This window comes from Anabas testudineus, chromosome 9, assembly GCF_900324465.2.
Source record: "Anabas testudineus chromosome 9, fAnaTes1.2, whole genome shotgun sequence".
NCBI classification, from domain to species: domain Eukaryota; kingdom Metazoa; phylum Chordata; class Actinopteri; order Anabantiformes; family Anabantidae; genus Anabas; species Anabas testudineus.
The window spans coordinates 20715441-20787529 of NC_046618.1; the positions used below are offsets into that span (position 1 = coordinate 20715441).

Here is a 72089-nt window from a genome sequence, read left to right on the forward strand (position 1 = left end):
CATGTCAGGGTTTATATGTCCTCAATTTTGGACTTAGAAATAAGGTAACATCTGAGCCTTCAGAGGGATTGTCAGCAGGATTAAAGAAAAAGGTTTATTGCTCTGATCTTAGCACTTCACAAGGCGGAAAACAAACGTGTTTCCTCTGAAAAATGAAACAACGAGTTCAGCCCGACAGCGAGCAAACTGCCTGTCAGCTCAAATGTCAAATTAATTTATCCTCTGATCAAGTGAAAAACAATTGAAATGTCAGTCCATGTAATACAACAGAGAGGGATCGAAACATTGCACAGGGACATGGAGGGAGATTTCTTTGGACTAAATCTTCACCGTGTCACAGGAAATATTTCTTTGACAACTAATGGCAAATAAAATTTGATGAGGTAAAGGGAGGTAAAGGATACTTTAAAGATATGAGGCATTTTATCTTTTTCAAAGCTCACAGCTTGAGCTGTCTATAGTTCTTATTCTGTATGTATCAGTCTGATTTGGTTGTTCAATAATTTATGAGTGTTGGAATTAAAACCTGTACCTCATCTGGTTGCAGCATGTTGAAAATAAGTCTTACTTTAAACAGCATTCGTTCTCAGTTTACTTGAAAAATGTGTTCTTGCTTAATTTCCTGAACCAAACACATACATCAGCTGTGTTTTTGTGCAGCATCATCCATATTTATTACTTATTTAATATTTATTGGTTTGTTGTCCCTCTCAGTAGTGGTCAATATTTCTATGCAACACTGTCAATTTATAGTTATTATGACTCTGCTGTAATTTATTTGTGGACTGTTGTAAATTGTTTGTTTGGCTTTGCCACCATACACACACTTACACCGCACAGAAGAGGGTGTTCTGTGATATTTCCTGTGCTTTTTAAAAAGCAAAACTATTGCTTTCTTGCTGAGAGTTAATGAGAAGCTCAACCCCACCGAATATATATATATATACTCTCAAACTTTACACGAGAGGTGGCAGCACGTTAAAGGATGTTGTAGTTCTGGAAAACTGCAACTGTGAATGTTTGTATCCTGGTTTCAGCCTTTACTACACCACCAGTAGCTTTGTCAAAATCAGACATGTGAGGAGAAGAAGTTGGGGCTATGTGCCACAGTTTTTCCACTGGTTCCCTTGCACCATGACACAATAACCTGTGAAATCACAACTTCTTCTGACAGTTTGGTTTTCACATGCTGATAGACGGGTCTAGTTTCCTTTCTGCAGGGCCAGGTTAACGTTTTCCTTCAGTTTGTGTAAGGCCACTGGCTCTAGCTCTGTATTTATCCTACAGGCATGAGAGTGGCACTGCTAACTTTCTGCAAGAAAGCAAGTAAGCCTATTTTTCAAAATGTCAAACCTTTAATGTTCATTTTGAGGCTATTTTGACTCCAGAGTTTGTATCTGCAAAAAGTTCGAAACTGCCTTTCTGTTATAATTAAGAGAGTTATCTTTCGCAATCATTTCTAATCCATCATCCTGTCTGTATAACTGTTCCGGGCCTGACAGACTGCTCTCTATGCACTCAATACTCAACTTATTCCCCTGAATGTCAACCAAATTGGACAAATGAGGGAAATATGACACTGGAAGAGGGAAAAACTTGGCACAAAACTCATGCATAAACTATAAACTGATGATGAATTGTGTCAGCTGCTGTTGACTACGTGCCAGCGAATGATTCGTGCTGTCATGTTGATAAACTTTCTAGATAGGCACCCAGACCCGTGGCCCTCACCCCATCTCACAATGTAAAGTTTACACTGGTTGTTGTGCAAAATAATTTTGTATATGTAATTACTGTGGTGTAAATTTGCATCTGCATTGTATAAATTATACAAAATGTCATTATTTAAAGTTACAGAATGTGATTTGGGCTTTGATGTTAAAACGTTGGTTTGGATTTCACTGACCATTGAACATTGAAAGAGGAAAAGAGGACAATAGGCCTGTTAGACATCAATCAGTGGACTCTAGATGTCTTTGTGCTTAACATCCCTCCGATCATTTCATTTGTTATTTTAAAAATGCCAATAACAAGATCATATAGCAATAGTGATGCAGTGTTTCGGTGTTCAATTATGCATACTCTCCCCATTCTCCATATGAATGAGCATATTGCAGGAGCCTATGTTTTTCATACTGTCACATGTTATCTTGTGTCAGTGTGAGCTCCACACTGTAATAATGTGTCACTTGGAAATTGAATTGTCCCTGCCATAACCCCATGAAATCAACTTTCCCTTCCACTGCGTGTTCAGAATAAGCTATATAAAATCAAGTTCTGAATAAAACGCCAGTGCAGTCGTGTTTTATGTCCTGAAAACATTTTTTTTAAATATATTTTACAAGGTAAATCGAAGCCACCTTCTCAAATTTGACTTCTAAGCTGTTTTGTTTTATCTGTCCTGTGACATCAGCGTGTTTGACCTGAAGCTCGGCGTTATTTTCTATTAAAAAGTCAATGAGTCACCCGCAAGAGGAGGGAGCTCTGTATGTATGAGTGACATGTGGACAGTAACTTGATTTGGTAAATGGGGGGCTGGTCTCTGGTAAGCTGTTGCGCCAGCGCTGCAAAAAGTAGCGACAGTAGCAAGACGCGTCCTCTTAATTCAAATCTTTTCGGTGTTTTGATCCGAATAAACAGCTGAGCAGGTTAATTTAGAGTGGACAAATCATACTTTTATCCCATTTTTAGGTGTAACGATGTGAGGGGGGTTTTGGATGATGGTGTTGCTGCTTCTGGAGTTGCTATTTTTTTGCAGTGTTCTTCGGAACCTCCCAGCACTTTCCGGATACTTGCTCTGTGCACTCCCGTCGTCTGGGAAGTCGTCATCCAGTATAAAATCTGCAGCCTGAAAGTCTTAGATCAGTTCACTTGAAGCTTGGAAGAACAGGGTGTCCACTTTTGGTTTTGTTGTTGGATCAAACAGGTGACTCATTGCGTAACGGTGATGCGCGTAATCCAAAAGAGATAAAGTTTTTTTTTCTACATATAGACACATAGAAAGAAATTTTTGTTTTGTTTTTAAAAACAAGATTTAGTTGCAGGTTGTTTTTGCACAAATAGCTAAACTTTACGTGGTTTTGAAGTCAGCTGGACATGGCAGAGGGAGATTTCTACACTATGGGAAACCGGCAGAGGTTTCCCAGGGATCCATTTGGAGAGTCGCCGTTCAGGGATCAGTCTCCGTTCAGTGAGCAGATGGCCTCTCGGTTTATAGATGATGACTTTGGGATGCCACCTTTCCCCGATGATCTGTCGATGGACTGGCCGGGCTGGGCTCGGCCGGGCCGGCTAAGCACACGCCTCGGTTCCTCGCCCTTCAGCAGCAGTTTACGCACAGGTTTCCCCCCGCGTCAGTCCACAGGAGGCCCCTCGCTGTACACCAGCAGATACGCGGAGCCTTCCTCTCGGAGCTCCCCCATTACCACCGGGGGGGAGCCCTGGAAAGTTTGCGTGAACGTCCACAGCTTCAAAGCAGAGGAATTACACGTGAAAACGAGAGACGGATTTGTAGAAGTGTCAGGTGAGTTGGAGGCTGCTGCAGAGCTCTTCAATAAAAAAGAAGCTTATTATGGAGCTTACATGACTCTATAATCAAGTTCATTTGGGAGAAGGGTCTCTGAGGGACATAAACTGCTTTTGACATTAGTGACTGGAGGTCAAAGTGAGCCCACATGGGAATTTCTCTCCGTGACACCATCAATTCACATTGATGTGAGAAATAGTCGAGTCAGTTTTATTTATAGAGCACATTTACGTCTAAAGTGCCTTGAAAAGGGGGAAGATAACAGGTGAAATAAGCAGTTTGAAGGAAGATAATAGTAAAGTACATCAACAGAAACAAACAAATATATATATATATATACAAGCAAAATAAAAAGCACAAAACAGCATCAACTGCTTCTGTAAAAATGCGTTTTGGGGTCGTAGCTGCCATTAAGGAGAGTGAGGTCATGTCTTAGGTATTACTGAGAATCCCAGAGTTCACTTTGTGTAATTTATGTATAAGTTGCACTTTCTGCTTTTATTCTCAGCACATTTTAACATGTTTTTTTAGGCAGCAATAGTAAGTTTGTTGTTTTGAATTCTGGCTATGTGTAAACTGTGTTTAAAAAAAAATAATAACTTAACGGAAAAACTAACAGGTAAAAACAACACATTTTCAAAAGCACTGACAAAGCAGCATTGCGACACCAGTTAACCCAAACCTAACTAACGCTATCTCAATGAAACAAAACTGAAGTAAGTCTAAGGATGCTCATTAGAAGTGGTGTAATGTGCTCTCAGCATTCCTGAGTCTTGATATGGAAGCGCTGGACAGATTTTGGGGACTGGGACTTGGATGTTGGCAGAGAGATCCTGAAGCTTAGACACCTGTTTCAGATTCCTGGAGAATCATTCCCTTAGTCACCCACGAGCTCGATTTAGATTTAAGGGAAGGCCCGTGACAACAATAAGACACGCTGCTCACTGCTCTTAAATGCCACAGAGAATGTTCTGGAAATAGGACTTCACTTTTACCCACCTACTTTCTCCGCCTGTGTCACGGCTAACCCGTAGAAACTGTTTCTTTAAATCGTCCCTTTAACAGACAGATGAATTCCAGGGATTCCCAGAGCTGAAGAGGGCACAGAGGACAGCAGGCCCCCCAACTCAGAGTTTTTTATAAACACATTGTTGGTATGCCAGTTGGGTCATTCAATCAGCGCCATGTTGGGCTTGCCTGCCACTTTGACTCGCCCTTTATTCTAAAAGTGTGACTGGGAGTGTGATACGAGCATGTGGGAAGTGTTCAGCACAGAAACAAATCTTTAACACAGACGCAGCTGCACTCAACAGCCAGTTTCTTCCTGGTTAAATGTTCACTGAAGCACGGCAAAATCCACAGAGACGGTTGTGATGTGACACTGACAGATAGACGTGACCGAATAACTTTAAGACCCCAACCGTTAAACAAAATTATAGTAAATTTAGGAATAAGGCTGTAAAATTATATGATTAACACAAACTAGCTCAGAACCTAAGGCGACGTTCACATTACATGATGAAGTGACCTAAATCTGATCTTTCTCTTCCCCAAGAGACTGATACATTTTCAGATCTGGGCCACCTTCTCACGTGGTCATCCCCGAGTCATGTCCAATCTCTGGCCTTGCGTCCGATGTCAGAACAGACGGATCAGAACTCGAACTTCATCTCCGTGCCCTGTGTACGTTGTCTGTTGTGATCATTCTGTGTTGGCTCCTCACAGTCTGGTAAAAATAAACATGGAGGACAACAACAAAATAGAATGGGGTCAGTGGAGAGATGAAGAGGTTGAAAAGATGTCGTACATTTGGAAAAGTTCTGTTCAAAGCAAACTGGAAAGAACATCTTGTAACGAAGAGTACAAGTACTAAACGACCACTTTAAATTCTTTACTCAAGTACTAAATACTCACTCTAAAACGGACGTTCAAAAGTGAGTTAGTAGTTATAAGTCAAATATATTTTTATAACATTTTCCGCCTGCAAAAAGTAACTAGTAACTCAATCTGAATTGTGAATAGTAGTGGACTAAAAGTAAATGCAATATAAAATGGAAATACTCCTTTACACACTACCTGAAATTTATACTGAAGTACAGCTCTTGAGTAAATGTTTAGTTTTACTTAATACTTATTTTGATGAACACCAAAGTGACTTGTTGTTCTTACTCTAGCCAGTGAATATAAGGCTTTCAGTGTCTCTAAGGCAGATGACAGTGGTGGTCATTTGTTCAAATGCCTAAAATATGTGCCTGTGTTTATATTTTCCTGATGAGGTTTGTTATCGGCAGCACAAACATGACTGTTGCCTGTCACACGGAAAGGCAGAAGTGTGAGACACAGTTTATGATGCCTCAGGCTTCTTAGGAAGCAGGTTGTCATCGAATCATCCTGTCTTGCAACATCTCAGTTTAATTTTCCTTCAGCAAGATCAAAATCTTTCTCTAACCATTAAACACCAGTTTCACCAAACTGTTGCCTTCAGAATACAACTAGAAGGCAAGTTATGGTTTTTAGGGTGACTCCAGTTAAAAGTTTTATTTTGCACTTAACTGTACAAAACATTTCAAACTATAGAAACAGACTAAACCTATGATCAGTCAGAGGTGGTAAATAACTAGGTTAATCTACTATAGTATTGTACTTAAATACAAATTTGAGGTACTTGTGTTATACTTTTCATTTCATGCTAATTTTACTTTTACCTCTTTACAAATCAAATACATTCATTTTACCATCGTTAGTCACTAGTTACTTTTTACAGAATTACGTTCTTATAAAAATCATCATGCATTAATAAATTGCTGATGTGTCATTTATGGATTATTGCCTTGTTGCTATACAGGGTGGTTAAAATCTGCCCCACCTTCACAGACGGCTGTTTTCCTTCCACAATCTGTTGGCAACAACACATTTTATTCATACTTTTCACCTTTGAGAATATTTCAAACCAGTCTGGACTAAACTTCTATATTTATGTTTTCACCAGCATCATATTTCACATTGTTTAATATAATGTTTTCTTAGTGGAATACTTCTACTTTTGTGCTTTAAGGAACATTTAGATGTTGTACTTAAGTATTTAGTGTTTATTACTTGGGTATTTCTACTTGAAGTGGAGTATTTTACTTGCACTTTTATTTATTACTGTCTGTGACCACAGACCTTTGAACCTAATAGAATATGACTCATTATTTTGACTGCTGTGCGAAGCTCACTGCACAGGAGGAAGGAAACGTTCCTTCACTGGAATCACAGCAACAAAAGGATCAAAAAGCTGCAGCCTCCTTCTGTAAAATATGCAAACTACAGCTCTGTCCTTGATACTTGTACCGACAGAAAACCTTGACCATAACGATACTGCAGCGTCTGTCATCTCTCCTCCCAGAACACAGTATTACTCAGAGCATCTGGAATTTGGCATCTCTGTCGTAAGGGACTTAAAAACGGAGGCGACGCCTTGTTGGACTGCTCTCTGAACAAACCTCACTCCTCAGTTATTCATGAAATGTCTCAGCGAGATAATCAGGGGACCAATTTTACATCTTAATCATGATGACGTTGTCGTAATCATCTCTTCTTCATGGGCTCAGTTCTCGCTGGAGTTTTATTCCAACTTCACTCTTTGGTGGAGTCGATCACTTTCAGCAGGCACTGTGACGTCACTGTGGGGGTATAGGGTAACGCCTGTTGTGCAGACGGGGGTTGAGGGGTGGAGCAGGCCATGCTGCTGGCAGCACCGCTGACATTTAGCAGCCCCAGAGCAGCTGCCAGCAAACCCGAGAGATAGAACGGCCATAAACAGAGCATGGAAGAAAAGGTTGGAGGGGGGGGCATCAGACTAACATATGTGAGTGTCTTTCTACGGGAGGATCATTCCTGGAAGAAGCTAAAGGGAATTTCAACGCACCCTAGAGGCCCTAAAAGCAAAAGCACTGCTGGGTTGAGCAACGGAGAATTGTGTGTTGTGTCAAATGAAATGTGTTTTGATCCCAGTTACGTCAACAAGTTTTTTTCATTTACATCACTGCTAAAGCTGTTGAATAGATTCATGTTGGTCACGATGAGTGTCCTGTTCGATTTGTGATAAGGAATCCATTTATGAGCTATGATCTCCATTAACTATTGCAGGGTTGAAGCTAATGCTCCTGACTCACTTTATTTATTATTACTGATGTTTTTTTATTTATTTATTTTTCCAAACAGGGACACATGAAGAAAAGCAGGAAACAGGAGGGATAGTGACAAAAAATTTCACAAAGAAGATACAGTGAGTATAATTTTGTGTGAAACAGTGAATGTGAGCTTTTTGTTTTCTTGTTTTCTCTGATGGTTTTCTGCACTGGAGACAGAAATTCCACAGGATTGTTTGTTAATAATGACCTCTGTACATATGTAGATATGTGGATATCCAATCACAGGGAGTGATTTTATGAAATAAAATTAAAAGATCACATAATCACATACTAGATTAAGATATATTAGATTACAATAGGAACAGTTAATCCAAGAAACATTGGGCTATATTGTTAAATATGATATATACTTAATAAGCATGTGTTTGTCTCATATTCAAAACTCAGTACTGACGCCGTTGTACTGACAACTCTCCAATCAGCTACAAACAGTGGTCAGTGACAAAACAGTTCTTACTACAGTAGTTTACTGAACAGTGCTGGAGGTTTTAGTGTGTAGACCAGGAGTCCTTTGTAGACAGAATTCATTCTGTAAGCCATACAAGCCAAACAGGCCACAGACGTTTACACAACCTGCCCGCGTCTCTGCTTCTGTCCATTTAATTGGGCAGTGGGAAGACTTCAAACAGCAGCGCTAATCGCTGGTGCGAATCGCTGTCACTCCAGTTCTGCTCATTTCCTGTTGGATAATTAGTAGGCAGTCGTGCCAGCCCCACACTGTTCATATCACATTGCTTTTAATTGGAAAGGCCTCAAATCTGGACTGTACTCCACAGCAAAATGTTAAACCACTGACAGACTGAATATACTGTGGAGAGACAGAGGGCGGGGGGGTCACGCAGTGTATAAATAACTGCCCTTGGTACACAAATCCACCAGACATATGAGAGAGAGAAGGAGAAAGAGATAGCAGGAAGTAGAAACATTATTCATCTGCATGGTTACTGGGTCTGAAATAAGCTTTTAATTCAAATCAATTTAATTTAGATTATTTATATAGTGACAATTCGTAACCAAATCAGCTAAAGGCACTTTACTTTAAGTATGAAAACCTCCAGCAGAATCAGGGTCAGTGTGGGCAGCTGCTCTGACCAGTTGGGGTCAGTGCAAAGTGGAGAGGGAAAAGCAGAGCAACAACAGGCGGCAGACAAACCGGGCAGGTTGTTAGAGCCGGTACCTGCACACTGGAAACAACCAGCTCAGAGGCCGGGGATACCTGCAGAAAGGTGAAGAGGAAGAAACTCAACTTGGTCAAACTTATCGTCACCTGCAACACAAACAGTTGAGGCAAGGACAGAAAAAGTAGAACTGTCAATAGAGCCAGACAGCGTTAATCGGTGCAGCTGAGGCCAAAGGGGGATTTTTCTGTTAAATACTAAGAAACAAGTGACAAATATGTCACTTATTAACCAAATGTGTTGTTGTTAAATCGGTTCTGAGGACAAAGGTGGACGTTCTGACCTCAGCTCCTGTAGCTTAGCTGCAACGCTTCTGTTTGTGTGTCAGCGTGTGAGTTATTAATTTAGTCATTCTACTCATGAGACACATCATATCACTGTGAGTGACTCAGTCCACATGTGAACTGCATCTGTGTCGTATGTTTTACCCACTACGCACATCCCACAAACACACAAACACAAACACACGTACATACATCTGGCTGCACTGTCTTGTTTCCCTCTGCCTCTGCTTCCCTGTGGGGTGGGGGGTGAAAGCATATTGGACAGTTTTTTGGCAGCTGTACAAAATCAATGGCTGAGATAAAATGTGCACTTGCCAGAGGTAAATAAACTCCCCGAGCAGGGCCGATAAGGTTTCTGCTGGAGTCCCACGTAACGGGCCAAGTGATTTGACTTTGTCAGAAGGAGCAACTATGCTTTGCGGCAGTTGGGTCCGTGAAGGGACAGAGATATTGAAACCTGTGCTGGCATTTATGTGTGGCTAGAGCTGGGAATTAATAAACATATTCAAGATTAAATTTACAAGCTTCTAGCAGCTTCTCCCTCAGTATATAGACTAATAGAAAATCCACTCAGTTGTCGGTTTATAAGGTGAACGCAGCTAAAACTAATGGAGTCTAATACAACAATGATGCAATAAATCCTCCTTTCATGAGGGTGATAATGTTCAAGTTTGGTTACAGCTGCTTTAAAGAGTTGTTGTTTAACTGATGATTTGTGGTTCTGTTGAATTGTATTACATCATACTAACAGCGCGTCCTCTCTTTTTATATCTGTGAGTGTAGGTAATGTTCTGCTTTTTTTCCACTCAGTGTTTCCTGGTGTTAGAAGTTTCCTAATTTTCTTTGTAATCGTGGACTGAGCCTGGTCATTGTTACTGAAGTGGACTCAGTATTTGGCTCGACCTCCTTGCCTGTCTGCTTCTGTGAAGTGAAGTCTTCACTCTTTTCTGACTTGTATTCCCCGGTGAAGCGGGAAGTCAGCGAAGGGCCATTACTAATTAAATGAAGGGTAGACCCGCAGCATTCTTCCCTGAACGCAGCAGCCTGATGTTTATATTAACTCCCAAAGACACTTGGCTGCTCACACAGAAAACCCACAATACCCATATTTGGCCACGCTGTCTGACAAAGAACAGAGTTTGCCTTGAAGTGTGTGCGTGCGTGTACCTCTACAGCAGGATTTGGACTTTAATTCCAACAGTTCATGTGTATATGTTTTAAAAAAACGAGCTTGTAACGAACATGATAATGTCATATCAATCCATCTATAACATAGGATCATAAATTACTATTGTTCCTGAAGTGTGTGTGTGTGTGTGTAGCTGCAGTTTAATGAAATGAAAACCTCACATTCTGCAGGTTTGGCTCATTTTCCTTCAACACTTTGTGTCTCGCTGTAAGTTTTGGGGAGCCAATTATCCCACTGTGCTCTGAAAAATATAACATTTTCAGCATGAGAAGTGTCAAAAAATGAAGCAAACAGAGCAACAACCACAAAAAAACAAAAAAAAAACCTGCCTGACACAAAATTAGCTGCTGCGTATGTGACAGATGAAAACAGTAGAGGGGGAAAGTATACATACACACATGGAAATTTACAGATGTTCCACTACTGCTGATAGACATGCTCATTAATTTGAATTTAAAGTTTTATTTTTGCTAACCTCACAACTGGATCAACTTGTTTGCTTTCTGTTCCTCCTCATCGTTGCAGAGCTGGAGGATTTTTAATGAAAACTCCAGATTGCTTTCCGTTCATCTGCTGGGTGTGAGTCTGCAGTATAATGTTACTCAGGGAGGACAGGGCGAATGTTTTTAATAGCCGTCAAAAACCTGAGAAAGTATTTCTTTTTCTCCCCTTGCACTGAAATCGTCTAACTAGAGGCTGTTTATGGGTATTGACAAAGTGTCAATAAAAAATCTCAGCATTTTATAATGTTAACGCAGCAGTTTCTTTGGAGGAAAATGTCAGTTTTACATGATCTCCAGGCAGGAATCAAACTGTTTTCTTTAGGCACTTTCTCCTCACTGCACTCCTTTTTTTGTTCCTCCCACTCTGTATTCTGTACTTTTAAAAATGTTGAACAGATTGTACGTGAAGTAAATCTCTGCCACTTGCACAAAAAACGAACCATACCACATATTCTTTCTCATCTTGTGTCCTCTGTGTTTCACTAGGATCCCAGTAGATGTGGACCCTCTGACAGTCTTTGCGTCTCTGTCCCCCGAGGGTGTCCTTATCATCGAAGCCCGGCAGACGCCTCCTTATTACCTCTTCAGCAGCGAGGGCTCCCAGGGTGGTGAAATGCAGGAGGTGGAGGCTCCTAAACCACAAGAAGTGCCCATGGTCTAAACCTCAACCCTCTGTCTAACATGACAGATCATCCTTCAAAAGCAATTACAAATTTCATATAAAGTGTGTGGCCTTCAGCTTCATGTTGTCACAAACCTGGAAATCAAATGTGTAGCGTATACTAGGAGATAGGTGAATATAATTTCCATATTAAAGCTGCACTGGGCAAGATGTTTATGTTGACAATATGCATTTGTACAAGCTGTTTGAAGAGAACAGCTTCCAACTGAATTCATTTATTGTATCAGCAACCAATGTTACATTTCACTTGCCCTGAGCAGCTTTAATATTGTATGCAGGCATATACTGAGGTTATGTAAGTGTTAAAAGGTCACTGATGCATCACAAGTCATGAATAAACACTAAGTTAAATAATATAAATATGTGAACTATAAAGAATCTAATTCATATTTGTATTTATATTAATGTGAAGTTAATTTAGTTGAACAATCTTTGCATCAAACATATTTTATGTGATTTATTTGGTTTAAAAAACTTTTATGTGCCTTTATTTACTTGAGTGCCTTTGTTTTGGTCAGCTCTTCCGCTGTTTATCCTATAAATGTCACTTAACCTGACAAGAAACAAACTGACGTCGCTTTTTGAGGCTTCAACAGTGGATTGTGTGCATTAATACTGTATTCTGTCGAAGTGTATTGTAAATATACTTTAATACTGATTCTTTATAATGAATTGATCTGAAGTGTTCCAGGTTTTGCAACACGGTTTGCATTTCTCTTTGAGCATTTAGGACGATGACTGCATGATTGTTGGAATGGACCGACTGACTTCGTTGCCAAAGACGTTTGTTTCCTTCCTTCTTTTTTCTTGATGTCTTTGTATTGGCTGATGCAATAAAAAATGTCCAGCCAATCTCTCAGTGTGTTTTAACATCTGTGTCTTTTTTTTTTTTTTTGAGAATCGTGCCACTTTATGGGCCTGGTTCCAGGGATCCAGGGAGCCTGTGGTGTTATTGTTGGGTAACAGAAGGAATTGGGCAGCAGATTAGCGGAGGGCTTAGTGCCGGTTGAGATTGGCACCAATGTGTGCTGCAGAATGGGCCCAACGCACGGAGGCAGCCCTGCCGGAGCTTTTGAATGCAAGTGCAAAAATTGTGGCAGCTCCACCATGTTGTGTGATGCAAAATAATGTAATCTTCTCTGTGTATTGGAATCAAGAGGGATGATCAGCTTGAATTTAAAAGTTTCCAAACTAGAGCTGCAGTGTGAAAACAACAAAAGGCATCCTTTCGGCTATGGGGCTGCTGTATGACACGCCAGCTCACATAAACTACTGTATTTATCGGTATTAGACGATATGTGTGGACTCATGCTACCATGGCAACAGTATAATTGGAGTCATGCCAGTTTCTCCTTAGGCAGGTTACCCATGTTGAAGTGACTAATGCACAGTTGTTCTAACATATAGTATTTGATTAATGTCAAAACCTCTAAGCTGAAACTACATGAGAATTGTGAATTGTGCACAAATATTTTCAGAGGTGAATGAGAACATGATGCTCGTAAATGTGAGCACTGATACATTGATCAAGCATGTAGACATAAAGAGAAATCCCAACACACAATTACATTTTCTCATGCTATTGCTTTATTGGAGCTCCAAGGCAGCATAGTTATACTGTAAGGATGTTGGATCTATTGACTAAAATTATCTGTAGAAACTGTGCAAAGCAAGCTGTGCAGGCTGTTCCAGTATGTTGTTAATGGGTGCTGTGTCCAGCATTTGGTCATATCGTGTTTCTACTCTGTGTGCTCTTGTTTTATGTCAGGAACCTCCAGCTCCTGACTCTGGACCTCACTTTGTTGACTTTTACCCAGCTCAGGCTCCTCAGACTGGGTGATCTCCTCAGCAGCCTCCCCTGGTTCTGCCATTACCTGAATATCTCCATCCAGGGCTGTTTCTTTGTTTTCTGGCTCTTGGAACGTGTCTGGGGATTCTTGGCTTTCCAGGACTTCATGGTGCTCAGACGAATCTTGACAGCCCTCTGTAGACACTGAATGGTGGGACTCTCCAGCTGGCTTTTCATGGCTCTCCTCCTCCTGTTCCTGCCTTTCTTCATGCTGCTGAGGCCCAGCTGTGCTGCTGCCAGGATGGGCTTGATCACCATGGACCTCTAGTGGAGAATCTTCCCCACGATCCTCTATGGATGAAAACTCTGGGGCCTCTGGTGCTCTGATGTTGTGTGGCTCTGTTTCAGGGGTTTCCTCTCTCTCATGTTTTTCTTCCTGTTCTTCAGTAGCCTCTACCTCCACCTGGATATGTGTATAAATATGTAAGCAATATGTCAGCAGTAAAATGAAATGAAATGATTGGTTATGATTAAAAGTGAGCAAGATCAGCTTGTATCCTGACCTCAATACTGATCTCAATGGCAGGCCCTGCCATGCTTGGAAACTCGAGATGAATACTGATTTGGATGCAATCAGGGCATATTGTTCAGAGCTTGTCATGAACAGGCTGAACAGTTTAAAGGTATAGTCTGACATTCAAGGATGAGAGCTGCATTAGGAGATTGATGCCATTCTTGGGCATGTTTTACATTTTGGTCTTTGATCAGACGAAACAAAGCACTCTGACTGGTCTGTGGCTACGCAGCAAGCGGCGATGCACTGTGTATTGTGACACTTGTTCTTGAGCCGAGCTGTGACAAATCTGGGGATCACCTGGGATTTAGTTTACCAGTTTGTTTTATCTAGTATGTTGGCATTTGTTACTCGGATATGCCACATGTTTAAATGTAAATTTGACGAGAATCAAACATAAATTTTGTGTTTTTCTTTGGGGGAAAAGCATTAAACTAATTATTTTGTAGTAGTCTATAGAGTTTTGGCAGATTGGCACTAAGTCACAAGCTGCTACCTGTATGTTACATTTTCAAGTGGTATCGATTTTCTCATCAAACTGGCAGCTAGAAAGCAAATCTACCTAAATGTCAAACTATTTATTTAAATATAAATAAACAGTTGTGACCACCTTTATGGGAATGATGACAGCAGTAGGAACCGAGGTTTCAGGAACTGAAGCTTCCACTGTCAGGATACCATCAACAGAAAGTGTGGATGTGATTTTGGTAACATCAGTCTCCACTGGAAGCCTGAAAATGACGCAATCATTTCTTTCAGTGTCTCCACATACAATTTGCCAGTGTTGCAAATGCTGAAATGAATATATAGTATGCAATATGTAATTTTATTTCAGCTCAGTAAGCATTATGGAGATGATGTCCTATGACATTAGTGATATATCCTTGGCTACTGGTGTTAGCTCAGACTGCGCAGACTCCATCATCTGCAGGTTAATATCAGTGTTTACTTTACATACCTGTATTTTCTTGTAAAACATCTGGCAATAAATCCATGCTCATCTGGCCTCTCCTCGTGTTTCCCTGGGGATGGATTAACGTTTATGGGGAAGAATGTGAGGACACACAAAGGAATCAAGCCACTCAGAGAAAACCACTCAACACAGAAATTAATTTCTGCCACAGAGCTGTGATTTTAATTTCCCCAAGCACATTATTTAAGCTTTCTAATTTTGTTGCGTTCAGCTTCTTTTCCATCACTGTTTAGTTTAAGGGCTTTATTCTGTGAACTGTGAGAGAACTCTGTTTAGATAACTCAGTTACGAGATAAGATTATTCATGTTTTATTAAGAGTAGAAACTATCCTGTGTGTAAAAGTAATTAGCAATATTAATAAAGAGAACTTTCAGTGCTGTTTAATTAATGGAGCTAGAAGCCAACGTTCTGTACCTCCGACCTCCAGGAATCCATCTCTGACACTGAGAGAAATCTCAGCGGGGGAGAAATGAGCCACGTCCAAGCTGACCCTCCACTTGTACTGCTCCTCGCTAATCTTCTGGCTGGGATGCTGCATCGACCCAGAGATGTAGGGCACAAACAGCGGAGTGGGTATGTACCCTGGCCAGGAACAGGCTGCCAAACTCCTCTGGAGCCAGTCCACATTCATCCACCAAGAGTCCCCAGGCTCCAGCAAAGGCGGCAGTCCAACATCCTGACGGGAAAGTCGGCTGGGCTGCCACCATTTTCTCAGGGGGTACCAGGGGCCACCCCTGCTGTACTCCCCACATGACAGGTCTGTAGCAGCCTGTTCGCTCATATTTCAAGAAGCAAAATTACACAGAATAATAGAGATTTGTTTTTTTAAATGTCAGCCTTTCTTGACGACAGTCAGTGAGTAACTTCAGCACTCTTGAGATTGACTCACTGAAATTCCAGCAATTAAAGTTGACTTAATTATTGAGTGAATGATAAAAAGGAACGACCTGCCAAAGCCAACTGTGGTAAGTCAAAGAAAGCTCTGTGGGCCTTTATATAGTGTTCCTGCCTGTTTTAGCACTTACTAAGCACTCATGCCGATCCCATAAGAAGGGTGTGTGGGCATGGGGTGATGGGTGTGGAGGGGAGGGGAGGCTAGTACCTATCGCTGGCCTGAGGAAGGAAGCGACTAATTAGTTGTATTTATAACTTTTAAGGGCATGATGGCAAATAGCTAGCAGCTGGCTGAAGCTAGTTTGCATCTGAACTGTTGCACTGGTGCCTGAAGACTGTTCTTCTCACATCCGAGTGAACTCTATTCTGTCAGTGGTGACTGGGCTCCTCAGTCTTGTCATGAGACAGTGATAGTGTCTCTTCTCCTGCATTTTGCCCCCTCAAAGGGCAAACGGTTTGTCTGGAGCATGAACTACCTCTGCTCGAGGCTGAGAAGAACAGACTCTTTTTTTGTATGTTATCTAAAATATTACAGTTGCATGTGTGTGTATTGAATGCAGAAGTCTCCCTTCCACTTCATTTTTCTTTCACTCGACAGTTTCAACAGGATTATTATTGTTCCCTCTTTTATCAAGTGTGACAGACTTGTCAGTGTTTCATTTTTAGAGCAGTGTGCCCTGAGATCTTGGCACACTGTCCACTGGAGCACAAAACAGATTGAACAGATGTTTCTGACACTTGGTGTGATGCCTCAGCCACCGATTCTGTCTATAGGATATGCTGTAAGAGGTAGAATTGGGATTTGTTGCAGGGAAATTCAGCCTTTGAGAATTCTAGTAAAAATAATCCAGTATATTAGATGCACATGTGCCCACAGTGCATTAATGTGTTCATTTTGTGATTTAAAACTATGTTTAAATAATGTTTGATAAAGTAGAAAAAGGAGAAGTGTCTTCTTCTGGCAATGATTATAGCGGCAGAGGGTCCAGTCAATCCATCTCAGCAGAGTGAAGTCTGACATCTGTCTTTCCTGTTTTCTAACACTCTGTCTGCACAGTTCAATGGGTAATAACAGACGCCTTCATTGTCCATGTTGTTTTGTTTTGTTTTATTCCAATTCCATATCCATTTGCAGGCCTAAAGACAGAGAGGGTGTGTATGGTGTACAAACTGCAAAGCTTCTTGAAATTAATTTGTGATTTTGGGTCTATTTAAATAAAACTTCATTTAATACAAAAGTCCAAAGGCAGTAGCCCACGTGGTTACATGGTTAACCACATCCATGGAAGAACGTAACACTATGGGGGTGCATTCAGGAAATAAAAACCACAGGTGCTGATGTCCTTCTTGTTGCTGTTTGTGTTTAGCTCTCTGATGAGGTAGCGTTAGTTGGATGGTTGCACAGATACCTTGTTTTCAACTGAAATACTGTTTTGCCTGACACGTTTTGCATTTATTGTGTTTATGGGTTAATGGTCCCTCCTCATAGGCTGGCAGGTAGATTAACAGGTAACACAATGCAGGTATGTGTTCAATTTACTAATTTTACCCAAATCTTTTAAACTTACTGTCTTTATTTTGCAGAAGTTTGCTCTAAATTATAAAACTTTTTTTATGCTATGCAGAAATTGATTAAATTGTTGGACAGTTGACAGACTGTTTGTAAAAAAAGGCCAAAATTACCAGAAGGCTGTAATCAATAAATACAGCCTGTATGATATTTTGTAAATTTTCATAGAAATGGTCTGTTAAAGGTCAGCTGTATCCCACAGGTGGAAACTAGGCTAGTAAAAATCAGGTTTTTAAACCTGAAAGAGAGTTTGTTGGCAGATGCTGCATTTTCCCCTCAGTCTATGAACACAGCATTTTTAGGTTTGCATAATGCACTGTTGGTTGTATGGCAGTTAATGGGTTTTTATTTTATTTAATACATTTGTATTTATAAATGATGCAAAGGGCATTAGACACTACACATTTTCTACATGCATCCCTCACAGTGACCTGAAATTTCCACAGCTGTATCTGATTACTCTTATTGTTCTGGACATGAGTCCACACTCGGAGTTACATGCATCAGGTTTTATTTCCTTGTCAGCTGAGCTGCATTAACCGTTGTCATGGGAAACGGAAGTCGCAGATCAAAAAACACTTGATGCACAAAGTTTGGCGACTTTGTAAAAAAATGTGTTTAAGGACACTCAGGTCATGTCAGCTGTTATCGCACCACATCACGCAGCTTTGTGACTTTCACACTCGTGGTCATTAATCGAAATACAAGGATGCAGCCGCGTCGTTTGGGTTCAGTAAAACCTGGTTGTGTTCGGAGGAGCGAGGAGGAGCCGGACTCCCGGGAGAATCATGGCCGCCGAAAGCTGCACCTGATCCGGCGGAGCGTCCGAGAAGCTCCCTGGAGAGCAAGTGAAACCCCCAAATGGCCTTCACATCTGGAAACCAAACCAGTGGTTCAGAAAATGGGACAACAACACACGGAGAAGGTATTTCGTTTATTAGCCTGCACAACAAGCGGGATTTCTGTTGCGTGTGTATAAATGTGTATCAATGCGTTTCCCCACCTCCTGTAAACGCATCACCAAATCTTTCCGATGTGTTGAATCAGTATTAACTTCAAAGATCACTGGCAGTTTATTCATCCCACCCAAAATAAAAATAAACTTTAAAACACTCATTTCCCCCCCCACAATTTCGGATTTATCCTATCTGGCAGCTGCTAAAGATGAGAAAGTCTTCTTGGTCTCTCATGCATCTCCTCCCTTGAACTGCTAATAACCTTCTTAAGTGATATTTTCATACATTGCTGTGTGTGTGTGTGTGTGTGTGTGTGTGTGTGTGTGTGTGTGTGTGTGTGTGTGTGTGTGTGTGTGTGTGTGTGAGAAAGAGATCCCTTTCATTTCATGGCATCACGCATCAAGCCCTCCCACCCGCCATGCTGCACAGAGCCCATCCAAAACCAGTCACTACATCTACTTTTAATGGACACTAATCCTTCTGTGCGCTCAAGCACATCAAGTGTTTCACAAATCAGATTTTCGAGCCCAGATGAAAACGCATTTCAAACTCGCAGTCAAAGCGAGGGGAAATGCACCCGGTTTGCTTTAACCAACCTCGGCGTGCTTTGAGTTTAGATTTGAGGTAGTTGTGTGTGGCCCCTAAAGCCCGCTTCCACAAACAAATGCATTTGAAGTAAGACATTGCCATTTGTAAGATGATTACAGTCACCTATGCTCAGGGGAGAGCTCAGCAGAGGCCGGTCAGAGCAAATCACAGGGCTTCAAACATCCTGCTATGGATCCAGGGGATATTAGCAGCTAATGCATCAAGGGGGATGAAGTGTCAAATGGCTGGTTTGTTCCTGTGGACATTGCATTCATCATAGTTATTGTGAAGCTGGCTCAGTCACAGAGACAGGCCGGCTGCCCGGCGAATAGAGAGACGTGGTGCTTATCAGAACTGACACATCAGACTGGAATGGCTTATCTATGGAAATTTTGGAAAGCGTTTTTTACAAATTATTGCGTCCAACAAGGAGTCAGAAATAATATGGAACAATGGTTGAACTTTGATCTAAACTAAATGATGCTGTTGCTTGAAGAAATTCATTTCTGGATCTGGTTTAGCCATGCCTGTTGCCAATCCATTGTGTCTCTGACTACAGAATGGCCCCATATACACTGTAAATCACCAAGGAGGGAAAACAAAGCAATCTCAGATTCTGCAGTTTCCTGCTCTGTTATTGCATTTACATTGTTTTTGATTCAGCTCTCTGTGGTGCTGTTAAGGCAAAAGCAATACTAACACTCTTCTGTTTGTTTTACTCCTGGGTCTTGGTGGAATACACAGTTTTTCCGTTCCATAAATGTATTGGAACATGAATTTTCTGTGTTTTATAGGTGAACATACTGCATTCATGTGCTGAGGTCTCTATTCTATGTCCAGTGAAGTAGCAGAAGGGCAACAACAGTGTCCCGGTTTGACTCGAAAGAGATTTGCAGCAAATGAGCTCATCCATCAGCAGAAGCGTGTGGCGACAAGGGGGTGATGAGGAGGAGGAAGATGAAGAGAGACGCTGGGGTGGAGCAGGGGCCGGGCAGAGGCAGGGCTGCTCACACAGAAGCCTCACGGTGAAATATGACGGCCATGGCATTTCCACGCTCTCTGACACGTTCTCTTGTCCTGTGTACGTTGCAGCTTGAAGACTTTGTCTCGAAGCTGTAGCTTTGCCGTACATCCTGAAAGCAGTGACATTTGGGAGAGTTGCATTTTTTAACTGTAACAACCAACTCCAATTCAGCATTTACTCTCTGGGGCTCTATTTTCTATTGATGTGATGAGGTGAAAATGGGGTTTCCGGAGCTGAAAAGTGAGTCTGTGGAGACTCGAACCAAATGAAGTAGATACAAGACTGATGTGGAACAACAGATGATCTTTGGCTGGCTTTTAGCCATTGATCCATGGTCAGTTTGAGCCATGCTTTGATTAAAAGTTGTGCCAGTTGATATTGTGAGGGAAACATTCCCTTTGGTATACATAGCACTTTTAAAGTTGAGACAAAGAAGCATTTAATTTCACTTGACATTAGATAGTGTAGTATAGCTACTCAACTATTAAGTCTAGGATTTTGTTTGTTGTTGCCAGAAAGCTTCCCTTTCCGATGTAATATTTGCTCACAAAACAAGTTGGACATTAGGTCAATTGTCGATGGTGTAGAGCAGAAGTAAACCCATAAGCTGGAAAGCAATTTTCATTCAAGTGACTGAGCACCACTGAGTCCACTGTTTGCTCCATAACTTATGTCACTGTGGAGAAGTGCTGCTGAATCCTCCTGTGACACGGGCTCACCGAGGAACCACACAGCGGTGCAGAGAGGTTTTTAAAAGTCTAAAGGCTTTTTTAATGCGGCACCTTCAAGAGAATAGCAAGGTTTTCTGCTTGATTAGTTTTGCAGCGTTCTCATTTACTGTAATCTCTTATAAAAACGACTGCCTCAAAGTAAAATTTAGTCGTTTAGTTTGCTTCTTTTTCTTTCTTTTTTAATTCTGATGTATTTAATTTAATTTATAGTTATAAACATCCTCAATCATCCAGTCCAAGCTGCCTAATGCCTCTTTGCTTTCACTCTGATCTATTTATAGGTGGCTGCAAATGACCCACCGAAGATAGGTGGCCAGTCCATTTACAGCACAGCTCCAGATTCCACAGGAGGAAGTAAGGTGTGACTGCTTATCATTAAACTCACATTTATACTCCCCTCACACCCTGTTATGTAATTTATACTGTAGAAAACGTCAGTTTATGTTGCATAATGATTTTCTTTTACTCATTGCAGCTAATTATAAAGATTAATTGCCTGATTATCTGTCATTTCTATAAACCATGTCATATTAGAGACACGGTTCCTACTCTTGGCCTGCTGCCCACTTTGCTTCCGCAGAGGTCACACGGGGATGCAGCAGACTCTGTCATGGGTGTCGAAATGCTCCGAGTTCTAAAGCTACTCGGAGCCCTTTTTGTTTTTATGTCTGTGTTTTTATGCACTTTCTCTTCAGAGTTTGCCAGGCTGCCGTACGCAGGGTGGAAAACAAGCAGACATCGTTTCCCTGAGGAAGCATCTGTGCCGCGCCAGGTGAGAGTTACATCTGTGGGTGTTTAGGAAATATGGGGAAAAATGGGATCCCCTCTGTTATCTTTTTTGCCGTTGTTGATTTAAATCTGTTATGCCTATTTGCTTTTTTCCCCCTGAAACAAATAAGGACTCCACTGGTGCCTATTTATGGGTGGAAAAAAAAACACATTTACTAATAATGTAGCTCATGAAAAAGGGGGAAACTGCACCAGTTTGCTCACTGCGGGTATTCTCAGCCTTGCTGAGTCCTGGCACTGAAAACACTGTGGCATTTGGTTCAATGCGTGTGTGTGTGTGTGTATGTGTTGGGTGTGTGCAACCCCCTAACCCCACCACAGGGTGTAGAGACAACATCCTCTGGGGGCAGCCAAGGGTACTTCCAACCAGCTGACATTTCTGACAGCCTCTGATAGAGCCGGGAGTGCTGAATTATTCATACAGGTGTTATGGGGAGAGGTTGCCATTTTCACAGGAGAAACTAACCCCCAGATGAATTGTGGCTGTTTATCCCCCCGCAAGTGAATACAGTAGTAATGATTTGGGGCCATGATGGCTTTTAGGCCAAATGGCAGCCCATTCTCTGTCAGCTCACATTTTGAAAGCTCATACATCTGACTGCTTCTCTGGCTGGAGCAAACCTGTTCAACTTAATCAGCCGGGTTTTGTTTTTCTGCCCGGGCAGTTTGGTGCAAGCATTTGACATGTAGTGGTCTGTTTTTCAGCAATACCATATTTCTAAATGGAAATATGAACCACTGGATTGTCACCATTATCTCCTCTACAGTAATCGCACTAAAGGATCAATTCTTCCAAATCACGCAAAACAAACTCACTTACCTTTGCAAACTAGCCACGCTCAAAGATTTAGTTTTATTTCACTAGTTGACTAATTTGTGACATACAGTATTAGCTTCTGTCATTTCTGCTTCCACCTGAGAACACTGGAAATAATGGAATTTTATTTTTGCTCATGTTAAAGTTGTATATCAAAATTTTGACTGCATGTTTTTCATCATGTATATCTGTAATAATGAAGATGCAATAAGACGATTCATAAAACAGTAAAGCTTTGCAAACTTGCCAGTGGTACATTTCTGTTTCTGTATTCATTAATGTTCATTTGTGAGTGTTAAGGTGCCTGGAGGTGTGTTTTCTTTTTATTTTTTGGGTTTTTTTTTGTGAGGAGAGCAAGGTTAATTGTTTCCATCTGCTTCCCAATCTCTATGCTAAGCTGGGCTAAGAACTGTGCGGCTCCTGCACCATATTTAGCGAGTGTCGATGTATTTCCCAAAATATCAAGTTACTGCTTCAGAATCCTCTCTAATGTGTTCCTTATGAAATATGTGAATCATGGAGAGAAAGTGGGACATTATTTGTTGTAACACACATGTTTAGAGCAGCTTAATAGCACAGTGAGTACATGCTACTGGTATTTATCGAATTAATTTACTTGCACTGCTTTGTGGTGGTAACAGTTTCACACTTACAAAGACTCTCCCAACTGAATAAAGCCCTTTTTAGACACTCCTTTCCAGGTTTAGTGTTCCTATTTTGTGTATGGTTTGGTTTAATTCACTACCCCCTCTCTTGTTTCTGTGTTCACAAGTGCACTGGCATGTTTTTAATTAATTTCACTTGTCTAGATCACCGTGAAAAGAGCCTGCGAGAGTAGTCCCATGTGAAAATAAACGATTAGGGAACCTTTTTATTTACTTATTTATTTTTAATTGAAGTCACAATTCATAAAACAAAGGCAGAAATATCTGAACATTTGGATGATATTATTACATGATGTATTTCACATCCTTCTAATCTTCCTCTGTACGACAGGGATTTGTCATGTAATTTAAGACCCAAAACCCAGACTTAGCTGTATTAATGCTTTCTCTTCATCCATTAAAAGATGAGGTGGAAATTAGGACAACATTATAAAGATCTTCACTTGAATGTGAATTTCTTTTCTTCACAACCACCATGTTACTTTCTTTGGATATATATGCAGTAACTCATTTCTGTGACAGTACAGGGGCAAACTGTGATGCTCCACAAAATCATCGGGTGTGCAGCTACTGTCAGAGTCCAGTTTCCTCCCTACAAAAGCCTAATGAGTGTTCTGGCTCTTATCCTTGCCAGTGGTGTTCTGTCATTTATGACTGCACCAGCTTGTGTTGTCGCAGCCTGCCATTTGTCTGTGGCAATGTTGACATGAAACATTCCACGCCGTCTTGTCAACACAAGCGTGAATACTGTTTTTCATCACGTTGTAGCAGACTGATGACACGTCCCAGAGTTAGTAGGACTTGATTATGATACGTGTTCAAACTGCAGTGGATTTTGCATCTTACCTGCAAAATAATTCCTGTTATCGTAACTTGGGCGTTAGAAATTCACGCGTTGGTACTTGTGATAATGTGAAGTAGAAGCTATGAGTAGAGTCAGAGTAGAGCCACAGTATCTTAGTTGGTCAAATCACGGTAAAGATTCCTCACCTACCACCAACCCTATCTCTTTTGTTGCCTGGCAACAAGCTGCCACCCAAGTGCTCCCATGATCAGTTAAATACTGTCCCCCCCCCACCGCCACCGTCCCTCTCTATGCACAAATATATCAATTTTTAAAATTGCAATCAATTTTTAACTACACATCAAATCCTCGCTGTCGTCTTCATTGATATTTTCAAGCCAGCCTCTGATTTGTGGTCATGATTCTCTCTCTCTCACAAAGATGAATAACTTATTGTGTGAAAGGACAGACAGTAGTGATGACAAAAGGCGTAATGGAGTTTCTTGGCTTTTAAATACAAAAGTTTAATTGTGTGTTGATATATTGATGATACATTGCTTCTTCTCAGTGCCTTTTATTTTCTTGTCACACCAAATACAACAGTCTGTCATTAACACGGCAGCTTTCTTCTGTCATCTGCTTTCTCTCGCTCTCTCTCTCACTATCTCTCTTTCCCCTCAGCATATTATTGTTCAGCTTTCATGTTACACTCAGGCACAACCGGGGCTGTTGTCACAAGCATTTGTGCATGTGGTGCATCAAACAGGAGCAGAAAGACACCCGTTTGCCTGCCAGTTAGAGGATATTAACCAATTTAAACTAGCTGAATTAAAGTGAAAGAGTCACTTTAACACAAAGAGCTAACAAAATTAGTCACGTCTGAGGCAAGGTCACTGAGCAACCTCCCACACTCTTGGCAGCCGGCAGCAACTCCAGGGAAAAACTTTTTGCACATTTGAAGCTACGAGTCATTAGCGATGCTGATAGAAACACACTTTAATTAAGATTGCTGCATTTTGGGCTTAGATGTCACATCTGAAGATTAATAAGTAATATCAGGGGTGTGGTGGTATGTAAATAGAACTGACATGCCTGCGAGCTAAACTGGTGCACTTGGTGTATCACCAAACGGAGCCAAATTAGCATGCTGGAACACAAGTGCTCGGTGCCCCCCTCCTGGGCTGAAGTGCTTGGCTCCACTTGTGGGCGAAATATTACCAGCCAGCTGCTCGCTAGATAACAAATAAGAACTGGAGCAGCAGAGGGTTGGAACATATGCAGGCGTTTGTGTCTTTGCTTGTCTTGTTTCACCCTTTCAAAAAAAAAAAAAAAAAATCTAGTTCGCCTGGAAAAGAGAGGTCACAAGAATATTGTCAGGTCGCCGCAGCTCTGACCCAGACTCTTTTTCTTGTTGGTGTCTTGTGGTGTCCACTCAGAAAATTGAAGCTTTTTCTTGTTGCGTTCAAAAGCACAAGTCGCTCTGGGTAAAGGAGGAAGCTAAATGAGGTGTAAGAAGTGCATTTCCCTCCACACACAATATTCCAACATTGCTGGAAATGTTGGAACCTCCATCTCTACATTTTTCACTAGATACAGAACCCTATTCCTCAATTAGTGCAACGTTTATAAGGCGTTTGCTTGGATGTCCACATTTATAGCTGTGTTGACCATGTGCATTTGAGTCCTTGGACTCTTGAGGGCACATTGGAGAATCTAACAATATCATTCTTGACCCAATTTGTTTTAGACTGACTCAGGTTCTGCTAATATAAAAAGGGGTGAACTGGTTACCATATAAAAATGGTAGATTTTGAATTGGCTCCTTGCATTATGTAATGATTATATTTGAGCCAGATCAAGTCATTTAGAAGGATCATTTGTTGTGCAAATTATAGAGCCCCCTTGTGGCAATTTTGTGATTTGTAATACTGAAGTGTAAAAATTGAACTCTGGTATTAACCAAACAAGCTTGTTTGCAGTTTGGTTTTCATCATCACTAGATTTTCATGTTGCAACGCTGCAAGTGGCCACTGGGAAATATTTGGTAACACAGCAGATTCTTTTAAAAACTTTTTTTTACTCACTATATACTCAAACTATATAAACAATAAATAAATTTCTATATAACAGAAGTCATCTCAAGGCACTTTACAGTGTTTAAGGTTTAAATAAATAATAAATATATTTGACTGTATACAGAGTTGTATAGAAAACCCAACAACCCCACTTGAGCAGCACTAGGTGACAGTGGAGAGGACAAACTCCCTTTAGAGGAAGAAACCTCCAGCAGAAATAATACTTTCTATTAATACTGGGTATTGCCCAACTCTAAATTCACTATTCCCTGGATATTGTCCTTGTGATGTGATATCTTATCTTGGTGCTGCACTCATATTGAAATTCCTGATGACTATTGAGCTTCCTCCACCAACCATAGAAACCGCAGCCTTCATTTTGTTTTAAATCACATATAGCCCTTTCAATATTCTTCTGAATCCAGCAACAAAAGATCATAGAGCCGGCGTGGTGTGTGCCACCTTGATTCTCCACTCCAGCCCACTGTAAAGAGCTTCGCTGCAGCCTGCACTTTGACCCGCTTTTCTATGCCTACTTCATTCACAACAAGGCAAACTCGCAAAATGATTAACGCACACAAAGGTGTTACCTCGACCAGTCTCCTCGCAAAGTCACCTCGACAGTTGCCTCAGTGCCTGCGTCTTTTAATTTTCCAGCACAGCATTAATGCAAAAGTAATTACGCGTGTACTATGGGAAAAACAAGCAAACATTATTTGTGGAAAGGTTATGGTTGGAAGCTAAATCGCCATAATTAAGTCATTAATCTGGCCAGACGTAACATGTTTCTCTCACACTGCTTCAGCTAGGTGTCATTTGTGCCTGCCTGCTGCTTTGGTGTGCTCTGACTTGGATGATTTACTGTGTGCTTGTGTGTGTGGTTTGGTGCTTTGATGGTATTTTTATCTCTGACAAAGACAGAAGATTAATGTGTAGGCTTGACATTTGCGGTTTATGTGCATTTTGTTCTTTTTGTTTTATTTTTGTCATTTGCGTAGTTGGAAAGTGAACGTATGTCACTACTACAGCACACTGTTGATGCCCTATATTTACGACTCCGTCTTGCATATTTATCTGCTTTGCAGGCGGTTGGCATCAGCAATTAAGCGAGGCCAGAGCTACTTCCACCTCCTGCAGAAAGAGGAACAGGAGGAGCAGGAGGAGGAGGAGAGGCAGCGGATGAGGAGGGAGGAGCAACGGAGAACAGAGCCACGACCTCCCGGTCTCTCCTCTGACTCAGACAGCGATTCAGGAGGGTGAGGCAACAGCTCAAGATTCAAATGTATGTTCATGCCAACAGCAACGCAGCAAGGCAGTGAAATTAGGCCTGTTTGAAAAATCTGAACAACATTAGAGATATAGAAAATAATGCATACAGTGTATAATATAATGGTGTATAAAACATGTATATATATTTAGCGGTGGGTGTGTGTATGGGGGTGGCTTTGTGTGTGGGTGCGTACTGTGCGTGTGTTAGTCAGTTCAATTTCATGTTGCGGTGTCTCCCTCTGGCTTATTGTTACAAGATGTGTGTAGCATATGATGAATACTGCACACTCTCATTTTTCTTTTTACAACAAAGAAACTAGCGTCTTCATTCCAAACATTGCTGCACTTTGCCTGAAACTCTTTGCTGCATTTTGTTTAAATTTTACAAAAGAACATTTCAATTCCTCCACACTCTCAGCACTAAACAACTCAGGTAAGGTCTAGACACTAAAGCAAGTCGGGGATCTTTCTCTAAAATAGTACATAACCAGCACACGATAGTTTAGATAATGTTAATGTTCCTGTTGTACATTTTTAAACCACTGGTAATCAGATCAACGTTACTGAACATTATGTTTCAGTAGTTTTTATGCTGATATTATTAGAAGCTGGAGTTCTTAGTTGAACAGTTAAACCACATGCTTGGTCACTTCTAGCTGAACTGCTGCTTCATTGCTGCAATATATTGAAGGAGTATAGTGATACAGAATTGACAAAATACAGCAAGTGATGTCTTACCTTGTCCTTTCATTCATAGCACAGTAGGATCAAGGCAGCCATAGCACACTCCTGTATTAAGTACTTCCAACAGCTGTTACGTTGAACAATGCTGTGACTTAAAGGCAAGTCATAAGCTTACAGGATTGGTTAATCATCCTTTAATTAAGGCATTTAACACCTTCTCTCTCCAATACTGTAACTGAAACGCAAAGATCAGACAGAGACACAGTGGATGGTACACCAAATAATAAATAAATAAAAGAAGTCCCAAAACCAAACTATCAACGATACTGTCATCTGCCTGCTCACGGTGCGTCACTAAAACAGATTTATAATTAACTTGTTTTTGTTAAGGTGGCCTGTTGGAAGCAGCTGGTCAGGTGGGAATGGAGCAAGATCACACAGGAAGAAGTCAGCGCGACCTTTCACCCCTGTCCATTACTCTCTGACCTCTCCTCTGCTGCATGAAGCACCAAGGTAAGGTTATTGTTATTGTACAGTCTTTTCTTTTCCTTTAATGTTATTTAATGTAATTGATTTTGAATTATCCTTCTTCTGTATTAAAAGCTACTCAGGATGAGAGGCTGTCTAAAAGCTGGGTTCTGTTTTGGGTAAATTGTTCTCAAAAGTGTACAAACACATATGTATGCCATGATTTTTGTGGCTCAAGTGACTTAATTCCATACATTTTAATATTTAGTTTAGCTATTCTCATGCACACTACTATAATTCTACTAAATGATCTTCTGTGTGAACAGATGGAGATTGACTACAAAACCCACTCCACACTCTCCATCCAAGCAGCTTATCGTTACTTCCAGTAAAAGAGGCATAAGTCTTCATGTGCAGTATATAGCTTATACTCTCACTCACTATATTTCAGAAAACAGTTGAAGACAGAACTCTTCCGCAATTTCTTATGCACTTAAAAAACTCTTCCCCCTTACAATCGTTTCCTCTCATGGCACTTTGCTTTAAATGTCTTCTCCATGACTTAGATTTTTTTCTTGCTTTGTATCTCACTTGTAAGTCACTTTGGATGAGAGTGACTGCCAAATGACTAAATGCAAATGTACTACAACAACGTGCTGTGCTTCATATACGCAGCTGTGCGTGTATATCTGAGCTGTGTCGTGTATTTCTTCATGCAGAAGAGAACGTCATGGGTAACCAGATACGTTACGTTTCCAAAGCACTGATCCAATAAATGAATTGTTTGTGGAATCGAAGGCGATTTTCAACATCAAAGCTACGAAGCTCAGGTTGTACCATCATTAATTCACCACGCCCTGCATCACAGTAGAGGAACAAAAGCGAGATGTTTGAAATGAAAATCATTTGCTTCTAAGGAGTAGTAGCACTTTTTCCACCTCCTCCTATCAGTCACTGTTCATTTTTGATTCATGTCAAACAGATGTGTTACTACACCTCAGTAAACATCAGACAAACAAAAAAACAAACAGGCAGATTGGTGAATATTTAATGTGTAACATCTGACAATGACAGAGACTCCTGATGCTTTCATTTTGTATTTCTTTCATACGGCAGTCTCCTTTGATGCTCTGTGAACTGAAACCTTTCTCAAAGGCACGTCAGAAAAACTTTTCTCCGACAAATCTGCCTTGTTGCAAACTCAGGTGTTGGCTGACAATGAACATGGTGAAAACCCACATTTACAAAAGCAACATTTAGTGGGTTCTGCAAGCGCCACGCTCTCTTTTGATGTCACAACCCACAAGCACTAGATTTTTCAACAAAGGCGCGATACAGTAAGCATGAGAATAATGTAATGGGCAAAGTAAGAATATTTTAGCCGTCATAATAGGAGACACCTGCTGTCCCAACGGTCTTCTAAAGACCCAAATGTTTGGTCTCTAATCACTTGTCATCACTTAGTTATAAATTGTTGTTACAGAAATATCTAATCTGATTAATGTGGGTCTGATATTGAGATCTCACAGAAACAGCGGGGAAAAGAGGAAGCAGTTTCACAACACATTGATTAGTATTTGCTGGGCTCGTTTTTGACTGTATCACATGAGCTTTATCACAGCTGGATTTATCCAAGTAATTACAGAAATGTAAGTGTTTCAGTTTGAATTTCTCCTCATACAATTTATAGAACACTAACTCAGTTAGGAACTGTCAGGCCGTCTCCTATTAACAATACAAATACACACAGACATTGTAATAATAAGAAAAATAATACTGTGTTACTTTTTACTTGTAATTTATCTACTCATAATATATCTCCAATAAATACAATCCATAAATGCTCCCAGCAAATTCAGATAACACTAATAACTACCCAAAGCTCATGACCATAGGTGAGGGTAGGAACGTAGACTGACCGGTAAATCGAGAGCTTTGCCTTTCGGCTCAGCTCCTTTTTCACCACGACGGACCGGTACACCGACCGCATTACTGCTGCCGATGCACCAATCCGTCTGTCAATCTCACGCTCCCTATTTCCCTCACTCGTGAACAAGACCCCAAGATACTTAAACTCCTCCACTTGAGGGAGGATCTCCCCCCCAACCTGGAGGGTGCAAGCCACCTTTTTCCGGTTGAGAACCATGGCCTCGGACTTGGAGGTGCTGATTCTCATCCCAGCCCCTTCACACTCGGCTGCAAACCGCCCCAGTGCCTGCTGGAGGTCCCGGTCTGATGAAGCCAACAGGACAACATCATCTGCAAAAAGCAGAGATGAAATCCTGTGATTCCCAAACCGGATTCCCTCCGACCCCTGGCTGCGCCTAGAAATCCTGTCCATAAAGGTAATGAACAGGATCGGTGACAAAGGGCAGCCCTGTCGGAGTCCAACATGCACCGGGAACAAGTCTGACTTACTACCGGCAATGCGAACCAAGCTCCTACTCCGGTCATACAAGGACCGAATGGCCCTTAACAAAGGGTCCCGAATCCCGTATTCCCGGAGTACCCCCCACAGGATGCCACGAGGGACACGGTCAAACGCCTTCTCCAAGTCTACAAAACACATGTAGACTGGATGGGCGAACTCCCATGAACCCTCGAGCACCCTAGCGAGAGTATGGAGCTGGTCCAGTGTTCCACGGCCAGGACGAAAACCGCATTGTTCCTCCTGGATCCGAGGTTCGACTAGCGGCCTAACTCTCCTCTCCAGCACTCTGGAATAGACTTTCCCAGGGAGGCTGAGGAGTGTGATCCCCCTATAGTTGGAACACACCCTCCGGTCCCCCTTTTTAAAAAGAGGAACCACCACCCCGGTCTGCCAGTCCAGAGGTACTGTCCCCGATCTCCACGCGATGCTGCAAAGGCGTGTCAGCCAAGACAGCCCTACAACATCCAGAGACTTAAGGTACTCGGGGCGAATTTCATCCACCCCTGGTGCCTTGCCACCGAGGAGCTTACTGACTACCTCGGTGACTTCAACCAGGGAAATGGACGAATCAACCTCCGAGTCCCCAGCCTCTGCTTCCTCAACAGAAGCCGTGTCAACGGGGTTGAGGAGATCCTCAAAGTATTCCTTCCACCGTCCTACAACGTCCCCAGTCGAAGTCAGCAACTCCCCACCTCCACTGTAAACAGTGTTGGCGGGAAACTGCTTTCCCCTTCTGAGGCGCCGGACGGTTTGCCAGAATTTCCTTGAGGCAGACCGATAGTCCTCCTCCATGGCCTCGCCGAACTTTTCCCAGGTCCGAGTTTTTGCCTCTGCGACCGCGCGGGCTGCGGCACGTTTGGCCTGCCGATACCCATCAGCTGCATCAGGAGTCCCACAGGCCAACCAGGCCTGATAAGACTCCTTCTTCAGCTTGACGGCTTCCCTTACTTCCGGTGTCCACCACCGGGTTCGGGGATTGCCGCCACGACAGGCACCAGAGACCCTACGGCCACAGCTCCGAACAGCCGCATTGACAATGGAGGTGGAAAACATGGTCCACTCGGACTCAATGTCTCCAGACTCCCTCGGGACCTGATTGTAGCTCTCCCGGAGGTGGGAGTTGAAGACCTCTCTGACAGAGGGTTCCACCAGACGTTCCCAACAGACCCTCACAATACGTTTGGGTCTGCCAGGTCTATCCCGCTCCCTCCTCCGCCATCGGATCCAACTTACCACCAGGTGGTGATCAGTTGACAGCTCAGCCCCTCTCTTCACCCGAGTGTCCAAGACATATGGTCGGAGGTCAGATGACACAACCACAAAGTCGATCATAGACCTCCGACCTAGGGTGTCCTGGTGCCACGTGCACTGATGGACACCCTTATGCTTGAACATGGTGTTCGTTATGGACAAGCTGTGACTAGCACAGAAGTCCAATAACAAAACACCACTCGGGTTCAGATCAGGGAGGCCGTTCCTCCCAATCACGCCCCTCCAGGTATCACTGTCATTGCCCACGTGGGCGTTGAAATCCCCCAGTAGGACGACAGCTTTGGGTCATGACCGAAAGGACAAGGTCGCGGATACAAGCGGCCGAAATGAGTTTCCTCCGCAGAGTGGCTGGGCGCACCCTTAGAGATAGGGTGAGGAGCTCAGTCACCCGGGAGGAGCTCGGAGTAGAGCCGCTGCTCCTCTGCATCGAGAGGGGCCAGTTGAGGTGGCTTGGGCATCTGTTTCGGATGCCCCCGGGACGCCTCGTAGGGGAGGTTTTCCATGTCCCCCATACGGAACGGTCTCTTTCTGGGCGCAGACAAGACTTCTACTCTACCTACCTTGTCCAATATTGCTAATAACTACAGACTGGTTTGCCAATACTTCTATCTTACATACCTTGTCCAATATTGCTTCTTAGTGGTAGTAGCAGCTGTAGTCTTAGTATTATTGAACTATTCTGTATTTTGCTATATATTATACAGTAGATTTGACTTATTAAGGGTAGTTCCCTCCCTCGATTATCAGTAAAGTCTTGTACAAATTCTAAAGGATCTCATGGAGGATTCCTTCACACTTGTCTATGGACGTCTCCACGGGGACACATCTCCTCTCCAGAGCTTTTGTTTATGATACATTTCTTCCAGCTCAACATGCATTTGCTTTGACATTATTGCCAACATTTTTTTTTTTTTTTTAGTCAGACCTGTGGGAAATAACAACCCTGTTTTGAAGGCTGCTACCGGACATCTGACAGATCTTAATCTAGCAGACTATCTGCCTGACAGGCACGTGGCCTCGTCGATAATGAAAAGAGCTTGGAATGACCTGAGGCAGCAACATTTGTGTGAGGCAGGGAGGGAGACAGAATTCATATTATGTTTGATGTGTTAGGAAAAATCATGGGAATGGATGTGGTCATAAAGCCTCAAAGCGTGAAAGTGTCAGGGTGACGGACAGCGCCTCTTAACTGCAGGTGACGGTGTAACCAAGCTTAGAGAGATGGCAGATGGCATGTTTTACATTTGTTCCCACTTCAAATGTCTCCAATAGAAAATCAAGGCTGTTATTCATTTCAGGGAGCACTACACCATTGATTTCTGTAGTACTGTTTGGGCATATTGCATCCAGATCAAAATGAGAAATAGTGTTTCATTAAACACGTCTTTAGTAGCATTTCTACAGAGCATTTAGTGAGACCTGCTGTACAATGTAAAAGCCATGATCAAGCATACAATCGCATCACAGAACCTAAAGAATATAAATATAAAATGAGGACAAAGAACATAAAAAAAAAACATGTCTGCATCCCTACACTATAAAAAAAAAAAAAAGATGAATGAAGAGTCTGTGCACAAAGGTTTTATATAGAAAATGCTCTTGAAATCTGATCCTGGAATATAATTTTCCTCCATCGTCTGTATTTTCAGCGCTGCTAACAGGAACTGTGACGTCGCCAGAGGAACCTGAGCGAGATTATAGCAATTATAGACAGAACAAAACAGATGAAAGAGACCGCTGGGAATCTAATCTGATACAGTGGTTCATGCTCTGTAAAGTAAAAAGTTAACATGTTCCTTATTTTCACCATGTTGGATATGAACCAACTGATGAACCTCACTATTATTAAATCTATACATTATTATTAATACTTTGTTTTGTGTTGTATTTGTTACAAGTTTGATTGACAGCCTCTCTCTTGAAGCCTTTTTGTATATTATTGCCGACCTTCACATACGTTGTGGTTATTTAGAGGAATAGTTTTCCAGCTTAATTCAATTATTCATGTTTATTATCCACCATAGATCTTACGTGCATCTATTCCCACCTAAACATATCTTTATTTTCCTATAGTCCTCTTTGCTCTGAAAGCAGAAATATTCAGTAAATGTAGTTTACATAGAGGTCAGGATCTAAATAGGAAAGTGAAATGTGTCATGTCGTGAGTTATGACGGTAAAAGCATACAAATGAACTCAAAACGAACTTAGACAGTTGAAGTTTGTCTTTATGTGCTGTTGCAGGGAGGTCATCTACCGCCAGCTCTGCTGTCTGAATTGGCTGCTGGAAGCTTTAACTGTGGATCGCCCGGGCAGAGTCGGCCCCCTCACCGCCTGCTGGGACCCCAAGTAAGTTATTCTAGGGTCAAAGGTTATTACCACCCACACATACAACTGACCACTGATCAGTTGGAACAAGCGCACAGATAAAATGTGGACATTTACAGATGCCTATAGGAAGATTTCTCTAAAAATACTGTGTGTCTAATGGCCGCTCCTCCTGTTAAAACCTGCAGACTGATTTTATCTTAATGCCAAAGTAAAATGTGACAGTGAAACATTGTCTTGTTTTGTTCTTTCTTGTACTGAAGCTAAAGGCAACACATGAAATTAATTCCTTGAATACTTAAAAAATAAAATACAATACAATATTGAATACAATATGAAAAAAATATATTGTGCATGTTTGTTAAAACCTAATATGGGAGCTCAGGTTTGTGAATGAATTATCCTACAGTTGTTTACATTAAACAGGATAGTGGTGCATTCAGTGAGCATTGAGACTGGAAAGCCCATGGGGTGGGTTATGGCAGCACCTGTCTTCATACTTTCAAAAAGCCTCATACATAATAGATGAACCATTATTTACTATAAAAGGGGGATTTTTGCTGTCAAAACTCGGCAGCGACTTCCTCATTACAGTTCTGACCTCTGCATGCCAACCGATGTCTAACGTTTCTCAAATCCGCTCTGTTTTTTAATCGAGCCACCTAAAGAGGTGCTGTACCTGCGCCGTATAGGACCAGTGATGAAGTACAGCCGTGATCGTGAGCCGCAGGCACCGGCTGACAGTCCTGGATGAAATATAAAGTCCAACACTCCGGAGGGGGTCCAGGCTTAGCGAAGAGATTGCATTCTTCCATCCTCCTGCCCCCCCTAGGTTCCAGCTCTTGTGATATTGACCCACCGCAGGGAGCCGAGAGTGGGGAAATGGAGGGAACGTGCAGCTGCAGCAGCAGCAGCAGCAGCAGCTGCTGTGTGGTGCTTACAGGACTGTTGTTGCATTGCATCTGTAGTCCTTAAAGACTTTTTATTATTTTTACCCTCAGCTTAATATTGATGTGACGGTTTTTACATTCTCACTTGTACACTCGTACCACTGTGTTCCTTTTAATGGTAATAAGATACACGGCGTATAATGATTTTAATGCTGCAGCTTCTTTAAGAGTCAGAGGACACCTGGACTGGGAGAATAGATGAATTCATAAAGTTTAAAGGCAGCTGTGCTGTGTTCAGTCACAGGGGCTCCTTGTTGAATGTAGTACAGGAATATTATTGCACCCCTCTGTAGGCCTTGAATAATTGATAGAAAAATGAAAAAGGAAAGAATTAAAGGAAGGAACGGGAGCAAAAGAGCTACAAAGAGATTTTTTTTTTTTTTTTTGTCATGTTACAGCCTTCAGGGCCTTCACTCAGCTTCAAATCCAATTTCCCAGAAAGTCTTAAGCTTTATGGGCCAAATGATCCAGCTGAAGTATCACTGTACAGGAAGACAAGGAGAGGATGAAATGAAACATTATTACAAGGTTACGACACTGCTGGGCCCTCCACAAGGCTGGTAGCTCTGATGTTGGTTATCAATCTCATACACCGCACGGTTTTTATGATAAGATGAATTATGATTTTGATAATGGCTATGGCGACTCTTGAGCTGTCTCTGCCTCGAAGGCCGGTTTCGGCTGGTGGTGAGTTGCAGAAGGTCACCGGACTGATGAATGTATCACAACACAAGCTATTTATTATTTTCCGTTCTCAGAGACCCTGGCCGAGGCATGACCACGATAAAGACGCTGAAAAAAGAGAGGGCCATTGAGAACAAATGGGAGCAGTTTGTTTCATCCAAGGTATTCCTGTCTCTGATTTCCTCTATATACTTTGTTATGGTTTTATTTTTAAAATTTTTAGCATTTGAAACATAGGGAGAAAAATGCAGCTCTGTTTATTCATCAACAGCTGAAAACAGATCTTTTTGAAACTTGATTTAAACAAAACAAGCTGTGACCTCATTTTAAATTCTACTAGCAACGCGTGCTTGGTGCAGAGTGCTACGCTAAGGTAGGAACGTCAGAATATATCAAGCCTGTTCTTGCGTGTTCTAGCATATGTTGATATTTTAGACAACAGTACTGTTGGTTTCCAACTTCGCTCCTGTGTGAGGTCGATAAAGAATCCATCAAACACCTTTTCAAATAAACACGAATCCCAACTTCAAGTGCGATTGTTACAGCATGTTGACGTCCACAGTTATGGAATAAGATGTTGCATAATCACGTGTGCGTAATCTTTTGGTGTCCACACAGTTCTAGCCACGAAGGATATTCATTTTCTCCATCTGTTCCCCGGAGTTCTAGACAAACTTTGATCTCAGCAGGAGGTTGGACATTGCCCAGAACTTATCTTTCAAAGTCCTCTACCTGACACACTCTGCAGAAAGAGAAAAGTGCTGCAGCGTGACATGTCCGTGCACAAACTCACAGCCGCACACGCATAACAACATAACATAACAGAAAAAAGAACAAATCAGGTGCATTCACTCACTCATTGTCAAACAGAGCATTTAATAAACTCTAAACCTGGAATCTTGATGTGCTGGAACACTTATTTAAACAGTCAAATGTGCATGCTTACACCCACAGACTGACTCAATAAGCAAAAAGCATTTTCACCACACACACGCACACATGCTCCTTAGGGGATGACGGTGTGTGGCAGTAGAGGACATTTGGAGAGCTGTTGTCGCCGTTGCTGAAGTGTTGTGCTTCCTTCCACCCTGATAATTAGGCTGATGGGAGCATCACACACACTTAAGGCTCGGGTCCTCTCTGACAGACAGGCGGGGAGAGAGGAGGAAGGGCACAGGGAAGAGATGGGGGAAGGAGAGACATGTCTGGCTCCTTTCTGTTGCTCACATGTCGTCCTCAGTTGAGAGATGGGTCTGCCTATTGGTGTGTGCCAAGCTGCCGTCTGTCAGCTTGTCCGTGTGTGCATGTGTGCATGTTCGCATATTTCTGCACGTAGGAGGATCAATTGTCCCCACAAGGAGCCGATATAAATTTAGGACTTTGCTTTAGGCTTCAAGAAAAATGGATTCCTGTATTTGAAAGCGACTATTATTATAGGAATATTTCACCATGTCTGCGCTTTTTGTCGTTTTTGTTGCTCTGATTTACTTTTCCTAAGGAATAACTGGATGAACGCAGATGGCTGTGCGTCACGCTGAGATATTTCTAGCATGGCAAAAATGAAGCTCGTTGCAAAAACAAAACGTTGAGAGATCTAAACCATCACTGGTGAATGCCAGGTTTTGGTTAGTCCCTCAGAGCTAATTCCAAGAGCCTCCATTCTGTGCTGACTCTCAGCAGTTACACGGAGAGAGGAGGGACAATTATAGCCCGTTCAAATCTCTGTTGACAGTGGCCTCAATCTACAGGAACATAACACAGCCATGAGAGAGGTCTTGTTTTAAGTAAGGGGTGACTGTTCTCTTAGGAGGTCTCAAAAGGCAACTTGAGGAAATGAAGGAAACACCTAGTCTAAGAAAATGACACAGATGAGGGATACACCAAAAACACAAATGATCATACCTAATCACTAAATATCATGGCTCCAGGAATGCATTGTTACAGGTCTATTGGATATTTGAAGCATTATATTAAAGAAAAATAACCTTTTATGATGATGTTAGACAACACAAATAAATATATTAAAGACCATAATCATCATAATAATCTAACATTTCAAGATTATATTATTAGGTTAGGTCAGGGTTCAAAGTAATTCTATAAGAGCCACTGTCCTATAATAATTACAGCAGAACTGCTTTGTTGTACTGACCTCTATGGGTTGCTGTGACAAACTAACCACATGCTGCCTTTAATGAATGTGCTCTGTTGAACCAAACTACTGCAGATCTCCTTCCCTTTTTTTTTTTATAACAGCCAAGCAGAGCTCATCCCAGGCGCCGTCGCAGCTCCTCTATCCACCTCCACACTTTCAGAAGGTCTTCCATTATGAGTGTGGTCTCCCTCTCTGCACTCACCTCTACCACTGTGGGCAGCAGTCTGTCCTCTCTGGTCCACGGCCCCGAGGACGACACGGGGACTCCAGGAGCAGCAGAGGAGACAGAACGACCTCCCTCAGAGAGTGAGCAGTTGAGATTTGACATTATGTGTTGTGATTAATAGATGGATGAGTATAAAGGCTGTTTTATGACCATCCATCCATTATCCTAACTGCTATTCCTCTTAACGGTCACATGGTGCTGGAGCCAATCCCAGCCGTCATTGGGCGATAGGCGGGTTACACCCCGAACAGGTTAACATATATTGAGCACGTTCACACCTATGAGAAATGTAGTTATTCTATGATGAACAGTGGTTAAAAACACAAAAAGAAAGGTTTGACTGAAGAACAGGCAAGTAACCCTTGTACAGTAGTTTCCATCGAAGGGTGTGCAGACTCATTGTTTCTGACAAATGTTGATGACTGTCTAGAAGTCAGTGTCATACTATTAGTCTCCAACATTCGGGTCCACAGGCTCTGACTTGTATGATTGTAGAGCGCTGAACGGCTCCTGCCCTTTTCCCACCATCACTGACTGTATTCAGTCCTAATCTTAACCTCCATAACCCTAAATAGCAAGTAAGAAGTCACATCAGGTGCACTGTTACCTGTGGGGTCATGATGTCTTAAACCTACAGCAACAGTTTTGATGACCTCACCTTGGCTTGACACTGTAAACACAGATTTAGACTCAACCTTAAACCCACTTTCAACCTAAACTGGACCTAGGAGAAAAACATGAATCTGCCAAAACACCCTACTGTGAAGGTGCAAAATACCCAAACCGTTCCATAGAAATTTAGCTCTGTTGTCATAGAAACGGCTCTTTGACATGAACACAAAGCTTTAAAAAGTCACTTTATTCCTGCGGCTAGAGATCGTCAGCTTGATAGGGGAAGAAAAAAAAAACCTGATGGTACCTAAATTCTCTTTTAAAACTCACACACACACATACACACACTTACCCACCACCTGCTGAGCCTGAAATGGAAACCAAAATAAGAGTTGGGTCAGTTCGATATAATACTCAACAGGGTGATCAGATGGTTTGTGGCAGGAGTCGGTCCTCCTGTGCCCTGCGCTGCCTCCCAGAGTGCACTGCTTCAGGCTTCAGAGCAGAGCATAATTAGTTATCTGATCTCCCCCACCGCCCCATCTCCTGTAGATTACAGGTTTCATATCATTACCTCCTGATGAAAGGATGCTCAGCTCGCCTTTGCTGCCTGAGTCACTGGCGTGTTGTTGTTCCTTCTTTTTCTCTCCACTGTGTCACTTTTTTCTCTCTCTCTCTCTCTTCCTCCCCCTTCCTCCCTCTCACTCGAATCATAAAAGGAGTCCAAAAATCAAAGGATTAATTCGGCATCATTGGTTTGAAGCAATTAACTGCTGTACCGGCTAATCCCCAGAGTTATGTCTGAAATCCAGAAATTGGCCACTGGAGACGTGCAGCTCTGCCCACACTACATTGTTTTGCCCGGTAAATGAAGTTGAAAGACAACTTCTCTACTTTGAGGGGGAAAATAAGCAGTCTTTCAAACTCTTTGATGAGAAAAGGGAGTGTAAAACTTTGAATAATTAGGAGGTTTATGTTTGCATTTCAACATAATTTTTTCCGCCTTTTTTTTTTTTTTTTTTTTTTTTGCAGCAGAGATAGTTAATCCACCACATTCATTTGGGATAATTAAAATAAGAACTCTATTTATTCAATCTAAAGCTAGCCAATTTGCAAGAGTTATGGGCTATTACAGTTTTGGCTGCAGATTTTTTTATCTATTCTTCGTGAGAAATTGTGCTATACATTTTAATAAGTGCCTCATCTCCCTGATTTGCCACACTGTGATTAATTTTGTCACAGCTCATAGAGAACTTGAGACTTTTAGGCTGGTATTTAACATTTGAATGAATGCTTTGTACTCTCAGAGAGCTTCATAAAGCTTTATCACTGCATGTGACATCTATGCACAAACTACTAGCTGCTATTTAAGTGGGAGTTCATATTAGATCAACCTTTGTCCGTTTGTGGCGCAGTAGCAACAAGTGACCACCAGGGGGCGAGATTAGATAATAAATAAAACCAGTATAGACAGTTTGGCTGCAGTTGAGACTCTAGTAGTACTTGTATTACAATAATACTGCAATTACCCACTAATATTTACATTTTTTATATTTCCTAGTATTTTTGTTTTCAAAAAAGCTAAATCTGTTTCACCTAATCTGGGGAAACAGACTGTTGAACTGGTCTGAGGGGTTTAGACAACACAAGTCATGAAATATAATGTCAGATTGAGTTTTATTTATATAAAAATTTTATTCACAGGGAGGTTTTCAGTGTGTAGGATGATAACAGTTACTCAGATCAAGCACACAGGAAGGCACATAAGTTATTCAGTTACAAAGGATGCTGTATTATTTTAGCAGCTCAAGACCATTGTTGTACATTGACAAACAAAATATAGTGATTTGAACAGTATATTAATGCAGTGTGATACGCAGTAGGTTGCATCTGCATGCAGTGTAGTGGTGATTCTGAAATAATGAAAGAAAGAAAATTCTGCACTAGAAGAGTCGCAGAGTAATAATTGCTGCAAAGGAAGAGAAGTGACGGTGCATGAAAAGTGGAATAACCTTTATAATTTCATTAATACTATTTATCTTTAGGTCTTCGCACATTATCATACATCCAGCAGAGGTTCAAGAAAATGTGCCAAAGTCCCCAAAACAACAGTGTGGCAGACAGGTAAGTTGTGGCAGTCAGTATAACCATTTCACCAAGCCATTAGCTCATGACTTGTATTTCAGCTGCCTGAACCTGAGCAACAACACTGTAAAAACAGATTAAGAGTTAATACAGTAACATAAATTCTGGGCATAGGTCATAACCGACATTACTGGCCTGTATTGTTATCAGTCCACTGCCATAAATCCTTAAATTCTACCCTTGGCTGTTGTTGTTCCTCAGGCCAACTCTCTTTAGGAGTCAGAAACTTATAATAACTGGAACAGTAGCAAAGGTTTTATTTCCTAGATCAACAGCAGGTAATCTAAAGGAGGACAAAAGTCCAAACTATCATGGGCAGGACAGTATTCCTCTGATCCTGGAATGATTGTTCAAAGAGCAACGACAAAAATGTTCAGTGGCAGCTCTACCTTTACTTTCCTCACTCTTTTTGCGGTGGTAACCTTTCAAGTAGTCAACTTTTAGTCCCCTTTAGTTTAATTCATCCTCTGGCGTGTTCCTGAGTTTAAAGGCATTCATATGAAAATCTGTGTCACAAGTTCTGCAGTGCATTTGTATGCAAATTGTATCGTGGACATCAAACATGTTGTTCTTATTGACATTTCATTAATGACTCTTACATGTGATCACATGATAACCACCATTCAGTGATTGATTACACATGCTTTATGACTGACACTTTACTCCTTATGACCTATCCCTGTTTTAACAGTCTCTCCTGTAAACAAGTCTTACTTGTTGTACCCGTCATCTGTTTCAGTTTGAAAGCATCCGAGTCCAAACTACAGCCTTTACTCCACAGAATGGACAACCAAACCGGCTCCAAGAACACAACTGCATCGCAACCAAATAGGTGCAGTTGCTGCCTCTCCCATAAATAATTAACTCGATTACCTAAGTAAACGAGACTAGGTGATTCATTACTTGGTCTATTTAAAATATATATGTTAGTAATACAGTATATTCTGTTAATATCAGTGTTTCGGTGTATGAAACTCCCTTTAATGGAAGAACTCTTCGGCAGAACCAGGCTGAAAGCTGAAACGTAACTATAGGGCGAATAAGTCGAGGTGTAATGGTGGCATATAAATGGATAGAGAGAGGAGAAGAGCCCATTTTATCAAAGGTGGTCTCCCAGCGGTCTAAGCCTACAGCAGCGTAATAAAGAGATGGTTCAGAGTGAGCTGAGCCAGCTCTGACTACAGGCTTTATCAGAAGGGAAAGTTTTAAGCCAAATCTTAAAAGTACAGATGGCGTCTGAACCTGAATTCACGGCTGGTTCCACAGGAGAGGAGCTTGATAGCCAAAGGCTCTGCCTCAGGCAACCACACGTAGATCTTCCCTCAGAGGACAAAGTGCTCTATTGGGATAATACAGCACTAGGAGGTCTTTAAGGTGTGATAAGAAAAGAAAAGAGCTTTCTATGTAGAGAGGATTTTAAATTTGATTCTGGAGTCTATATAGAGTTTTTGTTTCCCCTACGTGTAGCTGTCCTGCCAAGACACCACCAACCATTTGCCACCTGATTAACAGCAAAGCCAACAAGCTGCAGGAGCTGAGAGATGCTTTTAAGGAAAGAGCTGAGGAGCTGGCTGAGAGCTACGTCAACACCTTGGAGCTAAAAGCCAGGTCTGACAGTTCCCAGAGGAGTATTTTTACTGGTTTTCCCAAACTGTCACTCATTTATTATCACAATAATTACTTTTTAACTTAAAGAGATTTTAAGTGAGGTTTCAGTTAGTAGCCGTTTCCATTTGGGAGGTGACACAGGAATTAGTTTATCATCTGACTGGTACTGCCAGTTCTATTACAACCATGTTTGCTTAGTTATATTCTTTTGTGTACTTACAGGGCACAAGTTAAATACCGGATGTGTGCCAGAACAGTAGAAACCATGTGTTGGGTGGAAGACTGTGTGTGTGACCTTACAGGTTCTTCTAGTTTCTTTTATTTTTTTAATTCATTCCTACTCGTTTCCAGGGAGAGGTTACACAGTGGTCTCCGAGAGCATCAGGCCTTGTGTCATATGACCAAATCCCACCACACTCCTCATCATGTGACCGGCAAGTCCCAGGAGACAGAAGCTCCGAACAATAAAAACAACCACAGCAGGAATATGTGGTATGCAGCCTGGTGAAGACATTATTTACTGTGGAATCTGGGGGAGTTACTGGGGCGGGGGTTTGCTTGCACACATCTGTGAATCTCTATGTGCATGTGGTTCACATATGTACCACTAAGATACATCATATACTGTGATGTGTTATTTGGCCATTATTCTGACACTACTGCTTGTTTGGGTTTGTTATCAGGCTGTCCTCTCTGCTGAGCAGCCTGCCTGAAGAGGTGTGTAAGGAGCAAGCGGTGAGCCGGGTGCTGCAAAAGCTAAGTGGTTTCGCAGAGCAGCAGCCGATCAGGGTTCGACCTCAGCTCTTCCTGAAGCTCCTGGAGGGTCTGGAGCCGTGGGAGCTCTGTCTGCCTGAGCTGTGTGTGGCCATCCAGGTAATCGTGACACAAATATCACAACCAACTTAAAGTTAAACTTTTCAAAGATAATTCAGGGTTAACAATTAAAAAAACAACAACAATCACATCACATCAGAGCAACAAAGACCAGAATGAAGCACTAAAAACACTGACGATATTCTGTGCCACCCACCAAGCCATCAATTAGAGACAAATCTTGCTCCATGACTAACAGGCTCAGGACCCTCTGAACAGGCCCCTACCGGTCACAAATGAGGGGTAGCACATTCCTCCCAGACTCCAGAGAAGATAACTGAAAGTGTAATTACAGGAAGCTCACTGATAAATAACACTTGGGGACAGTAAAGATGCCTCACTGATTTAGACGGTCCACGGGGAGCGGTGGGCGCTGCCAGTTCTCTCTCTGTGTTCATTCTCAGGACAGTGCAGCAGTTCTGGCTCAGTGGGAGGACACAAAGACGAGATTCTGGTACTGAATGTGTCAGATTTCAGCTGTATATTTGTGTTTTATTCCATCTGTCTCTCTCTGTCCATCTCTGTATCTATTTAAATGATCCACCTCCCTCTCTTGTTTTGTCAGATTGCCATGAAGTACGTGGTACAGCTGTCAAGAGAAGAGTACGATGCCTGGCTGTTTTCAAGAGTCACTCGGCCTCCATAGTATCATGGCACCCTTTGTAAAGCAGATGACCCACACTCAGGAAGAAACTGAAAGGAGGTCAAAGGCTGGGAGAAATAAAGATGTCTCTCTCTCACACACACACACACACACACACATACACACACACATAACATAAAGTAGCCTTAAAAGTAATTAAAAATATCGATGGAACAATAGAAGATATTGGTTCCCTGCAGTTAGCAGCAGAGAAAATGCACGATCAGTCCAATGTACTGTTTTTGAACCTGTTGAACCGAGCTAAACACTCATATTGACCTTTAACCCCACCCTGCTTTCCCTTGGGGCTTTGAATAAAAGTTCCCGACCCATGGTTCCCTGCCTGCCTGATAAGAATAATGACCTTTGGTTCACTTTTTATTCTCTTATCACTGTTTCTTAGACAAATTGAAAGTGAATGTGTCTGAAATCGTGTCTTGTGACAGAGAGATGCCTTTTAAAAAGAAAACAATGTGTGTCCTACCTAATTTACAACACTGCTAAGTTCTTATGTGTTATTCAACTCATAAAACGACCTCTGGGGAATTCCTCCGTCTATGATAAACAGTACTGAATGTCTTTTCAGAGGCCACATCTACTTCATTCCATGAGTGTGTGCAGTAGTGGTGGAGCAGCGTAGAGTGAAAGGGGGAAGGTCGCTTGCCTGGAAGAGGAGGGTGAGACGGGAAACAAGGGCAACAGAGAGCTAGCACACATTTCAGGAATGCCGCACAGTCTGGGAGCTAAGCTCAACCCACCCCCACAACCCATTGCTTTAGCCTTGGGTGAGGGTATGAGGGTAGGGGGGGTGGGGAGCAGGACAGCAGAGAAAAAACATGAAGTGGAGGGGGACAAGTGTTCTTTCATTTGAACTTCTCTCAGGTTTTAGAACTTCTGCCTCTGGGCACGAAGTCTAGACCAAATAAAAACCACCAATAATAAATAAACCAGTATAATTATGCACCAGTAAAATATAAAATACAGCTTGAAGCTAATTTTTGAACAAGCTGGTATAATTAGAAGCAAAAGTAAAAAAAAAAAAAAAAAGTAAATGTTTGTGTTCCAAAAGTCAAATGTTTAATGAAAGCATCTGAGTCACGTCAAAATTAGAGAGGAGTGATGGCTACAGATTAGTAGCCAAAGGTTTAAGGTTGCATATTAAATCTCACCATCTGACTAGCTGGATTGGCTTGGACATTAAAGGGGCACTCCAGCAATTTTACACATGAAGATCAGTTTACTTTTCAAAGTTAGTGCTGCTCTGGGGGGAGTTTTCTGACCTTGGAAAATAACCCTGCATCATGGTGTAGTCGTCATGTTGTCATTGGTTTGACACTTGTGAATTTTTGTTTAACGCCTCTGTTACAAACAGGGAGAATAGCCAGGCAGGGTGTGGGGACGAACCCAGAATGGGTGGCCTGTGTTCACACTGCATTTTGCCAGAAGTAGAGGTACCTGCTTGTGGTGTGTGTAGAAGTGAAGAGGTGGATTGAGGCTTGAGGGCAAAGCAAAACATAAGTCTCCTGAGACATACATTATGCTGCACAAACACGTTGCTCACACTGGTTTGCATTGTAGTTCTGCCCTGGTATACGTCACGCTTTAAACACATTAAACCTCTACTGGTATGCCAACTGATGAGGCAGGACTGTGCTGGCTTTGTTTGGGTTGATGTGAATAAGAGTTAACTTAATGGAAGTATACCAGGATATTTGTCTCTAATGGCTGAATAAGATGTTAGAGTGATCCTACATTTGCGTTAGTTTAGGATCCAGCACCACTGGGCTCATGTAAAACAAAAGAACTGTGTATGTTTCTCACAAGCCCCCAACAGAAGCTAATACTAAATCAAGTGTAGTATCCATTTAAGCATTTAGAAACTATTCCCCTGTTTAGGCTTGTGAATCGTTGTCAGAAGATCTTTGCAGAGTTCATGTGGTCAGGGGCAAACAGTTGTGAATGATGAAACTTAGCGTAAGCAACAACCGAAGCACACAATGAGTCAACAGTGTGGGATTTTCTTTAAACAACTGCTATTGCAGGGCTGGTCTGCTGGTGGCACAATAGACTGTGGTCATGATCATGGTGTGGTCTGACCCCGGCTGTACAGACATTTTGTCTGTAGTGGGATGTAGCTACCGTTGAGTATTTGGGTTTTTAAATTACACATCATTTAAAAGAAGAATGAGAAAGCAAAACAGTCAAACCCCTGTAGGTATTTGGATGTTAAACTAATTTTACTTATCTAAAAGCAATATAAAGTACACAGTACTGGTGAAAAACAATGAATGGAAGCATTTAAGAAGCACAGGAGACTGAGCATACGGCACATTTAAGAGGAGTTTAAGTGAAATTAGAGCAGAAATTACAAATTAAACTGCAGTTCAGACAATTTTAGTTTTTGTGAGGATGAAGTCAAACACTGTAGGTGTTGTGATCTTAAAACGTGTTCTTTCCACCACCTCATATCAGAAGCATAGTGACCATGCCGCCTACAGGAAAATTCAATATTGACTCTCCAGTTTACCAGCAGAAGCCCCTCCATGCTTGTGTAGTTATGAAAGTGAATTTGGCTGCATGAAGAGGAACAGAGGCAAAGTGTTTGCTCAGTGGTAAAAAGTTGTGCAATGAAAGCCGGTTCTCGAACTTGACGTTCGTCATTATGTAAACAGCAGAGTTGCTGCGATTATCACATTTAGATATTTGGGGTCTTATTGTACTACTACTGCAGTAGCACTGTAAACAGTCTTTTTTATTGCAGAATTGTCACTGCTTTGGTCTTTTGTGATGCTTATTGTTGACAGAAGATGATACTGATAAATATGACATTATTCCTGTACTGAAGTTGCACCTATAGGTGATAAGACGTCTTGACTTCTTGAACATATCAGCTGTAAAAGCTTAAATGACTACATAACGTGATGTTAGCAGTGTCTTTATTGTGTTCCTGCATGCTCCCGTGGTCAGCCCTTTGTCCCACTGATAAACTCCCAGCAGCTGGCTTTTTGCACATAGTATTATCACTGCTCAAACAGCCAAGGGCACCTGCTGTTCTCAAAGTCACATACACATCACCTACTCAAATATTTTTCCACACGTGGGCCAGAACAAAAAGGAGTTGGTAATTTGACTTTTTAATGTCACTGTGACAAATATGATTTAGCCCAAAGTGACATGACAAACTGCCACACGAGCTCGGCTAAAGGCTCCCTGACCGAAACAGCTGTGCGGCATCAGCTTTAAGAACTCACACACACACACACACACTGAGCGAGGCCATTGAGGGAAACCACCAGTTGTGAATACACTGATGAAAGTGTGCTGACCATCTGACCAATGGCTGTACAGCATGTACAGTATCTACTTAACATGACTTTATTTTGATCAAATGTGTTGGAATTTAAGGCAAAGTAAGATATTCTTTAGCAGTTTCTTTGTAAAATCGTATGACACCCAGTTGGTGAGTTATACATTTGGGCTGAAAACATAAATGACATTTTCAGCCACACTGGCAGAGTGGTTCTATGGCTGCATCCTGAAATATTGCATCATCTGTTTGAATGGATTGTGCAGGTTTGTGCAGATATTCATGGTTCAGAGTTTTGACATAAACGTTATTGATCTATGACTCTTAAACCACTTGCGGCAGTGTTTATTACGACAGACACAGTACAAGCTGTGACAGCCAAGGCATGTTTATTGACTCAGAGTAGCAGTAGGTGGTCCTGATGAAAACACATTAAGGTGAAATGACAAACCGGAATTACCATACTTAGCTTGTGTGTGCATCTGTCCGTGCCCTGTATTCATGTTAAAGCAGACTCTGTAATTGCTGGAAAACAGGGGCTGACGCAGGAGCATGAGCATGAGCAAGCAGTGAAAAGCCATCCAAAAGGTTTGGGGTTTTTTAGTGTAATTGCAGCCCTGCTCTAAAGGTTTTTTAGCTATCTGAGAAAGTTAGGAGCTCGGAATTTGAATTAGATTACAGTAAAATGCAAAGCTGCGTCAAGGTTAGGAGAGCCAGAGTCATTTAGATGATATCAAAAGATATTCACGGTGTGCAGCGTGAATCTCTTTGATCCGCTCTGAATCTTTCTGTGGGTTCGCTGCCTTTTGAGGGAGCTTCAAAGGCAGAATCTGCCACGCCGTGTGGGAGGAATCCAAGTGATTAATGTTTTCTTCTTACAGACAGGCTGCCTCTTGCAAAGCTGCCACATGTACAGGAAGTGAAACCATGGCGATGGATGCTTGTGTAATGTGTGACGCCAGTTCTCCCACGGTTTGCATTAGCTTGTGCCTATTAAATATCACTCCGGGAAGCGATGGCTAGCCTGCTGTCTGCTGTCACTCATTGTAAATGTCTCATTTCCCCTCACTGCTGACCTTGGATGTTGTTGCAAAGAGTATGTTGTTGTATATTTCTGAAGTTAATGATGGTTATGTGGTCTCTCTTCCTTCTTGAATTGATCAGCATAATTCTGTGTAGTCATGACTTCTTTTTTTGCTGCTCTCTATTTTATAATCTGTCAATTAACATTAATAACAACAACATTAATTCTTTGAAGACATTGTAAATAATGTAGGTTTTGCCAGTGTAAATTGCTAATCAAAGTTACACAACACATATTCTTGGAGAAATGTTAGCCCCCCACCATCTGTTCTGCATACTGTTACTTAGATGTTTGACTTTCACTTTGCAGAAAGATGATGGTTCAGCGTATGACACTTGTTATTCAAAGCTGTGAATGTGTGTGTGCCTTCATCATCAGCGCTACAACATTAAACAGTTCTTGACTTTCAGAAAAGCATCTAGCTTCCACAGCAAGCAGCCTTGCTGTTCCCCTGGTGGGCTCAGTGCCGTGGATCAGACATGCATTATCACACTCGACTGACCGTCCTTTGTTGCCAGTGGTAACTGAGGATAACAATCTCTCACAGAGTACGAGAGCTTGACTAAGCTCAAGGGTGAAGTGTGTGCCTGTGTGCGAGTGCATGCTGGTATGTGTGCAACACCTTGTACGGGTTGGTTGTGCTGGTTATTTTAGTTTTACTGCTATTATGTCTATTCCTGCAAGTGAAAAGGAGAGTTTGAGCAGGAGGCTCGAGATCAAAGAGTGATAAATGTTAAAGGATCATTTGGAATGTTGGACCTGATTCAAATCTGTACAATCAAGCCAGAAATAAAGGCATTAGAGTAGACGCACACCCCTTGAACTGGAAAGACGAGGTTAACCAGCCGTGTCCTCGCTACGTGAACAGGTGATTGAATGCAGCAGTTTTCCTTTTAAACATGCAGGTTAATCGTGTTCCTCCATTTCCACAAACCACAAGGCGGATGGATGCTCGTAGGCAATGGCTGGGACACTGACTCGCTTTTTCCCCCCATGAATCATTCATAAAGTGCCCTAAATACCGAAGCAGTGCCCCCCCTTCCCCTCCCTATCTTGTGATCAGCCTCTCATTAGCCTCTTAATAAAGAAGACTGAATAGGGGGAGGGTATCTGGGGGGTCTGAGCAGTTTTCATTCCTCATTTAGATCAGGTGACTGAAATCGCTCAGCCCTTAAGGCTCTTGACTGCAGATAATGTGACCCCGGCTTATCCCCCAGGTGTCCGACCATGACCCCTCACATGAGAAAACTGTCACAAGCCACGTTACGTGCTCCTTGCTGCCTTGACCTTATGTTTGCTTGACATGTGACTCATTTTGTGTAGAATATGCTGGTTCAACAATTGATTTGGTGAAGTACTGCACACGTTGAGCGCACTGTTCAAAGTTTGGTCCGAACAGTAAGAAGTGGTGTTTACACTGAAGTGGCAGCTGCTGCATAGGTTAAATCCTCTTTATAATACTGCTGAGCAGAGTAACTCAAGAGCTGCAGTAAGGTTTATCCAAATCTGTGCAAAGGTGATGACAGCATCACCTTAGTACAACAAATGTTGTACTAATAACATAATAATAAACGTTGACATTCAGAATGAGGTTGGTTTGATTACAGTATACAAGGACACGGTGACCTAGAGCCTGCCTTTGTCAAGCCTTCATAAGCAGCAATAACCAATAAAAGAAATGAGTCTTTAACTTTAAAAAATATCAGGAAAAGTGGCTGCAAATGTCAAATGATCAGACCCTGTTCATATAAACTAGCAAATATTTAAATCCAGATACTCAAAACCATGCTAGCAGCATATATCCCGCTGCTCACAACACACTAATGTTGACTGATGTGGGTTTGGGTTGACTACGAGCTATTATTTCTTATTATCCTATCTACCTAATAGGTTACACATGGCAATTGCTTTACTATTACCTATTGCTATATGTTAAACACTGAAATCACAAATAAACAAATCAAGTTGTGATATAATCATTGTGACATTTTCAGGGCCTGTGATACATTATTGCGTTTGAAATGTGCAGAAATGAAATGTCAAAATGATTGTACGTTATGGTTTTTACATCATTGTTGCTCTAAGATCATCAAAAGAGCTACATGATTCTACAAGGAGGTGAAGCAATGAAGTATGTCAGAGCACAGATTAGTTACCACAAGCCCTTTTTACTCAGGTGTTCATTGTTGCAAGACAGAGTAAAAACGATCCACTTATCAGCAGAAGCCTCTCGTACTCCTGCTGAGTTGCTATTTGGTTGAACAAACCAAATAACAAGATGCAAACCACACTGTTTGATGTGTGATGTCTTTAGCTGACGTCTGGTTGGTGTGTTGAATGTCACTCTTCTGCTTGAATAACTGCGCTTTTGAGGGATTAATATGCACGTTAAAAGGAAACTCTTCTTCTTATTGTTATTATTATTATTATTATTATTATTATTATTAAGGGAATCAGGACCTTCAAATTCCAAATTGAGTTTTAAACTGTTGAATGAAATTGTTTAAATGCTTTAAGGAGAGTCCATCTTCAAAATTGTGATGATTTCAAAGTGCTTAATCTCAACAATGATCTAGGATTTGGTAGGAATCATGTATAACAAAAACCACCTGCACATTTACATTATATCACCTAAGTAGTGAAACAAAACCAAAAACAATGAGCAGCACACACGCACACACACACACACACACACACGCACGCACACACAGATACAATTAGAAACAGAAGGGATTCAACTGTCCTTAAACAAACCAGAATCTACAGCCTGAAAAAGATATTTTTCAGTTTCAGCTGAACAGCTGTGAGGCTGCTTTAGTCTTTGCTGTGGTTTTCATCTACGAGGCAGGAAACTCTACATTTCTCACCACAGTTTTCGGAGTAGCTGAGGCGAAGCTACGTCAAAGGTTGTTGCGGTTTCCTTTGACCTACCACAATCTCTCAAAATGGAGGTCAAATATAGCTGAGTTAGCACTTCTACTTCGAGCTCTTCTTGATAATTCGCAGTCGTCGACACTTCCTCTAGTACTGGAGGAGCTGCTGTGAAACGTAATCAGGAGCTAAATGTGACAGAGACAGGTAGTCTGCTGAGTTAAGATCAATTACATCAGTGTTGCATCTGAAAACATGATCTAATCAGCTTCTACAATCACAGTAGCTTTTGTTCCTTAGGTGGGTCACAGCAATCACAGCCCCTTCGACTTAAAAGGAGCAAGAGTCTCAGCTAACGCACAAGACGACAACTCATTGTGATTAAAATAAGGCCTGAGGGGAAAGGTGTGTTCCCCTTTTTTCTGCCCATTCTCTTCACACTGGGCCAAAACATCTAAAATTCTTACAATGGCCTATTTCTTTTGCACTAAATCAGTCTCATCTTAAACTCTCGGGTAACGTCCAGTTACATTAGAAGGGTGACGTAATTCAACAGGCCTCCTTATCCTCAAAAGCAAGGTTGCAGTGGAACAAGAGATAGTGAGTACAAACACTGCCTGCACACGTATGAGATTATTTCACAATGAGGATATACTTTACTATACTAGTAACTAGTACTACTATATACTTAATGCTTTATCCATTGAAACTAACTTTTTGAATTAGTTAAGGATGTTGGACGACTTTAGTAACACAACATTTCAGTTAGCTTGATAATTAACCAACTAAAAGTGAATAAGTGAAAATAAACCTGAAGGTGAAAAGATGTCACAGGCATGAATTCAGTGTCTGAAAAAAATAAAACTGACGATGCCTCATTTTATTCAAACAAAAAAATTAGAAATTTCTAATCTCAGGTCAAGAGGATAAGGTTACATTAAATCAGCAAGTCAGATATATTAAATTTACCACAATAAAGAAAATGGAAAAACAGCAAATCCACAGGCTGTTTTACATTTTCTTTAAACCGTAAATGCTCTAATCCGATTTAATTATACCTTATGCTGCTTTATGTGTATATTCAGAGAAGGGGATTGTATGCGACAAGCATTCCAAAGTATTCAAGTGTATTTCTCCAGCTATAAGCGTCACTTAATGACTCAAAGGAGACCAGATGCAATGCAAAAAATTTTTTAATGCAGTAATTAGACTACAAGGAGAGCGGTGTACAAATTAGAAGAAAGCATTTTTTTTTTTTTACATGCGAACATACAACGACTCCAAAGCAGACTACACAAATAAATAAAAAGTCATTTAAATGATCGGTCCCCATCCCCCTAGTAAATTTACAGAAATACTGGCTTCCACCCACATTTCGCGAGCGAAAGATTTGTAATCAATCTCTGCAGTAATCAAAGTAAAGCATAAGTGAGCCATCATGAACACTACTTCCCACGAGTGAGCGTAGCATTGCCAGTGGTACAGACCTGCTGTAATAAAAGGAGATTATATGCTTAACTTTAGTTTATAGATAAGTGGCGTTCTGTTATGAAAAATTATGGTTATCTGTAGTGAATGAACACTACACATTAGTTCTTACATGTGTATATAACTTATTTGGCTGGATTTAGACACTAATAAGCTGGGGGAAGAGTTCATTAGCAAACATGTCATCCCAGGAGCTCTCAGAGCACAAGGGAGAGGACATATCACTGAACGGGGAAGGGGACCCTTCGTATCCGGAGTCGCTGTAGGTGTCCGCTAGGGAGGCTTCCTTATCCAGGCCACTGAGGGCTGGGGAGGAGGCTGTGGAGAGAAAGTCATCCACCTGGCTGTGACTGTTACAGCTGGGGATGACCACTTCCTCTGGCTCGTCTTTGATGCAGACTGTCTCCTCCTCGACCACCACCTCTGTAATGGGGAAGGCAACCTCGTCGTCGATCTTCTCATCGTCACTGCTCTCCAAGTCGCTGCACTGCCCGTCGCTCACCTCCTCCACGGGCTTGGTGTAAATGTGGTCAAAGTGGATCAGTTCATTAAGGGCCTCCAGCTTAACTGATGTGGCCCCCAGAGACGCAGGTGTGGTGGCAGGTACTGGGTCCCCCCCTCCGACCAGCAGCACCTGCGGCTCTTGGCACTCCTGTTCACAAGACTTGAGGAACAGCTCTGGGTCAAGGATGTCCAAAATGCCCAGGAGCAGATCAGACTAGAGAGAAGGGGGCGAATATAAGAAACAGGAGATTAGCCTAATAGCCCACGAGCTGATGAAGTTATTATAGAGCTTTAATGGGAAAAGAATGAATGCACAACTCTTTCTCAGATGCTCACCTCATTGTCTGTAGTGTCAGGACTATCTGTATCCATTGAGAAGTCTTCAGATTTAGAGACTGCTGGGCCTGCACCTGCTGCGGAGGCACACGTAGCCTGAGTGCTGCGGACTCAGAAGACCCGATCCCCAAACCTGCATCGTTCCCAGTGGACAACACAACCTGAACCTGATGCAAAAACAGCAGAAAGGGGACAAATTAAGATGAGTACATTTAAAGTTGATCAATCACTACAAACCAATCCACCCCCTACTTCGCCTCTACTGTCTGCATCACATTCTTACTTTGTCTTTTGAGTCAAGGGTGTCCAACCCAAGTCTCTGTCTCAGTTCCTCATTTTCTGTGAGAAGGCCGTTTGTCTTTTCCCGAAGCAGTCTGTTTTCGATGTGAAGTTTCTGATTCTGCAGGAGGGGAAAGGAAACAGATGTTTGTGTTGAAACCTGTTTGTCATGAGGTGGCTGGAGTGAAACAGACCAAATGTAGAAACGAAAATGACACCAGATGGGATTAAAAACTTGTAGATTTGCATGTGTCGAATAGGACAGTGGAGCAGATTATAGAGGGTCAAGCATTAACATGAACCAGCTGTGTGACGTGGGGACAGGGTTAATATAGCTCCTGCATTCTTAGTTACATCCTTGTCTGGAGGTGACAATTTACCTTAAGTTCCAACTCCAGGACTTGCTGTTCCAGCTCCCCCATTTTGGCCTTTTTCCTGTCTCTGGCAGTCTGAGCTGCGACTCTGTTCTTGAGTTTCCTGGGGGGGAAAAAAAAAATAGCGAAGGGAAATTAGAAAAAAAAAACAGGAACGTAGCACATTTTTTTTCCATGAGTAAGGCCCTGACATAACTTAGGTTCACAGTACTGCGCAATCACCGGCCATGTTCCTGCCACGCATGCACAGAGCAGGATATCGATATCCTGCTCTGTGACAGCGGAGCCGGGCGGATCCACACACACACACACACACACACACACACACCTCTTAGATTGCACTTTAACAAGCTGGTTCAAAGTCCAGAGGTGACACTTTAACCACGTTTAGCGGTGTCCTGGGCCAATTTTAGCCCGCTCGAATACCCTTACTGATAATATTAGATGGTTGCGTCTATGCTTTGATTTAAAAACAGACAGATCGATTCGTCTCTGGGCGTGTCTCCGTCTAAATCCTGGAACAAAAGCCGGGTTGACGCTTTAAGAAAACACTCGTTCCACCCACTTATCATTGTAAATGTGGCATATTTCATCTTCAACTAACCTGCGAAGGGCTTTCTCTTCCGGACTCAAGTGTGTGAGCCTCTGTCTTTTTCGTACCGGCGGCCCAGCAGAGGTGTTGGAGTCGGAGTCCGACGACGCCTGGTTGGACGCGGACGGTAAAACGACAGATATGGGCCGGCTGAAGCCTGTCGGGGAGCCGCTGGAGGAGCCGGCGTGTTTCCCGGATATCAGGAGCACTTTGTGGGCTCCCCCGGTCCCTGCTGCTACCACCACCATGTTGAAATATCCTAGCGGCGGCGTGTGAAATCAGAAATATGCGGGTATCCTTGTTAAAGTGAGCGGAAACCTGGAGGTTGCCCCGGTCGGCCGATCCCTGGTTGTTCTCAACTGTTGAAGACGTCGAGCTGCGTCGGCGAGCTTTTCTACCGTCGTGGTGGCCTCTGATTGGCTCGCACTGCCAATGACGCAGTCGGATTGCGCCTTGCGATTGGTCGACGCGCTGATGCAACTTCACTGCCCCCTGAGTAAAAAGCACCGTGCGCTCCTCAGTCAACACCTGGTGTCGGTGCGTCCTTCACGTCAACTAGCAATTGGCAATTTTAAACTTCTGTTCAGTTTGGTTTGGGCTCTTTTTCTGTGATATAATCAGGGGCCTTTAAGCTTCTTGTTACATGTTGATCTTAGGGGCAAATAGGGCTCTCAGGGTAGGCTGCACCACTTTCATCCCTATTTCTAAAAGTTGCATCACATTGTACCCCTACCAACCTGCTCAGCCCACGGTTCATATCAGCAACTACACGTTTGCAGAACTTCCACATGCTGATGTGGAGTTTTGTGCATTCGGCACCATTTCCTATGTCATCTGCATTTGCAAGCGCTCTGTCTTGTATGGAAGACAAACACCAAGCACTTCATGTTGTTTTTAGGTCAAACTGTCACATTGAGAGTCTGGTTGTTGTCATGTTTGTCATGAAACAGTAGTCAGGGGCTCATATGATCATCTTTGTTTGCAGTAATGATTTTGACCGTTAGTATATTAAGTGATGGAAGACCAAATTATTTCCTGCTTTTAGAAAAAAACATTATTTTAGGACACAATCTTTTTCTCTTTCTCTGTTTTGATACAGTTGGATGATTTAAATATACTGAAGGAATCTAACTATATCTACCTAATTTGACTAACTCCCACTGCTGAAGCTTTTCTTACCTTGAGATAAACTTTGGAGAATAATTTACATAAAACAACGACTGTGAGTCACTATCAATGAAAAATGCATTGTAAGGGATAGTTTCATGGCTACAATGAACACGAGGAACAATAACTAAAATAAAAGCCTATTTCAGTCTTAAATATTGTTTTAAGACCTATCATTTAAGGATAAATGAGAAGTTTCCCTGTTCACCACATGACCTGACCTCTGAGCACTCTGCTCTGTCTTACAGCTAAAGGTATATTTCCTCGTTCATGTCTTTGTCGGAGTCTAATCACAACAACAAAAACAAGCTTTACCACTCTGATGCCTTTCCCTGAAATGATTCAGTGATTTCCTGTTTCCTGCAAAGGGCTGTTGATTGAGTAGATACTTCGTCCCCTCAAGGTAGTTCTCATGCCTTTTAAAAAATAATGTCAGCATTTATTATTATTATTATTATGCTATTACCACATGAATCCCGTTATTGCATCATACAGATCAGTTCAGTGTTTTCTAATATTGATGCATTAGACTTTTTCCCAGTGGGCAAGTCATTTATGCACATATGATTAAAAAAGCTTTTTCATTCATCACGTTGTGATCACGTACCATATTGTGATCCCTACAATTAGTTAAAGCACTTTGACACAAAAAGGTAACAATGGCATTTCATGACATTGAACATTGTAATAAGGGAAATATAACACAAAATAAACATAGTTCATTCACAACAACAGGATGTGGTGACCGAAAAAGTTGAATGTCTGAACTTTGAACCTTTGTTCAGTTTACCACATCTATTAACGGCAGAGTCTTGTGAATGATATAAAATATATCATGAGCATAGTTTACAACCTTCACAGTAAGGCTGTGTACAAAAAAACAGCAGCAGCAATTGTCATGAATGAAACCCAGGTAGGTGTGACCCCAGAGAAAACATCAAGCAAGTTCACAAGTAAGCTCTTATTCTGAAACCTCTATTTGTCCTCAAACAGGAATTCCCATTTTTGCAGTATCTGGCTGCAGTTGTCGTTTGCATCTTGTGGCCCTCAACCCCGCTTTAGTCTGTCACCTCAGGAGTGGTAACTACAGCAGCTAGTGCAAACACTGGCCTGTTTGTGGAGCTTTACCAGTGTTACAGAATCAACATCTGAGTAAGTGAGAACATGGGGTTTATGATGGTGTGTGTGTGTGTGAGTGTTAGAGTTAGTCTAGTTCTGAAGAACGGAAACAGGATTTGAATACAGGATGTGCTTCATTTCCAGCTTTACAGTGACTGACCACTTTATTAGGAACACCTGTACAATCTAATGCAATAGAGCAGCATAATAAAGTGGCCAGTGAGTATATAGCAAATACTATTTGGCCACATGACTGAATTTTACTGCGAACCAGCTACAAGCATTAAAGGAAATACAGAATTAGGTTTCGTGTTGGAGCTTCCTTTTAAACATTTCCTGTTTTCAAGTTTCTTTATGTACTTCAAGCGCGCAAACAAGCCAAACATAGTTAATATAATACACTACCCTCTGACCATAAGATGAAACACCGCTAGTTATTTTTGACTTGGAAAGTCAGCCTGGGGATCTCCCATCATGGGTGAGACAAGTGTCGCATTTGGCATCAGTGAAGTGACCTCTCAAGTTATGTGAAACTCGAAAGAGTTGAAAGCTAAACAAGAACAATAATTCAAAACTTTCTCTGTCTATTTCAACCCAAACAGAGGGATTTTTCCTTTTGTGTGTCATAATGAAGTTGTACTACTTTTTCTAGGCCTTTTTCTAGTGTACATAAGTGATACGTGATTATGATGCAAATTATGCACATTTAAAATGCAAATAATGTGTTAAGGACATCATGTTTCCCGGCATTTCACAGTTAAATGTCCACTGTATTCAACCACAAAATAATACAAATACTCTGTACGTACTTAGTCAAAATCCTCTTAACACATGATATGCTTCCACCCACGTAAGCACGTCATGTGTGAAGACAATGAGATTCAAGACGCTCTTAAACTTTCCAGGCCTTTTGTTCGGTGAAAAGGTTTTGCCCGGAGGATGGCTATGGGGTTTCTTGAAATTCCTTATTCATTCAAAACAACTGTTCCAAATCAGAAATGGCTTCAACAAATGGCTACACACACATAAGAACAATAGAAATTTGTCTATCTTAACTTGAGTCTTGCTCTAACATACATAACTCCCCACACAATGGTTAATTGTTCTTGTTGTATTTCATTATTTTTCAGCTGAAACAACAGAGCCAAGCCTTGTGTTGCACCTTGTTTACAGTCTTCATGCTAAGTTAAACTATCCAGCTGCTGACTGCATCTTCATATTTAACTAACCAATGTGAATGACTCACATGAATGAATTAAATTCTCCACCAATAGGTAGAAATATGATGAAATATCTCTCTGCTACTTGCTGAAAAACTCCCCCGCAATGTAATTTTTCAGTTTAAGTTTTCCGAGGATGTCCTCTAGAGAGGAGCTGTATGAGCAGCCAGATTGAGTTTTTCACCTAGAAGCAAAGACATATTTGAATATAGGGAATGTAGAGGGAAGGGTTGAATTATTCTAGGCTTGATTAGTCTGGGATTGATTCAACAACTTCCAGCCATGTGATTTTTTTTGGACTTCTTGTGAAAAACTAAATGAAAATGGTACATTGTTAAGAAACAGAATTAAAAAAACAAATGTGATCTCCAACTAACTATCCTCAGACTGAAAAAGCTACTTAGATGAGTAGTGAGATGTTTCACCCTAACATGAAGGAAGTCTAGTTGCCAAGACCCATCTTCCAGTTAAGTCCAGATAGGTTATTGTAAGGTCAAGTGTGTGTGCGTGTATTTATGTGAGATATCTGCCCTTTCTTTCTGCATTTCTCTGATGAACTGATAAAGAGTTTAGAAGAGACTTTATGTGAACATGACACTGACTAATTTGTATATTTGCAGTGTCAGCCTTAAATCAGTGGTTACACATCCTGGCTTCGGTTAATCTTCTTTGCAGGCTCTGAGGTGTATTGTTTGCAACGATTGTCTGTCCTGGCTGCTAGACTTGGCTCAGCCAGTACTTAGACACGCGCACGTGCAAATACAGATACACTCACAAATGCACAAGTGGGGATCCTCCCTAGATCTCAGAGTTGGAGCCTGTGATTAAGGTGGGTGGATTCTCAAAGCCACAATTGAAAATAGACCAATCCCCAAAGCATAAAAAAAGCTTCTCTGGGCGTGTAAATTGCACTTATGTCTTCCAGATGGGGACATACATGAAGTTGTGATGTAAGATATAACTAAGCCTTTCAGATAAAGATTGCATGCTGTGGAATTTAAACTGCTGCACTGAAAGAGAGTGTACTTATTCATTGTGGTATGCTCGTTTGTCTTTTTATGCTTCTCTTTTCTTGGCCAAGTCTCCATTGCAACAGCAATTCAAAGGTTTAGATTAATATTACTTCATAAATGCACTTGAGCCTCAAGGTAGGCCAGCCATATTTGCTTCAGGCGTGCATATTTATTTGATAATTTTCATGTTGGTTAACTTTTTTGTCTTTAAGACAGGAGCAGTGCACTCGCTGTAATAATACATTTGAATTTAAGCAAAAGGTGCCAAGCTTGATAAAAGCTTATTGAAAACCTTACCGTGCGTTTGAAGTTCACCTGTCCAAACAGGCTGCTAGTAATGACATTAAATATAGTTTTTACCCCTTACAACAGGGCTGAATGTCATAAAAAACAGTCCCCACATTTCTGTGACACAAGTTAAAAACAGCCTGTAAAATCATGCAATTATATTAAATACTGGATTTTCTCTTTATCACTTTGGAATCTAATGTCATAATTCAAATTCTTATCTTGAAAACAGTTATATTAAAGATATAAAATCTTGGGCTGAGTAGCATCAGTTGTATTCTACACTGCCCTCCATAGCATTTTCTCCTAATTATAACCTTGGATAAAAACAATATTATTAGGTTGCAGCATGTCTCAGCTCCAGCAGTCGTGATTTAATTAAGAGGAAAATGCCAGTGCATGTTTAATTAAAGGCTGCCTTCAACCTACCATCTTTTGTTTTCTCGGAAAAAAAGGGTTTCTACAGTGAATTGATGGCATGCAGGAGGGACAGTAACGCCCGTATGTGCTTACAGGGGCGGGCACCGATGTAAACGGCAGTGTAATAGTGGAAAGCCAATCTGAACAATAGGGGTGAGGAGGGTCACACCCTGGGATAGCAGCCAGCTGCAGGGGGCGGTGGGTCGATGTGTTTGCCTATACCTCCTCCCCTCCTCCTCCACACATCTCACTCCCCTCCCATAATCCACTGGGGTGTTTGCTTGGACTGGAGCCTTCCCACACCCTCCATCTCATCTTCTGCTCACTTTTCTTTTAACAATCTTTTCTTTTTGTTCATAATTTTCCATGTCAATTGGTCATTTGTACCTTATCACTTCTACTTAGCACATCTCTGTACTGAGCAGGCGCGAAAGCCTCTGCAGCCTTGCAAAACATCACTGTTCACTAACATGTTGATTTCTGCTTGACACTAAAACATGATGCTGCAGCAATTCATTCATTCAGTTCTGCTATTTCTACTCCAGTTACTCTACAGTCAGTTGGCTTTTTATCTCTGAGCGCGTGTGTGTGAGTGTGTGTGTGAGTGCATCTACGTTTGTGCCAGCCAATCTAGAGATAAGGCATCCACTACTTTGCATACACATTTTTGCCTGAGCGGGCAGTAAAACAGATGAGGCACAAATGGTTTTCAGCAGCACAGCTCATGGATCAAAGAAATCCTCTTTATCACTGATGCTTCACAAATTTCTAATTAATCCATCCATTATACTGCTTCAGTGCCAAATGGCAAATCTGCCATTAATTAAGAGACATCATTGGAAACAAAACACGTCTTCCAATATAAATTGACCTAAATTCAACCAGTGGAACAGTGCTTGTTGCCCGCCCTCTCTGTAACTCTGTAATTGTCTTAGCGTCTCTCCAAGCACTTTGCCTGCCGAGATAAGCCTTGCTTTGTTAGTGCAGAGAGCTGACATAGCGCTCGTTTTGTTGTGATGGGCCACATTTACTCCGCTCTCACTGCACTGGCAGACTAACAACAACAACAACAACACTGTAATGTTCAGGACAAGATCGTGCAGGAGCCTCGTAACAACCTGTTTCTGGTTGGTTGGTGTTTAATTGATGCCCATTTCTACTATCTTAATACCCAGTATGTAGATAATGTGTGTTGTTGCACTGCTATCAGCTGTTGTTATCTTCAAGAACATAATGTTTTAAAGTTATACTCAGTTACTCATTCAGTGTACTGTAGTTGTACATATCATATGATTCTATAACTATCACTACTGAGTGACACCTGCTTTATTTTAAGGAGGTAGTACACTTTAATAAAGCCCTAAATCTGCTATATGGTAAAAAAAAAAACTAAAAACAAGTCTAGTTATTTTAATATGTCTCAGATGCACGAAGATGACAAATTAGCAGAAATACAGGAAATGATTGTATCTGTGCATTTTGACAGTTACTTGTAGGGAAAGATCTGACTAACTCCACTAATCTAAAATATGATGCAATGTTGATCTGATGCAACACAGAGACGGGGGGAACAACATGCTCACAATGATGAAACTCTAATGCTAATATTTTATTCATCATAACCTGCATCTTTCTTCCTGACTGTCACTTCCTCCTTTCATCATTGTCAAATTCAGATATGCGTGGTGCACACATCCTGCAACATGACTGTGGTTCGGCATAAAATTAACCTTTGCCAGTTGAGCCTCAGTGTGTGAATGGCCCACACAGAAATCACATGTTCTACTGCTCCCTGGTGTTTGTAACAGCTCATTACACACAGAAAACTAAACACCCCTTATGTTGTTAAAAGGTAAAACCGTCGTGATGTTTAAATGCCATGATGAAATAGCCCAGCTAAAATATTGATTATATTTTTTCTGTAGTTAGGAGAGACGATTTGCCTCTTTTCACATTTCCCCGATGGATCATGGGTCTGCTCCAGAGGACCCGTGTGAAGACTCTACACCCACACAGATTTCTATTTCTTTTCTAGACTAACAGTAACAGAGTTAAATCATTTATTCTGTTTACCCACTACAAGCTTCAAAATCACCAGTGACTTGACTGTAAAGGCAAAACCGGCCATAACCTCATCAATTAAACCAACAGTAACTGAGACAACACATTATACAACTACCAGAGCCTAAAGATGCATCTGTGTATGATGGCCAGCCTCAACAGCACTACGGAGACATACATTTCAGATTAAAGTTCAGCAGAAACATAGTTTTCCAAAATATAGTTTGTAATCTTTAAGGATTCGATATAATCTGACTTCAATTCTGATTGGTATATATTTCCCAAACGCCTTAGAACGCATGTTCTGGCTACAACTGTCTCCACTGTTGTATCTTTTTGGCAGTTTATAATGATACACTAAACTAGTGGTGCTGACAAAATGATCTCACCACAAGGAGCTTGCAACCCCAACTATGTGAACTCCATCTGTTCAAGAAGAACATGTAATATGATCAAAAGCTCCACAAGTGTTGCTAAATGGAACTAAGTGAGATTAGTTTGTCAGCTGCTGTTTCCAAGGTCAAGGATGAAATTCCAGAGACGTACAGCACTTCAGAAGATCGTCCCATATCTGAATTAAAAATCAAGTTAAGTCCGGATGATTTTAAAACAGTAATATGTCAGTGAGCCGCTGCATAGATCATATCCTCTGAAGAAATTGAATTTGTGTCTACCGGCTACTAGTTTGTCATCAAAAGTCTCTTTGATGTCTCCTTCAACTAGCTCCTACGCTGGGGTGTATGTGTGTGTGAGTCTATGAGCATGTGTGTGTGCACCCATTACCACAAAATCAGCAGAAAACGTAATAAGTCTCACAGACATCAAAGAAACCCAGGAGGGAAGATGATCTGTTTTCAGTCATGGTGAACCACATTTCTCTCCCCGACCAGTTTTCCAGTCATCCCTCACTCCAACCCAGTCCTTACATCTCTACTGCCGCCCAACCACTTGGTGGCACATGTGGCGAAGTGTTGCACTATGTCAGCATGTCCTCTCACGCAAACCCAATGTTCCTGCTTTGAGTGATGTGCAGACTGGCTTTTCATTTGGAGATTTACAATGTTTGGGATTTGGTGCTGTGACGCATTGTTTTTCTCCCCAGAGTGACGATCAGTGCGTGCAGTCAGGAGCGAGAAGGGAGAAATCAAATGTGAGGTTTGGGAATATGTCAAGCTGTCAGAGAGAGTGATGGAGAGCTAGTAAGGAAGGGCTGACACGGGAGAAGCAAAAGGACTAGACAGTGACTTAAAATTGATCATTTGGTGCAATTTGTCAGTCTCTGCATAATCAAGTGCATCAGCTATATGCACATAAGCACTTTGAATAGCAATGAATAAATAACAGATAACTGTAATAATGAAGGAGTTTCACCTGAATCACCCAGATTTATAATAAAGTTCAGCTGCAACTTTTCTGTTTTAGTTCACTCTCACTGCATAGAATAATTTAGCTGGAAAAGCTCTGTAAACCTAAAGCACTCTACCAAAACAGGAAGAGGACCAGGACAGCGGCTACCATGCTGGAGCATTGAGCAGCTGAAGAGCCTCAGAAGTTGAAATATAGAGCTAAAAGTAAGTGTGTATTGGAATTGTGGGTGCAAAGTGACCAAACACAGGACTCCAGAGGAATGTTACCCAGAAACTGGCTGTGGCAAATTTATCATATCACTTTAAAAGGTGATGATATGTGTTGTTTGTTGTGCTGGCCTCCAGTGTCCTGAAGAAGCCAAAAGACTTGGTTATTGCAGATTTAAAGGAGAAACGTCTGCAGAATGGAGAACTACATCAGGTCATAAACAAATACTCTCTTAAGTTAAAGTAACCGTTTGATAGTTTTGAATAAATTGAACTTTTGTTTCTTCTTTTTTGTTGAATTTAAAGTTTGAAGAAACTGTTATCCGTCTTTGAACTTACAGCCAACAGCAAGTTAACTTATTTGTGTGTTGAGGAACAGGGGAAAGCGGTTGACCCAGGAGCTGCCCAGTCCTAACAAAATCCAAGTACTAGCAGCTCTACAGCTCATGTTTGTTTAGCCTGTACAAAAGGTGTAACAATGACATGTTCTAGTTTGGATAATGTTTGATTGATTATTCTGGCTAATTTCAGTTTTGTTTAATGAGAGTGGTTCAAGTCTTCTCATCTAACCTGTCAATATCCCTTCTTGGCTTTCAACAGCTGTCAGCCTTGAAACTGTAAAACCTAAAGTAAGAACTAAAGCCTTCGGTGCATAACTATTTTTCATCAACTACCATAGAAACAGCCTCTTGTTCACGATCAATGTTCATAATGCAAGTGGTTGTTTTAACCAGTGCAAGTTTAACAGTTGAGATTTGCAAAGTGGAGGAAGTTACCAAACATGACAGACTTTCTATTGTGCACACACACACACACACATACACAGGCTGCCCTGAGGGTTTATCATCTATCTCCTGTTTCCATTGGTTTCCTCATCCACTTTCCTGTCATGTCGCCACCAGGCAAACTGTTCTCATTCTTTTACTCTTTGATCGTTGATGAGGACATCAGCCACTAACTGTTTCTCCATCTCATTTATGTTCATATGTATATTTCGTTTTCAGATTTTTTACCATAAAGATGACCTAAATATTGTCTTTATTGCTCACAGCTGTATGAGTAGAATATTTTTTTCAATAATAATGTATACTTTAATGGAAACAAAACGAGCCACCACAGTTATTTAAACCACTCTGTTTGCTTTTTGTCCTGCTGTGTGTGTGTGTGTGTGTGTGTGTGTGTGTGTGTGTGTGTGTGTGTGTGTGTGTGTGTGTGTGTGTGTGTGTGTGTGTGTGTGTGTGTGAGCGAGAAAGAGTACAGATTCCATCCATCCATCCATCCAGTCCTTTGAGAACATGTTCACGCCTGTGTGAGTGTATCAACATCATATCCCCCCTATCCTCCTCACTTCTCACAACAGATTATGAACATTGGAGTTGACTGATATGACTTTGAATTCTCCAAAGCCCCTAACCCCTGGGAACATACCTGTTCTTGCAAGCCTCAAACATACAGGTGCCTCGTTTCAAAAGCCTGCAGCCCTTCTCTCTTTCCCTCCCTCACTCCTTTTGCTCTCTCATTTTCTCCCTTCCCCTTACGGCTGCAACTTTACCCCTCAACTGAACGAGGGGCCTATTGAAATACCTCCCCCTGGTCTAGTCTGTACTTCAAAGTTGACTTTCGCCCTCGAGCTAGATCTGACGGGGGCGATGCAACCAGAAAAGACCCAGCCCCTGAATAGTTAGGACTTCAAAGCCTGTAACTTAGTTATGACCTGTTAGGTGGGTGATTGATGCTATCGTCCACTGTAAAGCCGATACTGTAATTATAATTGTCTGACCAAAACTTTGGTCAGATAAAATTACTTTTATGAGGCACTGTTTAATTAATTAACTTTACTGAGAAGAGAGAAACACATGTTTGTATTTTTGGTAGGTTATGTTCAGATTGTTTTGCCTGATAGACATACATGAGGTGAAATTGGAGGGTTTTTTATGATTGTAATTAACATTTACATTTAGTTATTTGGCAGACACACAGGAAAAGATTCGGAAAAGTTTTTAGCAAGTTTTTAAAAGTTGAGAGTGAGGCAGAGGTGGGTAGGTCGTTCCACCATCATGAAACCACTGAGCTGAAACGTTTTGCCTTGGATCTTTTGAGGTGAGGTGAGTGGACCACAAGACATTGTTCATTTGGAGAGCGCAGTGAGCGAGAGGGATTGTAGACCAGGATGAGGGAGTTCAGGTAAGCTGGTGCTGTTGAGTTGACCACTCGCCAGCGGGCAGCTACAGGAAGCCAGTGCAGAGATCTGAAAAGTTGCATAAGTGTATGTGTCCTTTATGGCTGATCGAAAAAGAGACGTCCTGCTGCATTTTGGATTATCTGAAGGGGTTTGACGGTGTATGCTGGTAACCCCGTCAGTAAAACATTGCAGTAGTCAAGATGAGGTATTACCAGACCTGCAGAGTCGTGCGGTGTAAGTGACAGGAAGTGCTGGGTGTCATCAGCATAGCAATATATAGCATATAGCAGTATAGGAAAAACCATGCAACTGGACAATGGAACCTAGGGATTTAGTATAGATGGAAAAGAGTATAGGACCAAGTATTGAGCCCTGAAGAGGCAGAAATTCCTTGAAGTAGAAGGTATGTCCAGACAAGTAGGACAGACCTGTCCCAGTGATGCCCAAAACAGCAAGTGCAGAAAGGAGGATCTGGTGGTTGACAAAGGCTGCAGATAGATCCAGTAAAATTAAGACAGAAAATTGAGCTGCACCTTTTGCAAGTCCATCAGTGCCACTTCTTCTCACCACTCCTGAGAGTGGTGTGTTGTCCACAGATCTGGTCAGTGAGGAATGAATTAGGAGCTGATGTACGGACAGACCTCGAAGAGAGAGTGCAGAGACTATCCAGACAAGTGTGGTGCATAATTTGTTAGTGGCTGTATCTGTGTCAAGGGTAGAGAGGTCCTGTGGTCGGGGAAGAGTAGCAGAGAACAGGGAAGAAATCTGCTCAGGACTGAGAAACCTGAGGTTCCAGCGGAAGGTGACAAGTGGCGTAGGAGTATTTAAGAGCAAGAATTCAATTTATTGCTTATAATTACTTACATATTTTATTTGTATAATGAGCACTGTAATGTTTATTATTTAAGGTTACAGAACCACTTTAAACCTTTCTACCCAAGAGATCCCGGTACAGAGATTGATTACATCTGTTATGACTGCTTGACGGGAAATTTCGTTTTCCATCACTTCCTCCCGTTATCGAAAAGCAAGCTTAGTGAACTTAAAGACAATAAGAAATTCAGAAAACAAACCATTGGTGTGTTTGTCATGGCAGATAAAGTTAGACAGCAGCAACAATGAACTGTAGTATCTTAAATAACGTGGCATTTATTGTTTATGAATTTAACTTAATTTCTAAATAAACGCATTATTGCTTCTTTCCAAAGTTATATAGTACAAAACGACATGGTGACCTGTTGCCTGTTTAAACAGCCATCATTTATTTCAAGGTGTATGTGAGTCCTCCTAGAAAATGGAAGTTATGTTGGTCTCTAGCAGCAGGTAAATATGTGGTTCTTCAGCTGCTAAATCAGCTAGCTGCTCCATTTTTTGTTGTTTGATGCAGAGCATGTAGTGAACAATGATTTAATAGAGCTGCAGTGGTGCAAAAACAAGTGGTGAGTAAGAGCCAAAACAGTTAAGTTGTGGGCTAACCAACAGAGAGCTGAAACTTTATGTTAATTCTCTACACCCCATCACTTTCACGCTACGCTTTTCCCAATAACATGGATTATAGCCACCTTAATGTCACATCTTCATGAGGGCGCATTTGTTTGAGATGACACTCTATAAGTAACACATTTATTATTATTATTATCAAAGGACTCGCCACCATCCCTCCCTCAGTGCTGGTGTTTTCCCCCCATCCTCTTATAATTCATCGCAGAACATTTCATGAGAGTTTCCCACTGGGACTTGTGCAGTGACATCATTGCAAACATGCAACAGAACAGCCGGCTGGAGTCAATAGTCATCACCATACTGTGTCATCATGGGGAAAGCAGCTCCCACAATCTGAGGGGTATGGGCCCCCTAATTGCTTTATGTAATAATATGCTGCACTGATGCTCTCTTCTGGGAGCCATGAATGTAAACGCTCCCCCTCCTCATCATCTCCTTTCTTCATTAAAACATAGCGTCAGCACCATGCCAACAAAGGGACAATTCACATGGGAGGACTGGAGCCCAGTTGGTACACACAGTGCTTTGCTGAAGGGCTTCACAAACACGTTCGGATGTTCCCTTTGGTTATTATTAGTTGCTCATTAACTAGTCTTTCATATTTATTTATCTGGGGAAGTCCACTAAGGACAAAACCTGATCCTGTAAGACAGGTTTGAAGGGGGGTTAAAGATAACAATAAGTACAGAATTATTGCAGTAAGATGAGGATGATGTAGAGAAATCTGTAGAAGCATCAGGAGGACAGCCACGTGAGGAGTTGGGTTCAAGATTTTGAGGAAACATTATATTTATATTAGAAAATTAAGAAAACACCCTTCAGCATAAATAAAAGGCAGTTTATTGATATTTTGATACAAGCACAGATTGTATTCCCCTTAGAAAAATCCAGTGCTCATAAATTACGTTCTAAGCTTGACACAGCACATTATTGAATTTCCTAAACATAAATGACCCTATTGTGTAAAAAAGATGATGAGATGAGCAATAATTTAACTTTAGTTTTTTGGGACTGGGGTTTGGGACAACTAATCATTGCTTTCATTATTCATTTTAATAGAGTAACTGTTTGGTCTGAAATATGTACTGAAAGTGTTTGTTTTGTAACACACTGATAATTAAACAAAACGCTTAGTTTACCGTCACATGAGCCAGTGCAAAGCAGCATATCCTCACAATAGTGTGGACTAAGTAATGTTTTGGATCCTGACTTGAAACATTTGATTGACTATCAAAATGATGCCGAGATTTTGCGGTGGATTAAGTAATTGCTTAATCAACCATTTGTTTTGGCTCTAGCTTGGTTTACACTGGAGCTGACACAGTGTTTGACTAAAAACTAGAAAAGATGAGAAGCGCGAGCTGCACAGGTTTGTTAGATCTTATTAAACATCTTAAATTAGCCAACAAAATAAAAGAAAACCCACAGATGTCTCCTGACTCAACAGCCAATTGGGCAAAGTAACACGGTAATGCACAGAGTCAAGCCAGTCATCATCCACTGAAGTCGTTCTCATCCTCAACACTTTCTCAGCCCAAACAAGCAGACAGCTGATTCTTCTCAGGACGGCCTGAGTTTAGACACTGGTGTAGGGAGACTCGAGTGCCAGGAGAGTGTCCACAGCTGCTTTTTATTTAAGAAAAAAAGGAAGAAGTGAGCTAAAAAGTTGCTGTATTCTGTCTAGATAACCTGTGAACTAAACCATGTAAGGATCTAATTAAACAACATTAAAGGAATCTGCTATAGGAAGGTGCAGCTTTACAAATCCCTCTGTAAACTCATAGCAACCAGCAGAGGGCAGGCTTGCAGCAAAAGAGCCACTATACCTGCAGTAATTGGATCACTATGAGGTGTTGCCCTAATGCATTTTGTGGCCCATTGGTAAGCTGATAAAGGAAAACTACTTTCATTTCATCATTAATCCGTTAAAATGTTAATGCACTCAGAGTCATACATGTCTGTATCTTTGTGACAGAGAGCCAAAGAAACAGAAACTGTTAAGCGTCATAAGATGGGACATGTGGTGTGGATCAGGATTCATAAAACAGTGACGTCCAATGTAATCTGTAAATTATTGTCACGCTGGAGGCGCTGAACAACTTCTTAAGTTTCGGCTTTGAATTGTTTTCCACCCCAACCTTTTTTTTTTTTTTTTTTTGAGTCCGAACACATGTTGACCATCACACTTTTCTTCCAAAGGCGGCTGCATTCTTGACCTAAAAAGTCCTAACAACTGGTTTTCATAGACACATTGCCACACAGCTGACAGCAAGATGAGACCTTGTTTTCTGGGCTTTTTTATTTTTTATTTTTTGAACATCTATCATTGTGCAGCCCTCACCCCTTGTTTTCTTTGCAAGAGGCCAGTTTGGTAGAATTATTGGAAACAGATCTTCTCCTGTATTAGATTAATTTCATTATGTTTTCTAATATTCTCAACTTTCTTCTTTAAACAAGGAACTAAACACATTTAAAACTAACTGACCCTGAAGATACAGCAATGCAACAATGCACTTGCATGGTACAGCTTCATGAATGGTTCAAGTTGCACAAAGATTCAAATCATCTTCTCTTGTAGGAATGAAAAGATAGTGTTTATCTATTCTTTCAGCGTCTCTTGTACTTACTTGCAGACACATAGTGTACAGTCTCACTTGCTGAAAGAAACGGCACCAGGCGGAAGACGTTCTCCAGGAACCGGCCAGCGTGGAAGTTTCACAATAGACACTTTATTCTGAACACAGAGTGATTGAAAAGTAAATGTTTTTTTCTCTGCAGGAAATAAAAGCAACAGCTTGTTTAAAACAGAAATCCATGAGAAGATGATGAAACCAATGTTTATCAATAAATACACGATAAGTCATGACTCACAAACTAGTTCACAATTATAACTTTTTCCACTTAACCACTAATTTGACTTTCTGCAGATAGAAATTATGTCGAATTACATTTAAACATTTTGAGGTTTGTAAAATGCCTGAAATGATCTATGATTAGCTTGTCAGGCCTGTCTTGATGACGACAACTACTATGAAGATCAAAGACAACAGTTAACTGGAGATGCATCTGTCTAAAGACTAGTGTATAATTATATGTGTACAAGTGAAGAGCATTTAATTCGGTTGCAACAACTCTAGACTAGTGTCTTGGTAGAGAAATGATGATCAGTTCAATAAACTCAGTGTATTATGCTGGGGGAAGCATGGACAGATTATGCAAGAATGGGTCCCTGGATGCAGATGGTTGAAAAACTTCCATTTGTCCAATGACTGATAGGACTCTGAGGCCATTTCTTTGTTTGGCATCATTTGTTTTCCTATTTTTTAGTTGTTTTGTCAGTTTGTGTGTCTGTATGGCATCACATGTGGCGATTTTTCATTTGTTTGTTGTTCAATTGTGACGTCTTTTCGCTCTCTTTGCGATCACTGTGCATGTTTTAATAGCACTAAATAACAATATTAAGGAAAATGAGCAGCCATTTGATATAGAGGCTCGGCCGAGGGCCCCCCCTGGCCTCACTGGCCCCTGGGTTTGTGCCCATAGACCCATTCATTAGTCCATCCGTGGACAGAGAATAGTTTGGATCTATAAATTAATTTCCTCATTGGAAAACCTTGATCCAAGTTGCTGTTTTGTGTTAGAACAACGTATGGTAGACTGCACATGTTGAAAACTGTGAACTAGGTTGTAACCTGCAGGTGAGCAGCTCTCATTCACACCGAAAAATTAGCCCGGTTAAATCATGAAGCCTTCTGAAGAGGGTAGTGTTTGTTTTAAGGTGGCACAACACAGCAAAACGTGTCGCACTGAAACAAAAAAAAACTCCACCAGGCAACCCGGACTTGAACCAATGGCTGAAAGTAACCTCTGCCTCGCATTCACCTCAGTAGAACTGGACCAAATTCAAACGCGAACGCGTAACTCGAGCATTTCCAAACAATAAGCGTCCGCAACGCTGCGCAGCGAGGCCCGCGGTGCCTCCTTAACTGAGTGCTGGCACTTCATAGTGGGGAGTGCAAAGAAGAGGGTCAGAAAGATTGGTGGGTGGGGATAAAACCCTTTTGGGAGAGAGAGAAAAAAAAACTAAAAAAAAAAAAAAAAATCACGTGTTTGGAGATCAAAGGAGATCCGCTTTTGTAGAGGAGGAGGAGGAGGAGGGTGAGAAAGAAAGAGAGAGAGAGAGAGAGAGAGGGAGCGTTTGCAGGCGGTGTAATTGACAAGGCTTGCAGTGGTGAAATAAACACGCTTCAGCCCAGACTCAGCTTTTATTGCACAATTTTGACTCTTTTGACGCGTCGCCCACAGCGCGCACAGACCGGATTTCAATTACTTTCACCCGATTAATTAATCCGTGTGAAATTATGTCCCGATCGGCGCAGATCCAGCCGGCAAGATGATGATTTTACCAAGGAGAAGCTCAGATCGTGTAGCCGACTCGGTGGTCCTGGTGATCTTGGTGGTCGCTGCTTCTCTTGGTACCGTCTTCGCCAAGGATACTGCCTTTGTGGAAGTGGTTCTGTTCGAGTCCAGTCCCAATGGAGATTATACTACATACACGACTGGCTTGCAAGGA

At 41.6% G+C, this 72089-nt stretch overlaps 4 protein-coding genes across 4 annotated transcripts in view; 3 read left to right on the forward strand and 1 right to left on the reverse strand.

The window, feature by feature from the left end:
• Positions 1-2608: 2608 nt before the first annotated feature.
• hspb8 (heat shock protein b8) lies at positions 2609-12412 on the forward strand. The gene is made up of 3 exons (XM_026344341.1): positions 2609-3523; positions 7733-7796; positions 11363-12412. Exons 1-3 carry the CDS (start codon positions 3097-3099, stop codon positions 11535-11537), a joined length of 666 nt encoding a protein of 221 aa, XP_026200126.1. The 5' UTR covers positions 2609-3096; the 3' UTR covers positions 11538-12412.
• A 5575-nt stretch (positions 12413-17987) lies between these two features.
• LOC113150492 (coiled-coil domain-containing protein 60) lies at positions 17988-44188 on the forward strand. The gene is given in 14 exon segments (XM_026343048.1): positions 17988-18284; positions 20940-21017; positions 21354-21430; positions 26874-27044; positions 28132-28254; positions 34155-34259; positions 35947-36034; positions 38129-38333; positions 40911-40989; positions 41750-41842; positions 42478-42618; positions 42970-43110; positions 43302-43491; positions 44057-44188. Coding segments are annotated over 14 exon segments (1839 nt in total). The 5' UTR covers positions 17988-18068.
• An 8383-nt stretch (positions 44189-52571) lies between these two features.
• On the reverse strand, positions 52572-55348 carry xbp1 (X-box binding protein 1). The gene is given in 6 exon segments (XM_026342781.1): positions 52572-53602; positions 53725-53808; positions 53811-53891; positions 54008-54124; positions 54384-54480; positions 54982-55348. Coding segments are annotated over 6 exon segments (1194 nt in total). The 5' UTR covers positions 55218-55348; the 3' UTR covers positions 52572-53023.
• A 16363-nt stretch (positions 55349-71711) lies between these two features.
• Positions 71712-72089, forward strand: part of znrf3 (zinc and ring finger 3) — a 57209-nt gene continuing 56831 nt past the window's right edge. Inside the window, 1 exon segment of the mRNA XM_026342780.1 lies at positions 71712-72089. This exon segment is cut by the window's right edge and continues 51 nt beyond it. Within this exon segment, the coding sequence (XP_026198565.1) occupies positions 71910-72089 (180 nt within the window). The 5' untranslated portion in view covers positions 71712-71909.

What these genes read in the sequence shown, in the direction of transcription:
- hspb8 (XM_026344341.1), top strand. Translation starts at nt 3,097, where the DNA reads ATGGCAGAGGGAGATTTCTACACTATGGGAAACCGGCAGAGGTTTCCC. An exon ending in CGGATTTGTAGAAGTGTCAG is followed by an intron (nt 3,524 to 7,732) that starts GTGAGTTGGAGG and finishes TTTTCCAAACAG; the next exon opens with GGACACATGAAGAAAAGCAG. An exon ending in AATTTCACAAAGAAGATACA is followed by an intron (nt 7,797 to 11,362) that starts GTGAGTATAATT and finishes GTGTTTCACTAG; the next exon opens with GATCCCAGTAGATGTGGACC.